Source organism: Lathyrus oleraceus, chromosome 2 (assembly GCF_024323335.1).
Source record: "Lathyrus oleraceus cultivar Zhongwan6 chromosome 2, CAAS_Psat_ZW6_1.0, whole genome shotgun sequence".
In the NCBI taxonomy this organism is placed as follows: domain Eukaryota; kingdom Viridiplantae; phylum Streptophyta; class Magnoliopsida; order Fabales; family Fabaceae; genus Lathyrus; species Lathyrus oleraceus.
In genome coordinates, this window is record NC_066580.1 from 309118079 (window position 1) to 309190167 (window position 72089).

Genomic DNA, 72089 nt, shown 5'->3' on the forward strand with positions numbered 1-72089 from the left:
ACAGCACTCCTGTCCCCCTCCTTCTTATGCTGACCATTACCAAAGGGTTTCTTCGATCCAGACGACGAAGCATTTACCTGTATCTTCCCCATTTTCAGCCAGCTTTCAATTCTCTCACTAGCCACTACAATGTCTGCAAAACCAGTGACGGGACAACCCACCATCCTCTCAGTGAAAGTCCCCTGAAGGGTACCCATGAACAGATCAGACATCTCCCGATCCACTAACGGTGGTTGAACTCTGTAAGCCAACTCCCTCCACCTTTGTGCATATTCTTTAAACCCTTCATTTGGCTTCTGAGACATACCCTGCAACTGGGTACGGCTAGGTGCCATGTCAGCATTGAATTGGTACTGTTTAAAGAAAGCATCTCCCAAATCCTGCCAGCTCTTGATATCTGATGATCTCAACTTGGTATACCACTCAAGAGACCCACCAGATAAGCTATCCTGGAAGAAGTACATTCATAGCTTCTGATCCATAGTGTAGGCAGATATCTTGCGAACAAAGGCCTGAAGATGAGTTTCCGGGCAAGAACTCCCATTATACTTTAAACTTTTGTGGGATCACAATCCCCTCAACTAGCCCCATATTTGTCATATTGATAGCCCCAGGAGAAGTATGGCTTTCCAGAGCCCTGATCTTCTCTGCTAGTACCTGAATTTCTTTGTTTGGCGGCGGAACACCATACTGACCAAATTGCTCGTTCAGCATAGAGAACTGATCTTCTTCTTTATCCTCCACGGCCCCAAAGAAGGGAGGAAACTGATTATCCTTCATAGGACCTGGCCCACCGCCCTCGGCGAAACCAAAACCACCACCATTGTTGAGGACTACACCAACAGTAGTTGCCTTCCTTCTGGGATCTCCACCATCCCTAGAACCACCAAGACCATTGTTGGAGGTACCCTCTTGATTATTACCACTATTGGCAGCCGAAGCCCGCTTAAGCTTCTCCACTTTATCGGCGAGTGCTTTCTGCCCCAAGGCGAACCCTTGCATGGCACTCATTAACTCTCCCATCTTCTCTTTCAGCTCGAGAATGTCAGCGTTGGATGAATCCATCAATTTGGGTTTGTTGCGTCTGGTAGGGTATCTGTGCGGACGAGCTACGTGCAAGGGAATAATTTTGCGTGCGCGAGCAATGATTCCTGAGTCAATCAAACACGTTAGAAACTGACACCTGTAAAACAAAAGACAGGTTATTATGACTCACGCATGAATGCAATATCTATCCGTATGAGGAACATTCTGTCCTTCGATCCTGGCTTCATCGAGACGGATAATAATTTGACAATAACATTCTGACATCAGGATGTCTCTCAACCAGAATCTCAATCGAGAATGTACCCTGAGTATGGATAAACATGGGTTAGATGCAGATGAATTCAAAATGGGAATGATGCAGATGCATGAATGCGATGCACAGTGCCATCCTCCAAGTCGTCTGAACACCAACTGTACTGAAGTTCGGGTCTCTGAACTGATCACAACCATCTGAGGGACTAGGTAACCATAAATCCAACTCGGGGTTCTGAAATAAACGAAACCGGAGGATATATCACCATCATCACAGGAAATCCATCGAACGGATAACAACAAGATCCTCTGAACAAGTACCCTCAAATCCAACCCGGGGATCCGAAGTAAACAGATTGCGCTGATAAATACCGCGGACAGAACTCCGGCATCTCAGAAATAAATCCATAAATCCAACTCATAAAATCACCATCACAGAATCACCAATTGAATTTGTATCTGTAAGAATCAAACCCTCCCCTCACAGGTGAATTCTAATAAGGTCATCCTAAGGCGGATAATGGTCTCGACCATCGGACAAGATACTCAACGGGTTTGCCCTTTCGGGTGTGCCGTTGTAGCTCTCATAAGATAATCTAAACCAAAGATCCGGGAAAGAATGGTCACCGAAGTCAACAACTCAAAAGAGGTAACCCAACCATAGTGGATACTCCGCAAGGAGGGGCTCTCTCAAAAGAACCTCGTTCGGTTGTGGTATGTCACGTTGCCAAAAACATGTTGACCTAACATGAGAGGCAACATGAGACCACGCTAATCCTAGGTGTATACTCGGGCCTGGGTTTTAGCCCCACTCAGAACACCCACCCAAAATCAAAAGAACCACACCTGTCCAGATTCCAACATAGTGATAATATGATGCATGCAAATATATACAATCACAGTATAATAATCACAAATGCAATAAATAAAGCAGTAAAGCAACCCAAACTACCCTAGAGAGCGCTAGGATTGACTCGCTTATGGAATATGGACCAGCAAGAGGTCAACTGTAATCCCCAAAAGAGTCGCGAGCTGTCTCAACGCGAAAAACAACCGGCGGAAAAAATACAGAGCCGCCACCGACGCTATTCATCTTATGACGGAAAGGGAGCGCGGGACTAACCTAAGAAAAGGAAAGAAACGGTCTTACGACCAGAGATTGCAAGGTACGGGAGTCGGTTACGCAAGGGGAAGGTATTAGCACCACTCACGTCCGCCGTACTCGACGGGATCCACGCTCAAAAGCATAGGAAAAGGTTGCTAATAGACTGCTCAAAGAAAATGCATAAACTGGAATGATAAACAGGTGAAAGAAGACGGAGGAAGTGGACTCGGCAGGATGTCGCATCCTGGGCCTACGTAGTTTGTCTGAAAAAAACATCAGAGTCAACGTAGTTCGGGGAAAGGAGGCATGCTCGCTAAGACATCGCGTCTTATGCCTACATATCTCATCTGGAATAAGAATCAGAGTTGTTGTAGTTCGGCTAACGCACGCTGAAACAAGACACCAAAAAGAGACGCTGAGACGTCAAAAGAAACACTCAAAGGAAACAGAATGCCAATACATGGACTTACATCCGACTCCAAACAACAAAGCAAACAAGGAAACAGAATTCCAATACATGGACTTACATCCGACTCCAAACCGACAACACAAACAAGGAAACAGAATGCTAATATATGGACTTACATCCGACTCCAAACAATAGCACACGCTAACCAGCGAATACCAAAGAAAAAGGTTATCAGATTGACAAACTAATAGGGAGTCTGGAACTCGAGCCTAATAGTTGTTACCCAAACACAAAGAGACGATGAGACGTCAAAAGAAACAAAAAGGTTGAACACACTCAAAAAAACAAAAGGGTGCCCGGAGAGATCTCGCTCGATCTCCTGCCTACGTATCTCATCTGGTATGAGAATCAGGGCGACGTAGTTCCCCTGAACAAGGGTACAACTGGCAAGAAAATGGCAAAATAAGAGGATCGAATTTCACCTACCTGAAATTGCAGTGATCCAAACTCGTGTCCTCAAGCTTCCAAAGTCTCCAGATCTTCTTCCTCAGCCTTACTTTGAAGCTCTATGAACGAATTAGCACTTGAAATCACTTGGATCTGGCTCAAAACCAAGTTTCCATTCCCATGTTCAAGCACTTGTTCTGCTCAAGATCTTGCTCAATTGCCACGAATAATGGATGAATCTTCCTCAGAATTCCACAAGGATCATGAATATGCAAAGAGATTCAAGGTTTGTGTGAAGAAAATTGAAAATCAAAGTGAGAGAAAAATGGAGGGAAAATGGAAAATTCTAGATCTGAAATTCTGTTATCCTCCCCAATTGTGATTAAGATTTGGCTTATATATGGCTTGGTAATGATGTTGTTAATCACAATTTGCAAAGGCTAAACATGATTAGGGAAATATGAGGTGTAATGCAAAATTTCCAAATACACCTAGCATGGCCAATATGCACGTGAACAGTGCCATGCTGAGGCACAAATTCACTTAAATCATCCCACAATCAACATTTGAATTGTATTTTGCTTGTGTGATCAACCAATTTCAAAAAGAGTGGACCAATTTGGAGTTTTGAAGCAAAAGTTATGCCATGTTGAACTTCCATGCATACTTTGTGATCATTTGGCCAAAACTTCTCAACCAATCATCAGATGATCATGATCTTGGACCTTTTGGAAAGGGGAGAGGAAGATCTTCAACTTTTTCATGTTCACCAAAAATCCATTTGAAGCTTCTTTGATGTTGGAAAGTCAAGTTGAATGTGGACTAAAAACTTGCCATTTTTGGAAACTTTTAATTACAGGTCACTTTCCATTTTTGGAAACTTTTGCCATGACTTCAAAATCTTCAAGATAAATGTTTAGAATGACAAATGGACTTTGTTTGAACATGATTGAGGTGTTTAAATTCACCTCCCCAACCTCAAAGTCCTCAGATCTTGCATAGTTGACTTTTTGGTCCTCAGATGACCTTGAAATGCCCTGATCAGCTTGAACCTCTACCACTTGAGGAATTTGCTCAAAAATGAAACCCTAGCTCATGTAATCTCCTCATAATAATCATGTGATCTTCATTCCAAGAAAATACCTCAGCTCCTTGAAAAACCCTAGCTGGAAGAATATCATTGATTAGGGTTGACCAGAGGTCAGAACCCTAATCCAAAGGAACTTGAAGATAAACTCTGCCACTCTTGATGATGATAGAACCATGATGATCGTGACATATCCTTGCAAACAAGATAATGCTCAAGACCTTTGAAGGATCAGGAAACCCTAATTGAAGTGCAAACCCTTAGATGGTTGATCATCAATTCATAAAGACCCTCAAGCTTGAATCATGTAACATCTCCATCTTTTGAAAAGACCTTGGAGGATGACCTTATTATTTTCATATGATATGCAACATGCAATGCCTAATGTCCTAAAACATGAAATGCAAAGACCCAAGCTAGTCCCAAGAAGAGGAGGGCAAATTTTGAGGTGTTACATTCCCCCTTACCTTAATTTATAAGAAATTCTCAAGCTCTAGCTATGGTAATATTCTTCCCCAAGCCATTGTTCTTCCTTTTTCTCACTTTTCTTCTTTCCTGTTTTTCTCAATGCAACTTCTACGTATCAATAAACTCTCTCAACCCTCACACTTTTATTTTTTAATGAAAATTTAATGTCCCTTATCTTTTGAAAACCTCTAATTTCCACCCAAATATCACTATTTATATTATTTTAATCATTACTATATTTTTCTACTCATTTTAAAATTAATTAATAATTCTAATTAATTTCTACCACTTTTCCTAACTTCCACCAACATACTCACTAATTCCACATTCCACATATATTCCCCAAATAATAATGAAAAGCATTATAAATAACTCTAATACTCAAATAAAATTCAGCTAAATTAAATTAAATAACTTAATTGAATTCGGGGTGTTACAACTATCCTCCACTTATAGATATTTTACCCTCGAAAATTACATGAAGGAAAAAGCTCTAGATAAAACTTTCTCATCCGACTCTCTAGCTCCCATGTCACACATCCACCAGCATGTCTTCCCTAAACCACTTTAACCAACATAATCCCCTTGTCTCTCGAGTGTTTCACTCCACGATCCTCAATCCACAAAGGTAAAGTATCAACAATCAAGTTCCCTATGACTTTCACATCATTCATTTGAATCACATGAGACGAATCTGGAACATACTTCCAAAGTTGAGACACATGAAACACAATGTGAAAATTTGAAAGAGATGATGGTAAAGAAACTCTGTAGGCCACCTCTCCTACTCTCTTCAAAATCAGATAAGGACCAATGAAATACGATGTAAGCTTCTTAGACTTTAATGCACGACCAACACCAGATACCAGAGTAACTCTAAAAAATACATGATATCCCTATTGGAAATCAAGTTCCTTCCTCCTCTTACCGTGATAACTCTTTTGTCGACTCTGCGAAGCTTTTATCTTCTCCTGAATCATCTTGATCTTCTCTGTAGTGTGTTAAACTATCTCTGGTCCAAGTACTGTACTTTCACATGAATTACACAAACACAAAGGCACCTTACACCTTCTACCGTACAAACCCTCATATGGTTCCATTAAAATACTGTAATGAAAATTGTTATTGTATGTAAACTCAATCAATAACAAATAGCTACCTCAATTACCTCTTTGTTCTAGAGCACAAGCTATTATCAAATATTCAAGGATTGAATAGTCCTCCCTGTCTGACCATTCGTCCGTGAATGATAATCAGAACTCAATCTCAACTTAGTTCCTAAAGCTTCCTGCAAACTCTACCTAAACCTTGATGTCAACCATAGATCTCTACCTGATATAATGCTCTTACCGATATAAACTTTTCTAGCTTTTGCAATGGGTAAGTGATCTTTAACAGGATGAAATGAGCCGATTTAGTCCATAGAAATATTGTCCCATTTCCACTCAGGAGCACTCAATGGTTGCATCAATCCCGATGGCATTTGATGCTCAATCTTATACTTCTGATAAGTCAAACAAGAATAAACATATTCAGCAACATCCTTCTTGACACACGACCATCAAAACATCTTCCTAAGGTCATAATACATTTTCATAGCACCAGGATAAATATTCAAACCACTTTTGTGACCTTCTTCAAGAATTTTCTTCTTAAGTTATGGAAAGTATGGTATACAGACTCTATATCTGAACCTCATAACACCATTCTCATCAATCCTAAAATCAACCTCTTTACCTCGATCGATCAGCATTAACCAGTGAATCATTTCTAAATCTAATTTTTCACCCACTCTAGTGTTGTCCAAAACACTTTTAGTAAACTGCAGCATACCGAACATAATACTCTGCAGTGTCATCTCGCATACCAACTAAGATCTCGGAACTGATCCATCAAGTCCATCTCTCTAACCATCAGTATCGACATATGGAAGGACTTTCTACACAAAGCATATGTCACCATATTAAATTTAGACGGATGGTAAGTCAACATGAAGTCGTAGTCTTTCAAGAACTCAAGCCACCTTTTCTGTCTCATTGTCACGCCTCAAAAAATATCTAAGCGCATCAAATGCTCGAAGATACAACAGAGTCACCACCAAACTTTATTTATTTAAAAAGTAAAGGGAAATATAAATAAAACCCAAGGGAAGAGAAATAGGTAAGGAAGTCGGTTATGCAAAGGGAAGATATTAGCACACCTCACATCCGTTATACTCAACGAGAACCGTTTCAATTGTTCTTTGCTTTAATGTGTTTTATATCTAAAGGTTAATTGCGAATGATAAAAGGGAAATTATAAGTTTATTAATTAGTGTGGAAACCAAGGATTCGAACACTCGTGCCTACGTATTCTCATAGCACAATGAGAAAATCAGTGTCCTGTAGTTCGTGTTTGAAAATACAGATGTGTTGGTTGATTTTAAGGAACACTTATTATCGTATCCTAGAAGTGTGTAGATGTTAGCTGATTTTGATGCAAGTTCAGATGCTCTAAGATTTTAGTCTGGCTTCTAAGGAACAAATTATAAGAGTTCATTTATGAAAAGAAATAAAACTATTTTGAAAAAGGTTTGTGCGATAAAAGAGAAAAAAAGGTTGCTTGAAGTGAAAAAAATAGAAAGTGCTTGAATTGTAAAAGAGTTGGGAAATGAGGAAAGTGTTGTTTGGATATTCTGAAAGTATTGTATGGGCCATGGTTATGTGTTGTTTAAATCCATATGGTATGTTTATCTTAACCAAAGTGTGTGTGGCATCGACCAATAAATGGTATGGCCAGTGAAGAATTATAGGATTTTTCTTAGATCCAAGGATTAAGACCTACAAAAAAGGGGGATTGCTAGAGCATGAAGCTCCATATGGAAGTGCATGAGGTTTTCTAGAGCATGAGGCTCCATAGGAAAATGCATGAGAGTTTCCAAAGCATAAGGCTCCACAGGAAAATGCATGAATGTTGCCAAAGAATAAAGCTCCAAAGGGAAAAATAAAATAAAAGGGGTTTGCCAAAACATGAGGCTCCACAGGGCAATGGATGAAGTTTGCTAGAGCATGAGGCTTCACAGGGAAATGCATGAGGTATTGGTTCAGAGATGGTGCTTGACCATGATGTGATTAACCAAATGAATGTATGGAATTCCAATGAAATCAGTGCTTGTTCCAAAGAGAGAGTGTATTGTTTATGAAGATTGTTGTAGTGTTGAGAGGTTGCCTATGGAGAAGGAGACTTGAAAGTTATTCGATTTGAATTTCACTAAATTCTATGAGTATAGGTGAATAATTTGAACAACTGAATCAGGTGCCCTATATCCAAAGATATTCAGAATGAGGATAGGAATACTCCCTCTCATCCATTCCCTACTACTTAAGGCTCGTAACGTGCAGTTCTCATCATAACTATCAAGTGTTGAAGATAAGTCTTTTTGTTGTACTTTAGTATCCAAAATCTTCATCCTTGAGGCCTTGCATGATGTCTTGAACTCTTGACTGTGAAGTGTTGTTTTTGGGGGAGAGGACTTGAAAAGTATTCGACTTGAATTACGCTGAAGTCTATGAGTAGAGGTGAATAATTTGAACAACTGGGTCAAGCGTCAAGTATCCAAAGATATTCAAAATGAGGATTGGAATACTCCCTCTCATTCCTTCTCTACTGCATAAGGCTCGTATCATGAAATTCTCATCATAATTGACAAGTGTTGAAGATAAGTCTTTTTGTTGTGCTTGAATGATGAAGTAGTGATCCAATCATGATGTCCTCTTGCCTTCAATGTCTTGAATGTGCAATTTTGATCTTAAATGGGGTCTAGTGCAGTGCAAAAGAAGGAACCTAATCCCATTAAGTGATCAATAGGATTTTGATCACTTGATTAGATAGGGAAATCAAACGTGTGTCAAAGGACTACTTGATCAAAGATAACTTTGATCAATCAGTCAATCAGGAAAAAGATCAGAGTATGAACCAAGCACATTGCTTTTATGAATTTAGAATCACAAAGAAGCCTAAGTGTTAAACACGCATATTATTTTACAACATCTAATTGAAATTTAAATCTAATGCTAATGATTAAATGGTAAAAACAAAAAAATCCTAAAAACCTATGAACTAAAATAATTTTTTCAAGGTATTTTCATGTCATAATAATGTGGAAAAAATAAGATTTAAATTATAATTAAAAGTATATTGACTAACAAGTATTAAAGGGATTAAAAATAAAAATGTATTAAATATAACAAAGCAATGAATATCAAAAATAAAGAAAGTAAAACAAAAGAGAGGCAGGGAGGTGCAAGTTGTGTAGAGGTGTGTGTATTGAAATTGGGGTGTAGACCCATATTTAGCAAAGCCCAAATGTTTTGGTTGAGTAGTTCAGATTAGGAGGGGGTATAAGATAGATGAATGGTGTATGTTCAGAAAATTGCTTGGGCCCAATATGGCCTCAGGCCCACGATCAAACCAATCCAAGGAGGGAGATTTGAGTGGAAGTTTTCAAATTAATCACGTTTAGGTCTCCTTCCCATTCTTCAATACATTGCCACTAGAATTGAAACTTCACCGCACCAGAAATCGCCTCCGGCGTCGGAGGAGGTCCAAACAACATTACTCATACACCATTCAAATTATCTTCCCTCCCTCTCTCACAATCTATAATCTGTTTCTCCTAATCCCCAACCTAAGTTTCGAACCAAATCAAAATGTCCATGAACCCTAAAAAATGAAAACCAAAATTAAATGCTCTTGAGAAGGAATCAAAGCCTACAATGTTAGGGCTTTGATTCCTCTAGCCTAATACTATATGACAATATTCAATTCAACATGAATTGTTGAAGGAATCAAAGAACTCACCTACGAGCCAGAGACTAGCCCCAGAGTTGTATGAGTTGATGAAGATGAGGCTGAAAACGAAGGAGTATCAAGAATGTCCAAGTAATCTTCACACTTTTGAACTCTTATTGCTCTAATTCTTCCCTCTTCTTCTTCTTCATCTTCTTCTACTCCTTATGTAGTCTATAGGTGTGGATGTTGTGGTGTTATTATTGTTTCTTGCGTGAGAGATGAAAAGGGATTTAGAGGATGCATTAGGAGTGGGAGAGAGATTGAGAAAATTTCCAGTGTGAGAAGTGATTATTTTTGTGATCTTTCAATGATTGGAAAGGGTGATGAATATATAGAGAATTAAAGGTGTATCTGAATCGGGAAATATGTCAGTTCTATTAGGGAGGTTATGGCATAGTTAATTTCAAGTTAGATTGAGATGAGATTTTGATAGAAATTTTAACTTTGTAAAAGTTCTATCAAGCTTCTGAATCAGCTAGTGAGGTTTTGTTAGTTGTAGCACGAATTTTGTGAAGTTAGTTGAACTGAATGTTGAATGGAGGATGTTAGTTAGAGTTGTTATTATGAATTTTGTATTTGAACTGCAGTTAGTGAATGAAACAGTTAGTGATTTATGTGTAAATTGTTAGTGCAAAATGGATGAAGTTATTTGAATTGTTAAACTTTTAATTAGTGAAAAGGTTAGGGTTAATTGATGTGTTAATTTGAACTGTTGCGATAGCATGATGGTATAGATTAGGATAAGCTAGCTAATGTTCAGTTGGTAGTCCAATTTGCAGTGTTGAAGTGAGGTGTTTGTGAGCCAACTAGCAGGGATGTCAAGATGAACTTGAGTTGAGTGGAGAATGGTGCAATTGAGTTGAGTTGCAACAAGTTGTTTATGGTTAGTTTTAATTGTTATAGGATTGTTATGGAATTTAGTGAACTTTTTAAAAAGCATTTTACTTGTTAGCATACTTTCTTGACAATTAAAACTTGGCATGTCGGTGAATTGGTTTTTGACAGTTAGTTTGGATGAATTTGAATGTTAGTTACACGGTTGATGTTAGTTAATTTGGATTTAGGAATTAATAGAAGTTAGTGAGATTAATGTTACCAGGTTGTTAGTTAGAGGTTTATGTTGGAATCCATTACATGTGATGATTGAATGTGTCTATGGATGAACTGATGCGTGTTTGAATGATATTGATTGATGTTTGGTGCAGGTTTGAAGTTTACATTGGTTAACTTGGACATGGCATATCGTGAGCTTGGTTGATGAACATGAAGCATGAGACTTGGTCATGAATACACAAGTCAAGAACACATGGAAGCTTTGAAAAACTTGGAGACTCATAAATGCAAAGTATTGGAAAAGTAGGCTTTAGGATTAGAAAGTTGACTTTGAGTAATTGTTTACCAAAGTCAACCCCTAGGTAAATATGTTTGTTTTGTATAAAATTTGGCTTTGCATTTCTCGTAGTGAAACTTGGAATGTTTGTAATAAGATTTTACCTTTAAATTGTGTGTATATGGTTTGATTCTTATGAAAGATGAATTTCCCTCCAAGATTTGAATTTGAAAAAATGAATATTTTAAATTTTACTTGAATGCTTGAATGAATCTGGACTTTGAATCTTGCAATTTGGACCATGGATCTTAATTCCTTGTCTTGAATCCATATTACACATAATGAAAAAATGTAATGACCAAGCCCATAAAAAAACTAAATCAATCAAATGAATCTCCCATGGTTGACCAATGTGATATTTGAAATCCCGGATTAAATCCAAAACAAAGATGCCACCCATATGATCCATAGATACAAAAGATCAAGGACTAGGGTTTCATGGTCTTGAAATCAAAAGAATTATCACCATTATTCAATATATCATGGTATTCCCTGGATTTGGATTTCAAGGAAACCTTAGCTGCTTGTTGATCATAAACATTAAAAGGCTTTGAATCCATGATGTTTAATGAAAATGGTAAAATGAATGTGTTATGATGCTAATGAATATGCATATGAAGCATGGACCTAAAGTCAGATGAAAGTGAAAAGGGGAGGGACAATTTTGGGGTATGACACTCATGTTCTACTCCTTTTGATCAACAACTAGTTGAAACTCTTATGATTGTTGAACACTTCAAATCTAAAGTGAAATAGATAATGTCTACAAAGTTTAAGCACAAACACCACAACTTCCAATTCTAAATCATAAGTAGGATAATTCCTCTGACAAATCTTTAGCTATCGTGAATCATATGCAACCACCTAAAGATTCTGCATAAGCACACCACCTAATCCCATCTTAGAATCATTACAATATACAACAAAGGATTCCTTCGCATATGGAAGAATTAAAGTTGGAGATGTCGTCAACCTCTTCTTTATCTCTTAGAAACTTTGTTGCCACAAAGCATCCCACACATAAGCTTTTCCTTTTCGAGTCAACTAAGTTAAAGGTTGAGCTAACCTTGAAAGGCCTTTCATAAACCTCCTGTAATAGCCAACCAAACTAAGAAAACTTCTGATCTCAATAACATAATTATGGGTCTCCCACTACATACAACACCACATCTACCTTAGACGGATCAACCATTATACCATAAATGGATATCATGTAACCAAGGAAGCTCACTTTGTGCAACCAAAACTCACACTTGGATTATGTGCATATAACTTCTTCTCTTACAAAGTCTGCAACGCAACTCTCAGGTGTCCTGCATGTTCTTCATCTGACTTCGAATACCCCAAAATGTCTTCGATGAATACCACCATAAACTGATCCAAATAGGGATGAAATATTATGTTCATGTACTCCATAAATACACCATGTGCATAAGACACTCTAAATGGCATCGCTGAGTATGCATAGTGACCATATCTGGTTTTAAAAGTAGTCTTCGGAATATCTTCAACATTCACTCAAATCTAATGATAACCTGGTCTCAGATAAATCTTGCTGAGAACACAAGCACCTACCGACTCATCCATAAGGTCATAAATTCTCGAAATATGATACTTGTTCTTGATCGTGACTTATTTAGTTATTGATAATCAACAGATAACCCCATGCTACGATATTTCTTCTTTACCAACAACATCGGTTCTCCCCATGGTGACACATTGGGTCTAACAAACTTCTTCTCAAGCAGATCTTCTAACTATTTCTTCAACTCGCCCAACTCTTATGTAAAAATTCTATATGGAGCCGTCGACACAAAACTAGTACCAAGTATTAAATCTATGACAAACTCAACTTCATGTTCCGGAGGAAAGTCACAAATACCTTCAGAAATAACATCATGAAATTTACACACCACAGGCATATCACTAGCCACAACATTGCTCTCTATTCTCAAAGAAGCAAACATCACGAGCACTTGATCATCCTCCCTCAAATATATCTCAACTTGACCAGCAAACATAAATATAGGATCCACACTCTCTTCAAGTTTAGGAAACAACACAGACTCAAAGAAAAACCCGCACTCTTGAAATAAACGCCACTCTGAACCAACACTCCACACCTGAAACATCTCAGAAAAGCAAAAGCTTCTCCCCCACTTGTTTCAATCTCGCTCCTGCTCGTAAGCTGTTAGCAAATAAAAATGATCATCGACCATTTTAACACAGATGTAGTATGCCAGGGAAATAAGCAAATTCACAAATCCTAGGCCAAATGGACTGAGCTGCTATAATACCACTATATAACACCTTGTTTCCTCGCCTCAATATCCAATAAATTATTTCAATATAACTCGAAAAATAAAGTGTGACGCATGCTTCACCATATTATAAAAGAACCACAATTAAAAATTTCATAAATAAGCAGCGGAAAAACCATAAAGTTTAAGATATAAATCTCAACAACAATAAATGAGAAAGTGGTTCAAAAATCCTTAAAATAAATAAGATATGCAAAAAAATAAAACATAGAACAACTCATTCTCTAATATTACATATCAGAGCAACTCCACTAAGACCTGAATAATAAATAACTAAAGAGGCACATCACCATCCTCTAGAATCAAGCATCTATTATTGTACTTGATAGTTTGTACCCCAAGGGAGTACATGTGCAACAACAAACATAAAGGGGTGAGAATAAATTCAAATGATTAATGGTGCGAAACATCATCAGAGTAGAAATCACACATCACTATAATTGATATAATCAGTTCACAACAGCACTACGTATCCATCAATCACCCATACATCATCAACAATAATAATCCAAAGATATCATTTATCACAATAATAATATCAACTTAATCACAATGTAGATATATATGCAATGCAACAACACCTCAACTCTATATGAAATACGGTGCCGACTCATTTGGACATCAGAGATTTCTTACTGATATTCAACCCGCTCCCAATTACAACACTAGACCATAGTACACTAAAATAGTTACCAATCATCACCATAGAAATAGTAACTCTTAACCAAATCCCCATTTACGGAATTCAGCTACTCGCTCCCGATTCCACCACTGAACCAAAGCACACAAAATTGTTACTGGTTACTCACCATTAAACCTGCAACGCTTCATATTTCCCATCATATGTGAATCAGCTACTCGGTCTCGATTCCACCATTGAACCAGATCACACCATCGAATTGAAGTTTTCGCATAAATTATGCATGACAAATGCAAAATTACACAAAATAAGGCCACCAACATGACACAAAATCTTCATGCCTACATTATGGCTCACCATTGCATAATCTACACAACAATAACAACAATACATATTCACATATCATAGTTATATTTAGGTACAAAAATAATTCAATAATCATAATTATGCAATTAGTTATAACACCTCACATAATTATACATTCCATTCTCAACAATCATTCATGCACCGTGAACCACATCAACATTAACATCAACATCACTCCTCATGAGGTATTAATCAATTCAATCGATCATAAAAATTAAAAGTTCTTTCATCATCTTTAACCGTCACATAATATTACTCCTTAAGGAAAACAATTTATTCACGCCCTTAAATACACATTAGTCTCTTAGGGTATCAACATGAGAATGTACTATGCTTTAGCTTTCCAACGCTTCAAACTACGCCTCAAATGGAGTCACGAAACTAGAGTTATGGTTAAAAAAAAGGTTAACCAATAGATCGTTAGTGGTGGACCAATCAATTGGTTTCTAGGAAACCAATAGATTTTTGTGGATGGACCAATAGATTGATCACGACTTGTTGTCTAATATTTTTTGCTTAGTTTGGTGAACCAATAGATTGTTCTAGGGAAACCAATCGACTGGTTCTTGGAATATTTCCAGAATCCCACTTTTAATTAATCTTTTTCATCCTGTCTCCATCCTAAACCTTCCCCAATCATGTTCCAACATGGATAAAAATTTTACATGATTAATTTATCATCAAAATAGAATTGCATGACAAAATTTACATGTCACCAATTTTCTCATCAATTCATTCATAAATGCAACAACATATTCATCATAGTAACATATTTTGAGATAGTTTTTTATATAAACCTTATCTAAAACACACAAACTCAACGATGGATAAAAAGAGAAAACCCTAGAGGAGAGTAAGGATCCCTCACTATCCTTCATGCATTTGAAACCCACTATTTGAGTAGTTTTCCCCCTAACCTAAATTTTCAACAATTGCTCAAGCTCAAGCTATGGTGATCTCCTTTTCCAAGCCATTGTTCTTCCATTTTCTCATTTTTCCTCTTGCCTTGTTTTCTAAATGCAACTTCTACTTATCAGTAAACTCTCTCAACACTCACCCTTTTCCTTTTAAATAAAAACCTAATTCCTTTATTTTGTTTATTCCACTTCTACCCTTCCCTTCTCTATTTTCTCTTATTTTTTAAAAAAACTCTAATTTACACCCAACCATCACTATTTATATTATTTATTTGTTATTTTATATTTCTTCTCACTTCAAAATTAATTAAAAATTCTATTTAATTTCTACCACTCATCCTAGATCCCACCAACATTACCACTATTACCACATACCACACATATTCACCAAATAAAAAATAAAAACCATATTAAATCACTTAAAAACAAAAATAAAATGTAGCTAAATTCAATTAAATAATTTAATTCAATTAAATAAAATGTACTCTCAAATTTACATCCCTTATATAACATCTCATGTGCATTTACTCCCATAATGTTTCACAAACTTATGGCATGGGGTTCATATATGAAGCCTCAAGACTCAATGATCATGTTGAGGTGTGCCCAAGCCACCTTGCCCCCAATATTCATCCTCAAGCAACCCAGAACCTTGGATGATCACTCAAGACATCTCACTTACTCTCTAAGCTCCTAATTGGATGGTGAGTCCCTATTTAAGAAATGTGAAGATTCATCTAGTCACCCCAAGGACTTCAACCTTAGTTCTTGACCCTTAGTGGCTTGTACAAGTCATGGTTCACCTTGAATATTGACCATGACATTGAAGTTCCCTAATATCCCAATACTGTTCATACCACAACCCTTTTGAAGCATCTCAATACATCCTTTTCACCTCAAAACACTAATTTGACTGGCCATGATTCTTGATGAAACTTATGGTCAAAGAAACCCAAGTTTGAGCATCCTTTGATTACATGCCTTGACTCATTTGATCATCCCCTCACACCATACTTCATTCACCTTCAATTCAAGTCAATTTCAACCAAAATTTACCAATCAAACGCCAATTGCATTCATGGTACAAGTCATTGGTTTGGTCATGATATTTGAACCTTCAATGAAATGTTTTCACCTGAAATTACCTCACAAAGCTCCAAGCTTCAGTTTGCATCGTGATGTGATCATATGAGCTTCAAATATCCATCATTGTACCTTAGAAATCATTAAATCACAAAGTGACATATCTAGGTCATGTTGGTTGGTAACATTTTGTGAAAAATGGCCTACCATTTAGTAACATTTCACCTTTCAAGATTTTAAAGATCTTTTTTGTGCTAAATGTTATAATTGAGTCCCTCTTCAACTTTGTTTCAAGGTTCAAGACCTAATTCATTGATAAAGGACCTCAATTTTTGCATTGACCAAGTTGGTCCAAAAGCCTAGCAAGACCTAGAGTCATGCCCAAGACCCCCACTTTACCACATTGTCATTTCCAAACCACAAATTCTTTTGACATGGTTCTTTTTGCATATGATCAAGGACATGGCAAATAATATTTGGCACAAGTTTCATGCAAAATGAACGAGCCAATTTCATTTGGCCCAAGTTCAAAGTTGGGATTTTATCATGATGCACCAAACCAGTCAGAATTTGCATTTTTGTGTACCAAGTCATTTAACCACATTGATTTGATTCCTTTTGACCCCTAACACATTGCTTAACATAGTGAGACGTGTTTAGAAGTCAACTTGTGTGAAAGAAGGTCACAAAATTAGGAACCCGAGCCATGTTCAAAATTCAGAAATTTCCCAAAATGGATAAAAATGACAAAGCCATAGCAGGTCAGATTAAAGCACTTTGTTGCAATTATTTGATGCTAAGGAGAAAAACCAAATGGTTGGGAGTGCAAACTATGTCAGAACATGCAAACTATTGTCCCACGAATCCCACTTTCAAGAATTCTTCGAGCCACATCCGAACTCTGATCAAATCCCTCTCATTCTCTCACCTAAACATCCCAACACTTTCCCTATAAATAGGGGAAGGTATTCCATTTAAGAACCAATATTCAAAAGCCAAAATCACCCTGCTTCAAAACTGAGTTTCCCCCATCAAAACAAAGTTCCTCTTTTCATGTTCTAAGTCATTTAAGGTCAAACCAAGCACCCATAGTCAATCCCTGAATATGATTGAAAATTTCTGAAACACTAACTCACCATGTATACACTTCCCCTAAGCTAACCATATCCATCGAAGTTCACTTCTAAAATCGATTTTGATCAGATAGCTTAACTCATCTCCTCCACTCAAACAAGTTACCTCTTTCTCGAAATCATTCACTGAAGCTTAACCCCATGATTTGAACCTCGATTATCCATCATCAACCATTTAATTTTTATTTTAGGTCAAACTATTTTCTGAACTTTTGAGAATGTCTCCACACTCAGAGCCAATCAATGGTTCATGAGTGTGGAGATGAGAATTATGAAGTATGAGGAGGATGATTCCATGTTTAAATCCCTATGAAAACACGAGTTTTGAAGTTTGATTTTGGATGGTTGAAGGCTGAAGACAATGTTATTCACACATTTTTGAATTCAAATGAATCTAGTGTCTGCTTCCCATTAGACCATTCACGCGCGTGATTTATTTTAGTATTAGGTTTAATATTTATTTTATTGAAGTGCTTCCTTGTCACCAAAGGGCGCTTGGCCGAGTGGATGAGGGTTGTCCCCATGACCCCAAGGTCAAGGGTTCAACGCCCAGCCCCCCCTCCTATTATTTTTATTTCTTTTTTTTTTGTTTCCAATTTTATTATTTTTTTAACCATTTATTCTCCATTTGATTTTATTTTTTCACCACCCATTTTAATTATGATTAAAATATTTTCAACACAAACCCTCATTATTTTTATCCCTTTTCTTTTATTACATCTTTGGTTTATTTATTTTGGGCATTTTTTGGTTGACTTTTCATGTCTTGAATCATAGTTGCTAATGAAATCTATTAGGTCACGACAATGGTTGATTAGGGTTGATGAAACCTTCTATGTTTCAAATCTATCAATGAATGATCAATGGATCATTGATGATACTTTGAGGCATTGATAGGTTTCTTTATATCAATCAAACTTGTGATACTAACTTCTTGTTTCATTATGTTTGTTTTGATTCCATTGTTTACTAACCTTTAACCATTATGCTTCTTTTTTTACCTTGTACATGACTTAACCATTGTTTAACTTGTACCTAACTTAACCAATACATAACCTAACCCTTAATTAACTTTTTAACTTATGATCAGTGAGTGATACAATCTTTTGTTTGTCAAACTATTGATAGATGGACTTGGGGTTGTATAACTTTCATTGTTACAATTCTATTGTTAGATGATCATTGATCATCTTCAATACTTTGCATTAGTGATAAGTTATCCCTTGATGCGCCATATTTTGAATCTTTTGACCTATGGATAGATAATCCTCAATTTTTTACCGTGTACATTTTTTACTAATCCCTAACTACACTTCACAAACTTTGATACTATTAACCTTTGTTATTGTGATTTTGTTATTATTACCTTGTGATTTACTTTTATGTCATTGCATTGTAATTTACATTCAAGAATTCATTATCATCATCATTGTATATACTCATCATGCATGTTTATTATTGTAATTTGCCTTATTATCATCATACAATTAAAAACAACAAAAACATGATAAAATGATAAGACCAAAAAAATGCATTCGACTTCTAATTAACCATTGTACTTAGAGGATCTCATTTAGAACCTTTTCTTGGAAGGACCTTTCCCTTATCTTGTGACACTTGGTTTCAACTTTGGATTTCATCTGTAACTTACATACCTGTTGCAAGAATGGCATCAGGGCATTACCCTAGGGAGACATGGTTGTAAGACCATTATCCTTTGTTAGCATAGGTCATTTTTGCACACACACCGCTTTCTCTTGGGATACCTTACAATGAGAGTCTTTACTTTCTTGCTTTGTTACTTTGTAATTACTTTATCCGTCACCAATTTTATAACCAAATCAACAAACCCTAGATCCAACATCAAGTGGCATTTTCATAATCAAATTCAAAATACAATAAAAATATGATTAAAATTGTGCTCCACGAGCCTTAAGTGGTGGAGAATGAGTAAGAATGGAGTTTTCATACTCTTACTCTAATTATTCTGGACACAAGACGATTGGCTTATTTTTCTAGAATTTTCACCTACGCCCATAGACTTTAGTGCAATTTAATTACAAACATCCTTTTCTCATAAACCCTTTCTCAAGGTAAAATCAACACAACCCATCAAACTCCATTTTTGTGCCTTTGGGCACCACTCCAAAAACCATTTTTCAAGGTAAAATCAACCAACACACAAACCTTTTCTACTCCAAACTACGAAGCTCTGATTCTTCATCTCCCAATGAATGATACGTATGCACAAGGGCCACAATCCTTGGCATGCGTAATAATAAAAACCCAAAATCCCATTCTTTCACACTTTCCATTGAAAATAATACAGAATAAGCAAATAAATACCCATATACATAGACAAATTAAATGGTTCCCATGGAGTACCATGGATGTGAGGGGTGTTGATACCTTCCCTTTGTGTAATCGATTTCCGAAACCAATCTCGGTTGGGAGACCAATTCTTTATCCGTGTTACACTTCCTGTGTGCACCTCTTTTCCCTAAGGGTTTGATCGACTATTTCCCCTTTCCTTCTTATAGGAATAAATAAAATTCGATGGAGACCATGTGTTTTCCCTCTCTTCATAGAGGAACACCTTTTCAAGTACCCAATTTCATTACCCCGGTTGTGACAACGCCCTGCAAAAAAGTGCGGGCAAAACGGGCATGCTGGACTGGTCGGGCCCGTTTTGTCTCCCCTAATAGACGTTGTTGCCTCATTGGTACATCTTAAACTTAAATAACACGACCTACAGGGAGAGCCAACTATAATTAATACTTAGCTAGAGGGAGAAAAAATAATATACCAAACTCTCTATAAAGATTAGGAAGTAGGCATAACCACGTAGCTCAATATCACTTCCCTCACCGGGAAACTCAATAGGATGGGAATCCATCCTTTAAAAGTGGCTAAATAAACCATAAGAATCTAATAAATAACTAGTGGCCAACCCACCTAGTTATGTTTCCTATTCTCCAGTCATATGAAATCTTATGCTTGAATCATTTAATGCCTTTCTACATATACTACTATCAATAGAAAAATAAAATGATGTTTTCTAAAACACTCTTTTTTCGTTATGATTATGTAGAGCGACGTGAAATCCAGGGTAAGACCAAAGATATTGATGTCAGACACATATAAAGTGAGAGGTATTGTCAAAGACGCTTTGTACGTCCGACTAAAGCAATAAATTATTCACAAAAAGGCAGGGGGTGCTACCGAAGATGCTTTTGACTTATGAATAAACCAATCAATTGGCCACATAAATTCAGAGGTGCTATCGGAGACGCTTTTCACGTGTGGTTAAAGAAATTAATTCCCCATATAAAGTCAAGGGTTTTATCATATACGCTTTGTATGTCAAGCTAAAGCATTCAATCCCCTACAAGTAATAATAGCCTTCCCTCGTTTAGCAGCTAGCCACTCCAGACGCCATGATAGGTTGGCCATACATCTACCTCTGACCGGGTTTCCATTTGGTAGGGGGAAGGAGAACTGACCTTTGGCAAGGAATGGCCCCAGTGACGCCCAATAAACACCGAGAGGAGACCTCATAAAGTTCGTAAACATTCAAAACTGTGAATTCAAGACCATGACAAATGCCTTAAAAGGGTAACATACAATTAATTTCGAGGGAAAACCTCATAAGTTTGCAAGGATCTAGAGACATGTACTTAGGATCATCAAAAAACACCTTATACATGTAATAAAGGCATCTCATTCAATAAGGAAGTATTTCTATTACAAGATACTACCAAATAAATACCATATAAAAAATGTTGGACAAGGACCCCAATTAACCTACTTCCTTTGAAAAACCATATTCTCATCTATGACAACTTAATACTGTCAGATTTAGCATGTGGAAAGTGCCAAAGGGTGGTGAAAATAATCTACTTAATGCAAATCATTTTCAAACGACTTCGGAACCGCCGCAAGGGTGAAACTCGTACATTCATCCAACTGTTGGGTTAGCAAAGCATTTTAAGAGTGCACGAGCTCTAATTCTTTGAGAGCACATCCCAAACATCTAGAAAAAATACACAAGCCTCGATCTTTTATCTCCACAATCCTCACCAATTGAGCCACCTAGTCGAAAAGAAAACCAACGAGCTTTAGGGGAAGTAAAGCATTCTTCACCCTAAGAAGTTGGAATTATTCTTCATTACCCATGCATTCTGCACAATAACGAGTAAAACATATACACTAAAGGTATGCAGATTAAAAATACTATAAAACTCAAAATATCCAAAGCTTACCAAAAATATTTGTTCTCTCATCTTGAGAGCAGACTTTTATCAACCAATATACGTGAATAACACGCTTTAAATGTTTCTTATCAACGTCCGTCACCGGGGTGACTCTCTCTATATATATCCCATATCGTTGATAAACCATACTAACCGACCTTTTTGATACTGAGCCTCTTCAAAGAGATCCTTTTTTCTATATATGAAAAAGTTATTCCCTAGAAGAAAGTAACCCCCAATCCAATAATTGGAGAACAATTCAGCACATCTACCTTCGAATTCATTACCAACAATGCAGATTGCAACATGAGCTTCAGAGTTGACTAGAGTTGTAAGAAAGAACTGATCTTCAAAGGGAAGGAGCTCCAAAACAGGTTTGAACCCATGAATAGTCGACTTGAGGCAAATGAGTATTTTGCCCCTAATCTAGGATGTCGAATCACAAAGACATTTGAAGAGGTGAAGGAAGAGGAACACACAGGGTCTCCCATTCACATATTTTCACCAGTACTTGTAGAATCTAATATATACCAAGAATGAAGGGTGAAGTTGCGAAAGAGCCATGGCCATCTATTTTATAACATCTACCTTAAAAGTAGTGAAATGGAGACGAAGGCCCTTCGTGGAAAAATCATATTTATAAAAGGGAGTGATGCAAGCTCCATACTTGAAACATATTATTTCATCCTCATAAGGACTCACAGTTACCCAATTAGAAGATCAACCAACTTCTATAAAAACACGTTCAATACCACCTAGTTTGACAAAAATAGAAGTAGTGGAAGAATAAAGATGATCCATCCAAGTAGATGGAATATCCTTTCGAGACATGCGAATACTTTTGAAACGTGTTATGGAATTCAGAAGAGAGAAATAGTTAAAATATTAAATTGGAGAAAAGAAGACAAAACCAAAGGAAGATGATATTTACTCCTTTAATAGAAAATTACATTATGGAAGGCAAAATGACTTCACCAAACACGATTAATCACTCACACACAACACTTAAAGAGTCTCAATTTTTAAGATTATAATGATTATAACTATGAAAAGAGGTTTGAATTATCATGCATTAAATGCATAATTTTTTAAAGAAATGAAACGATTCTCATTCATATGGCTCAAAAATAATTAGGGGGTGGTCGATATCCAGGGTTGTAATGTCAAACCCCCGCCTACCTACACCAGAGTGGGGGTTTTGGGCAACTGTTATGGGCCAACCAGATCGACCCCAGATGGATTTAAGCCGACCATACCAATCTCATCCAACAGTCAGATAAAAGTCCACTCCTACTGTAGCACCTCAAATTTGCACCCCCCCATTTGTACATTCATTTCATTTTTAGGACATTAACATTGCATTGTCAGTGCATAGTACATTGCATTTCATCAGTCAAGACTGGTATCAGGAGAGTCAACTGTGCAAGAGACCAAGCATTTCCATGAGACAAAGGCCATATGGTTGTTCTAGAGAGCTTACATGACTCAAGGTTCATTTTGATGCAATTTGGCCAAGTGTTGAAGGTTCAAAGTCATCAGTACATGTCCAAGTCATCTAGGGCCCATAAAAGTCAACTGCAAGTCAACTGAGGGCTAGGAGATGGAGAAAGGGTTTGAGACACTTCATTCATGTCCCAAAGAGGTTTATTCAACATGTCAAACATCTACCTTGAAGATTTTGAAGCCAGATCAAAAGTTTCCAAAAATGGAAAATGACCTGTAATTTGAAAGTTTCCAAAAACGGCAAGTTTTTGGACCAACTTCAACTCAACTTTCCAACATCAAAGAAGCTTCAAATGGAATTTTCTCCAACATAAAAGTTGAAGATCTCTCTCTCCCATTTCCAAAAAGTCCAAGATCATGAATTTGTGATGAATGGTTAAGGCGTTATGATCAAATCATTGCAAAGTGTGCTTGAAACTTCAAATGGCCATATCTTTTGAACCAAGACTCCAAATTTGGTGGTTCTTGCTGCAAAATGTTTCTCATGACATGAATTTTCCAAATACCTCATCACATTGCATGAAATTGGAATATATGATCACTTGCTTATTCATGAAGTTTTTGAAGGAAATTTGCCAAAATCAAAATTGGTTGATCACATGCATGTAATTCCAATTCCAATGTGTGCATGGAGTAATTTTGAGTGGATTTGGGCCAGCTTGGTGTACTGTTCACGTGTGCATCTCATGCATGAGGTGAAAATGCAAATTTGTGCATGCACCTTATATCCTCTAATTTCATTTAGCTTTGGCCTAATCATGATTTCAGGTTGATTAAGAGGACATATATAAGGTTAATCATAACTGTATTAATCATAACTCACATTTTCAGATCTAGATTTCGAATTTTGATCAAAATTTTCTCTCACAAAGAACTTCAAAATTCCTCACACAAACACTCATTTCCTTGCATAATTCTTGATCCTGGTGAAGTTTAGAGTGTGATTCAACGTGCATTTTGAAGAATTCGTGCCTGATTCAATCATGCTTGAAGCTTGAAGGTGTCAATGGAGTTTTGAAATTAAGCTGGATTCACACGTGTTGGAGCTTCAATTTCTTCATCAATCATCTCCACAAGCATCCTGGAATTGATCTGGATCATTTGGAGCCTTGGATCGTGCAAAACCACAACCTGCTCTTCAAGAGGTAGGATTTTTGACCTTCACAATTCTCCAATTCATGTGTATATTCTTGTAGATCTCTCTTCACTGATGATTCTGAGCAAAAAATCAATTGAAATGATGTAGTATTGAGTGAGTTATGTGTGATTGAAGTGTTCATGTAAAAAATGTTTGTGATCGATTTGCACGATATAGGATGTTTTCACATGATTTGACCATGGATTATTGGTGTACATTGCGTGAGGTTTCGTTTGGTATGTTCATTTCATGTTTCTGGGCATTTCTGGAAAAATCTAGAAATTGGTGATGAACATTCATCATCTTCATCATGAAGAAGATGAAGATTCATGATTAGCGATGGATCCTGGAGATTAGCGACGGATCCTGGAGATTAGCGACGGACATGGATTTGTGTATGCGTGGCTTAGGCTTTGATTGTAATTGGTCCATGCGTGCGTCCAGTAGGCAGATTCATTGGCTCACAATCGTTTGACCGCGCCAAGTAGGCGCTGACCATGCCAACGCATTAATGAAACGCAGCGTTTCATATATGTTGGCGCGCCACATTTGAATGTATGCACGGATCGATTCTGGCTTGAGGCAAAATATTCAAATTGTTCAGCATTTTCATGTTTTCCCTCCACTTGCCATGCCATGTTCATCTTTCATTTTCATTTGCTTATGTTAACTTAGAAAATTCATAACAAATTGAAAAATGCATCAAATCATTCCCAATTTTTTGCTACTTGCTCCTTGGTTTGTCTAGTTTTTTATGATGATGATTTCAAAAATTGTGCATGGCTGGAATTTTATTTGTTCTAGGTTGATTGGACATAGGTGCTTATGTGACCTTGCCTTGCGTTTTCTATCATGAAATGCTTGATTTTAATCCAATGGACATGCAATTTTACATGGTGATTCTAGACACATTGATGGACCTTTGAGGCTTGATTTGGTATTTTTCTCATGTACCAAATCTGTTTTATGCTTGTGTTTGCATGCTGTGATAATTTGTGTCACACATTTGGTTGTTATACTTGTGCAATTTGATTTCCATGCCAAATGACCTCTAATGCTTCTGATTTTTTGTATGATGGATTTTTTGGATGTGTTGGATGCTCATGATTTTTTCCAGAATTATTTGAATCATTTCTGTTTTGATTGGGAATTTTCATTCTTAATGTTCAAATGTGTGCCTTGAATTGGTCATTGACTTCTCCTGCCTATTACATGAACTTGCATGATGATTTTGGTTTGGTTCTTTTTAGGAATTGCTCTTGATTGATTAAATATGATCCATGTTGAATATCAAGTTCTATTTTGGCTCTTTGATTCCCTTTTGGCCCTAGGCTTTGACCTAGTGGTTTGTTACTTACATTTAAGTTGTGAATTTCAGGTTCAAGTATGCATCTCCATGATTGATGTTGCTCCTTCATTTGAGCTTGATCATTTGTTGTTGTTGGCTAACATTTGCTTGTTTCGTAGGCTTTAAGGACATATCACTTGTGTTTATGGCTTATATGTTGCATAATGGGTTATCTGTTTGATATTGACTGTTGACTGTTTGTCTGAGTTTTGTACTGATTGGTTTAGCTGTTTCCACAGGTACTTAAGTTGATTTAAGTTCATTTGAACTTTGCTTTGCTTGCTTGTGGTTGGCATACCAATGAGGTATAATTCCTTGATCTTCATGTAGTCTGGAAGACCTGCCATGTTACTTTGGCAGGCACCTGTCTGAAGCCCTCCTTAAGAGGCAATGTTTGTGGTTGTTTAATTTTGTGCCAAGCAGGTTAAGTCCTCTTAAGAGGCAATTGGCAGATAAAAGGGATGTGCAATCCATCCCATGCTATTCAGTTGTGTCATTCACTTTGCTCACACCATGTGTTGATGCATTGTGAATAAGAACCCAAGGTCTTGTTGTGTCAGTCATCTGTGGAGAAGAGTTCCTTCATTCTGAACTCCCACACTTTCTATTTGATTCAAGCTCTCCCAGGCCAGGGATAAAAGCTGTGAGGCATAACCGTCATCTCCATTTCATCTGCTTCACCCTAACTCTCAATGTTAGGGTTAAGAGCTAACAACACCCTTTTCCAGTTGGTTTGTTTGTCGAGGTTGACATGACCCCTTGACTAAAGCCCAACCTTGTGTGAACCAATTGTTTGCATATAGTGTGTGCTACTTGTGCTGGTGTTTGCTTTTGTGCTGTTTAGGATAGAGACCTCAACATAGGGATCGTATGCATGACAACTTCTAGGCTCGAGTCGTAGTCTCCCTAGTAGCTTGTTATCTCCCTTATCTCTAGTTAGGTTAGAAGATCTTTCCCTGTTAAGGGGAACTACGTCGCCCTGATCCTCATACCAGATGAGGTACGTAGGCAGGAGATGAGCATATCTCTCCGGGCACCCTTTTCTTTTGCAACCCTTTGTGTGTGTTTGGAGTCTGACGTAAGCCCAGCGATTGGCAGTCGGTTTCCTGTCTATGTCTCTTTGTTTGGAGTCTGACGTAAGTCCAGCGGTTGGCAGTTGGTTTCCTGTGCGTGTGTGTTGGTTCAGAGTCTGATGTAAGTCCAACGATTGGCATTCGGTTTCCAGGTTTGCCTGTTTGTATGGAGTCTGATGTAAGTCCAACGATTGGCAGTCAGTTTCCTGTTTGTGTTTTGTTTGGCGTGCATTAGCCGAGCTACGAGTGCTCTGATTCTTCTCTGGTTAGAGAAGATACGTATGCATAGGATGCGACATCCTAGCGAGCCCATTTCCCCTGTCCCCGAACTACGTCGACTCTGATGTCTGTGTCTGACAGACTACGTAGGCCCAGGATGCGATATCTTGCCGAGTCCCGCTTCCTCCGTCTTTTCTGTGTTTGATCCCAGTGTGCGTGCAGTGTTTGAGCAGTATCTTTAGCAACCTTTCTTCTATTCTTTCCAAGAGTGGATCCCGTCGAGTACGACGGATGCGTAGGGGTGCTAATACCTTCCCTTTGCATAACCGACTCTCGATCCTATCAATCTCTGGTCACGAGACCATTCCTTTCCAGGTTTACTTCGAGCGTTTCCTTTCCCGCCTTTGGGATAAATAACGCACGGTGGCGGCTCTGTGTTTCTTTTTCCCGCCGGTTTTTCGCGTAATGCGACACCTACCAGAAACTTTCTAATATGAGAAGATTATCATTCTAGTGATCATCAAAGATCTCATATGTAAAGCATCCAACAAATCTCCGCAATTCACTCATAACTAATAGAAAGTGAGTTATTCCTTCTTTACTATATATAGTTAAGATGCCAAAATCCGACAACAAATTTCAAATACAATTTCATTTCACTCTTTTTCCTCAAAATCAAGTAACAAGTTGACAAATGAAGTATTCATGTTTGATAGGATATCCACTACTTTAGCCTAAGTGCTTTTGGTAGTTATAAAAGTGGAAAGCAACCTAATATATTTCAGTTAAGTCAAGGCCTATTGAAACAATATATTGTTATGCAAAAACCATATCATTTTAGCGTCCATGCCTATTTGAGGTATAAGTAAAGTAGTAGTTCGAGAGAGAAAGCATATTCCCTTACGTAAGACTGGTGAAGAGCATATGTACAAAGGTAATAGGAGTATAACCAAGATTAATATGGAGGACACTATAGCTTATTTAATGATCATTGTTAAAAATAATAGGGAATTGTAACACCCCAAAATTTGCCCTCCTCATTCATGCATTCATTTAGCATTTCATATTGCATTTCATCATGTCAATCAGAATTAGATCCGAAAAAAAAAAAACGAAATAAATAAATAAATAAATAAAAATAATAATAAAAAAATAAATAAAATATAATAAACAATTTTGGACTTGGGTCTCTCTCATTTGAGCCCACAAAACCATGAAATTCAGTCTATAAATACCAAGGCTTCACTTGAGAAAAAGGAAGAGAAGCAAAATACTCTGAGGTTTCCTTGGAATAAAACCCTGGACAAAACCTGAAGAGAAACCTGACAGAGAACTCTGAAAAAACCGGGAGAAAAGCTCGACAATTGGTCGTCTGAAAAAACCGTCCGGGTTACTCTGCTGAAAGAGTCATTTTTATTGTTTTCCTTTATTACATGCATAATAAAGTCTTACACTTTTCCCAAGGTGTAACGGCTCATTTGTAGGGCCATCCATTTAGTTACATTTCGCAATTATTTTTATCATCAATAAAGGACGGTTTTTGCAAACAATTTTGTGTTCTCTTTCTTTCAGTTTTTTTTACTTTTTACAAAAAAAATGGCAATGTTTCTTTTTTCGTTTTTCCTTTCTTTCAAAAAAAATCTCTCTCATTCTAAGGTAAAGCATGATCCTCCATCATGCAGATCCGACCACTCGGATCTCACTGCTAACGACACTGCTATGGCCAAGTATGACTTCGACAATCCTATCTATTAAGCCGAAGAAGGGGTTGAGGAAGATTGTGAATTGCCTGAAGGGTTAGCCAGATTGTTGAAACAGGAGGACCGAGCTATTACACCTTATCAGGAGGTGGTTGAGACCATCAACGTTGGTACCGAAGACGACAAGAAAGAGATCAAGATCGGGGCCAGTCTACAGGCCGAGAGGAAAGACCGTTGATCATGTACTTGACTGTGTTAGAAAGGTCAATGGGTTGTGTGCTTGGTCAGCATGACGAGTCAGGTCGAAAAGAGCATGCAATATACTACCTTAGCAAAGATACTCATTGCTCGAGAAAAATTGCCGCGCTTTGGCATGGGCTGCTCGCCGACTAAGACAGTATATGTTGACTCACACGACTCTATTGATATCAAAAATGGATCCAGTCAAGTATATTTTTGAAAAGCCATCACTTACCGGAAAGGTTACTAGGTGACAAATGATACTGACAGAGTATGACATCCAATACACTTCACAAAAAGCCATCAAGCGAAGTGTCTTGTCAGACTATCTTGCAGAGAAACCGATTGATGATTACCAACCTATGAGGTTTGACTTTCCTGATGAGGACATCATGTTTCTCAAATCGAAAGATTTAGAGGAACCACTCCCGGAGGAGGGGCCTGACCCTGAATCCAAATGGGTTATGATGTTTGATGGGGCGGTCCACGTCAATGGTCGCGGAGTTGGTATAGTGTTGATCACACCGGAAGGGGGTTCATATGCCATTTGGTGCCAGAATAACTTTTCCCTGCACCAACAATGAAGTCGAATACGAAGCTTGTATCCTAAGACTTGAGGAAGCCGTCAATATACAGATTAAAACCCTGGATGTATACGGGGATTCAGCTTTGGTCATCAATCAAACCAACGGGAAATGGTATACACCTCAACCTCATCTGGTTCTTTACAGAGACTACACGAGAAGATTGTTAATTTTCTTTTGAAGAAAACCAATTTGCTGATGCTTTGTTTACCTTGTCTTCGATGATTAAGGTGCTATGCTGGAACTACGTACCCAGAATTGACGTATCTCGGTCAGAGACGAATGAAGAAAGCATTTGGTTAGAAAGTGCGCCCTCGGGGGTATCAAGTCGGTGAATTGGTACTCAAAATATTTCTTCCTCCCAACACAGATCACAGGGGCAAATGGACACCGAACTATGAGGGTCCGTACGTGGTTAAAAGGATTTTCTATGGCGTAGTTTTGATGCTAACAACCATGGATGGCGAAGGATTCCCGTCCCCTATTAACTCAGACGCAGTTAAAAAAAAAATACTTCGCATAAAATAGACCCGCTGGACAATAAAAAGAATAGTCCAGGCAAAAAAAGGGCATCCCGACGAACAAAAAAAAAAGAGAATAAAGAGGTTCGGGCAAAAATTAGGGATATAAAAAAAGAGTACACCTGGTGAGTCGAAAACCCAAAAGGGCGGCTCAGGCAAAAATGGGTATCCCGATGGATTGAAAACCCGAAAAAGGGGGCGATCCAGGCAAAAGTTAGGGAATAAGCGAATGACTGCAACCTGAGTTCACCTGTGTTATATCACCGTTTCATTCAATCCGGCAATCATCGAAGGTTAAAGATCGACTAATCATCCACTTCGGAAAGAAAGATGCGCAGAGCGTCTTGAGGACATACGAGCCATAGCAGAGTCGAAACTCAGTGGGACCCCGTATCCCCGTTGTCATTAGGATAGTTCTCTTTTTATAGCGATCACCTCTTTTCAGAGATCAGCTTCCTGATACCCTCGCCTATTCCTGGCACAAATTTTCTCCCCATTAAGAGTCGAATAATTCAGTTAAAGAGCCTCTTTATTTTTCATTTATCAGTTTGTTTGCAAAAATGTCCGAATTTTTGATAAAACATATTGCATATGAACATAATGGTGGCTTTTGCAGATGATTTGCACAGGAAAACATTTAAAATTGCTTTGAATGTGCTTAATCCCGAACGGTGAATTCAAACCGAGTAATTCCCCCGAGGCATACGTGTATTTTTGGTTGCAGGTCACAGGAACCGGATGCCAAGTCATGAATCCTCATCCCCATGCGGTTGACAAAGTCTCTCCTCAGCAAAGCATGTTCCCCAACAGAGTTGACAGTATCCAGACTGTCTATCCCCAGTAGAGTTGATAGTATCCAGACTATATATCCCCAGTGGAGTTGACAGTGTCAGACTGTATCTTCCTAGCAACAGCGGAGTGGGTGCATAACCAACAGATGAGAGGGTGGCGTTCCCAGTGTTCATCTCATTCCCCAGCAGATTATTTCTAACAGTTTTGTTAAACCCCAGCTTGAGGGCGATTAGCAAGTTCATATCCCCAGCAAAGGCCGTTTCCTACGACATTTCCCCAAGAAGTGTTTTCCCCACAGACTCTCCTCACAGAGCCTCGCCGAACAAAGTTTCCATAGTTGATACTCCCCCCGCAAGGTCAACTTTTCAAGCAGCCAATTTATTTTTGGTGGCTCATTGGTCCCGACAGACGGATCATTCCCCACAGAGCATTCAAGGATTGATACAGTGATCTGTTCCCTACCGGAGTTTGCTTCCCCAAGCAGATTTCTTTTTACACCATGCATAACATTTGCATTTGCATGCATATCATATCAAGCATACACATAAGCTGATAAACATGTTCTTCCAAGCAGACTGAGGAATTACTTTACAACCAAGGTCATGAGATCCAACCTGAGGATCAAGCGTGAGTGATCCAGCCTGAGGGTCGTTTTGAAGATTCAGCCTGAGAATCGTTTTCCAGTGATCCAGCCCGAGGGTCATTTTGAAGATTCATCCTGAGAATCGTGTTCCAGTGATCCGGCCTGAGGTTCATTTTGAAGATTCAGCCTGAGAATCGTGTTCCAGTGATCCAGCCTGAGGGTCCATTTCGAAGATTCAGCCTGAGAATCGTGTTCCAGTGATCCAGCCTGAGGGTCATTTCAAAGATTCAGCCTGAGAATCGTGTTCTAGTGATCCAGCCTGAGGGTCATTTCGAAGATTCATCCTGAGAATCGTGTTCCAGTAAGCCAGCCTAAGGCTCAATTTGAAGATTCCCCAGTGAAGTCGCCTACAAGTTTTATTTCCCCAGCAAGCCCAAGTCTAATTGAGGAGTCGTTACAACATGTTCTAGCCCGAAGAATATGTACGAAGCCCAAAAGTGGAATATTCTCGAAGCTGCATATCTAATATGAAGGTTGGGTGTAGATTTCAAAAGAGGGTCAACCAGCGCATGCCTCGGATGCGGGATCCTAATGACGGGAATTTATCATCAAAATAATCCAGATCTAGCCAGAAGATCGAAGTAGATTCAGCCAGAGAATCGAAACAAAGAAGATCTAGCCAGAAGATCGAAAATCGCAACAATTCAGATCTAGCCAGAAGATCGAAGTAGATTCAGCCAGAGAATCAAAGGAAATAGATTCAGCCAGAGAATCGAAACGGAGGAGATCTAGCCAGAAGATCAAAATCGTATCCAGCCCGAGGATCAAAATTAATATCCAACCAGAGGACTAAATTGAGTATAGGTTCAGCCAGAGGATCGAAACTCCAGATTAAGCTAGAGGATCGGAAGAAAAATAAACAGCACGGTGTATTTCCGCGTTTTTGTGGTGTTCTCGGAGCGTAAATTTTCGGTCTATCTTTGGTATTCAATCACAGCTCACCCCGTTTGTCTGATAAGCTGTTCGCTTTCATCCTACTCGGTTTAGCTGATGATTGAATAGGGGCAGCTGTAACACCCCAAAATTTGCCCTCCTCATTCATGCATTCATTTAGCATTTCATATTGCATTTCATCATGTCAATCAGAATTAGATCCGAAAAAAAAAACGAAAAAAAAAAAAACGAAAAAAAATGAAAAAAAAAAGAAAAAAAAAATAATAATAATAATTTTTTACAAAAAAAATAAATAAATAAAAATAATAATAAAAAAATAAATATAATATAATAAAAAAATTTTGGACTTGGGTCTCTCTCATTTGAGCCCACAAAACCATGAAATTCAGTCTATAAATACCAAGGCTTCACTTGAGAAAAAGGAAGAGAAGCAAAATACTCTGAGGTTTCCTTGGAACAAAACCTTGGACAAAACCTGAAGAGAAACCTGACAGAGAACTCAGAGCAGCCTCCAAACCCTGAAGGGCCTCACGGGTGCAACTCAATTTCAATCAAGCTCTCCAATCAGGTTTGCCCTATTCCCATTATTTTACGCCTTCAATTTGAATGTTCTAAATGTGTGATGAATTATGAATGGGTGAAACCTATGCCTTGAATGTTTAATCACATGATTTCTGAAGTGTATGCCACAGGATTTGAGGTTTCTGAAACCATACTGTTATCCATGAAAAAAATGCTTATGGTGTTTCACTAACCCTTTTGTTGAGTTTTTGTGAGGGCTCACATGACTTTTGCAGGGATAACTTGCGTGGTTTCCCACTTTATTTGTGGGATAACCCCTGGAGGTTCATTCCGATTACCTGTACTGACCCACTTTCTTTGATGATGTTAGCTTGGAAGGATCTCAGGGTTTCCCATTCCTCTAATTGCTGTTACTTCGGATCTTTATCCGCGTGGTACTTTTACATATTTCCCGCATTTTACTGCTTTCCTAGCTGGAAGACCTCGATAGGAGGCAATGTTTTTGTGTTTACTTTATGCAGGTTCCTTTGTCCAGGGTTAAGAGTTATGAGGTCTTATCCTCATTACCCTTTTGCATGCGCGTTCCTACAATGCAAACAAACCCTTCATTGATTTTTCTTCTCCATAACACACGTTTACTCCTTCTACTACAGGCGAGTAAGTCTCCAAAGGTCGAGCATCTGGTAGATTGCGTAGTGACGTCGTTCGTCTAAAACCCAATCCACAACCCCGTAGTTAGCCGAACTACGGCTTGCTCTGATTCTCATTCCAGATGAGATACGTAGGCATAAGACGCGATGTCTTAGCGAGCACACATCCCCCAACCCATAGGTCAGCCGAGCTACGAAGACTCTGATTCTCATATTCAGATGAGATACGTATGTAGTGGATGCGACATCCGCGTGAGTCATTTTCATTTAACCCTTTTTTTTTTTGGGAAACAGCACAAGATAAACTCACACCCTTTAGAAGAAAACTACACAAGTGGATCCCGTAGAGTACTACGGATGCGTAGGGGTGCTAATACCTTCCCTTCGCATAACCGACTCCCGAACCCAAGATTTGGTTGCGAGACCCCGTCTTGTCCTTTCCTTTTTCAGGTTTACTTCGAGCGTTTCCTTTCCCTCCTTTGGGATGAATAACGCACGGTGGCGACGCTTCTGTCTTTTTCTTTCGCCGGTTGTTTTTTTTGTGCACTGTATTTTTCAGGTTGCGACAGGAATTGGCTACTCAAAGGATGATAAAACCCCGACCAACGTACCTTATAAACATTGGGTCATGAATTAAAATGTGAGGCTTGAGGTACCTTGTATGGTCACTTTAACAAGAACATAAAAGAGTAGGGAGTAAAGGAGTCGGTTTATGAATGAGATTGAGAATGTGATTTCTTAAGTTTTGGATCTGCTTTTTAGGCTGAGCTTTGTGCTCCCATGATAGCTTTGGAGCTGGCAAGTATAGAAACAGAATCCTAGTTTGATCTTTTGGAAGATTAATATTAGATGGCTAAATTGTACTCCCTCCGTTTTTTATTATAAGTCGTTTTTTATTTTTCACACGTATTAAGAAATGTAATAATTATGGTATGAAAAAGACAAATTATGAACGATTTTACAAAATTATCCTTTATTAATGGTATTGGAAAGACAAATTGACATAATTGAAATGAGAGAAAATAATAAATATTTAAGAGTGTAATAGGAAAAATAACATTTATGATTTATTGGTATTATAAAACGACTTATATTGTGATACAAAATATTTTTCTAAAGTGACATATAGTAAAAAAAATTGAGTTAGTATTTGTTTTCTCAATCTATTGATTTTATGGTCGCTCACATTTATAGAGAATGTAACATTTGTGCAGATTTTCTTGCCAACATTGGTCTCAAGTACAATACTTTCACTTGATTTAGTTTTATTCATAATTATATTGTAATTGATTACTTGTTAGATATGATTCATACCTTTATGCTAAGACTTTTCTCTTGAAGGGGTTTTAGTTTGGCACCCTTGTGTTCTTGTTATGATATATTGTTCTATTAAGGATTATAGGAATACATAGATATGTTTAATGAGAAAGTTTTTCAGGTAGTGACAACGGTAATCTTGAAATATAAAAAATATAGAGGTGAGTTACTTACACTTGTTGGCTTATTGATCTTTATCAATCAGTACACTTAATGCCTTGAATATTTTTTAAATAGGGAGAAAAGATAATATATTTGTTGTACAGTATATTGGGGGTCATAGACTATTTATAAGGTGATGACAATTAGGGTTCCCATTATTCTAAAATGGGTCATATTGACATGCACTAATATTTGAACTCATATCTAATTAATTACTAAATAAAAATCTAATTAACATTTTTAATTTATTTGTTTACCTAATCAATTAATCTCTTAATTTGATAAATAACTAATATAATTAATATAAATATATAAGTCCACATAATAATTATTGAAATATAATAATAAAATAATATTTATTAATAAAATATTATAATAATTTCTCATTTGAGAAATATATTTTAATAATTATATCAGAGTTCTTTAGGAGTCTATTCGAATGATATTAATCTTTAGATTTTAACTTTACAAACTGCTACACTTCAAACATTAATAATGAGACTACCTTGATTGTCGTCACTATCGTATAACGTGATGGAACTCCGACGAACACCACTTTAATGTACATGATAACATATATTTATATGGATGAGTGACATGAAAATTTCTTGTAATGTGACATTTGAATCATGCATATTTTAAACTGGTCCAAATAAAGTTTTTAAACTGAAGTTTGCAAATTTAAGATTTGGACAACGATACATAAATGATTTTAACAATAATGATCTCGTAAACTTTATTTCTATAGATAATATTCATATAAAATCTGTATAGATATCAAAAAACAGTATTATAAAACATAAATAATGAGTGATTCCCACTAATTTAAGACATCCTTATTGACAACAACCACATGAGAGACCTTAGATGTTAAGGCTTTGATTAGTTAGTCTTTTAGTATAAACTACATATATATATATATTCTAGTTTCAACAATTTTTTTTTAATTCATTGGATTGTTTAAAATTTATGGTTGAAACACTATATAATTGTGGCTTAGCGCAACGAAGGTTATTACTTACCATTTTTGCTTGCTACCTTTGTATGTTGTATTTAGTGTTTGTTGTAGTAGTATGTCGATTTGTGTGTTGTATTGGGCATGTTATTTAAGTTTCCCCGATGGAGCTTATGATATGCGAGAACTATGAGATGCATTTTTTTCTTTGTATTACGCTCTGCATCACAGGTGACCATTCCCTAGCTAAGGGGTGGATCTACCTCCCTACCTGCGAGGCTTGGCTCGGATCGAGGTACATCTCTAAGCTCCACCACCTACGCCCTTAGAGTGGCTAGATTCGAAAGGGATGTGCCAGGTATGCAGGAATGTGTTTAAGTCATATCGGATATGCATTAATATGTGTAGTCTGTATCAGGTATGCAGTCATATGAGAAATGAATTTAAGTTATATGAGATACCCATAAATATGTTTAATGAAGGTGTGAAAAACACAAGAAATATGGGGGTTGAATTGGGTTTTACAAAATCAAAAACTTTTTACCAACTCAAGAACACCACTAATAAGTTAGTGAAAAAGAGATAAAAAACACAAGTATTTTTATCCTGGTTCGCTTGAAACTCAAAGCTACTCCAGTCCACCCGCCAAGGTGATTTTGCCTTATACAGAAGGACTTCATCCACTATAAACAACATATTATAATAATCACAAAGAATAACCTTGTTTGTCTTCTCAAGGATCCTACTATACCATAGTCTCTTGAAGGACTCACAAAGAATAATCTTCTTTGTCTTCTCAAGGATAGCCTCCTTAAGGAATCAAACAAACAGTTTAAAAAATATTTTGTGTGTTACAAGTTGCTTCTATACCAGCATGTTTTACACAAATGATAAAAAAATTCTTAAATAAAAAATGTGTACAAAAGAATGAAAGTTTTTCACAAAGAAACAGACATGTCAAAAATGTTGTATCACCGAGCACTTTTCTTCAATTCTCCAAGTCTCACTTATATAGCATAAGAAGAAGACCGTTGAAGGGTAAAATGGGGAAAGCTCAGAGTGGTTGTCCACTATTGGATGGTGAAAGGAGTGATATTTCATATTGTCATTCGCCCATAAAATTAGTGACATGTGTAATGTATAGTATTGTCCTCGCCCACGGAATCAGGTAGTGGAAAGGATATTCAATTTGTATTATGTACTATTTGATCATGTTCTCATTTGATCTTATCTTCAAGTTCATTGGCTTCTGATGAAACTTGATGAACCATGAAATGAAGAAAGATAAAGCTGGATTCAGAAACTTTAGAATCTTTGGTCAGAACCTTGACATCGTCAGTAGACTTATTTGAGATCTTCAGAATTTACACTCAGAACCTTGATAACCTCAATCATCTGGCTTAAGTTCTTCAAAATCTTAAGCTACATATCACAACTTCAGAAGTTTTCCATTTTTCAGAAGCTTGGTGATCAGAATTACGAATTGAGAGAACGTTGCTGCAGCAACATATCGCTTCCTTAGAAGCTTCTTAGGAGTGAATCAACACAAAAACAATTTCAGCAACAACATTGAACATCTTTTAGAGCTTCTAGTAACTAGGGCAGAAGCGGATTTAGAACTCATTATTCATAAACTGATAACATTGCACATCATATACTCAGAATCAGAACTGACTGCTAAAGCTACACAATAACAAACAATTAGGGTACCAAAATTATTCTCACACAAATACAACATTGTTATCATCAAAAGTCAAGGTATAGATGCATAACCAAATCTTGTTCTAACAATATCCCCCTTTCTGATGATGACAAAACATGTATTTTAATGAACAATTTTGTACTGGGTAATCACAGAAGAATACGTCTTACAGAAGCACAAAGTTCCCTCTGAGATGTATAATCCTAAAAAAGATAAAATCAGGATGAAAGAACACTTTCCTAATTAACCTTTTTGAAGTACTAGAGTAATTTTCAATCAAAACCTAGTTTATCTTCTGAATTTGATTGATGTTGTCCATAGCACTAGTTTGTTAACATCAACATTTAGATTAGCTTCACTTCAGAAGCTTTATTAAGTTCTTTTGAAGACTCTTTAGAGCTGATTGTCTTCAATCAAAACTTGAAATTTGGTTCTCTTTGAAATTCTGTTTCAGAAGAAGATTGCCTTTGTGTAAGACCCCAATTTTGACCCTAAGATCTCTCATGTAATTTCATCATAAGCATTAGCATTGGGATCATACCTTGGCATCCTCCTTACCCCTCTTTCATTGGGTTTGTTCTGGGAGAGGTCACCAAGCACTTAGTGATTGTATAATACTTGTATTTTATCATTTAACTAACCAAAATATCAAAAATATGTCTTTGCATTTGCCTAACTCTTTTGTAGGAAGGGCATGATCTCCATTGATCTATCAAGTTCACATCTAGGGTTTGAGACCCTCATGAACAAAGAGCACAACCAAGAATTGATCCAAGAATGGTTATGAGAATCATACACGAGTTCCAATGTTCTCTACATGTTATATTGATCAATTTTTCTTCAAGAGTTTAAGGGTGATTTGCCTTGGAAACCCTAGTTTGACTGGGTATCTTGACTAACTTCTCCAACAAGCTATCTCACCAATTGATCAAATTTCTCAAGGGACACTTCAAAATTCATCATCTTATGTATATATGATCTACCACGAGCCAAGAAAGTCAAGAGAATTGGAAGTTAGCAAGTTGGTTGATGGTGGTTGGCTAGATGAATTCATCTGATCAAAACTGGGTCTCCCTAGACCCTATCTCCTACAATTGTCACCATATGAAAATGATTCCAAGATAACACTTAATCTAAATAACATTACAAACAACTTTCATGTTGATACCTAGAGCTAGTTTTGCTTGTAAAATCATTTTTTATGTTGAAACATTATAGGTCATTTTGTCTAAACCCTAATTTAAAAGTCAACTTCCCAAGGCCATAACTTGCTCAATTTTTATGATATGAAATATTTCCAAGTTGCACAATCAAATTCAATGTGTATAATTCAACTTTGATGTATGGAGTGGGATCTAATTCAACTTTTTTGAGCATGTGATATGAGGTTACGTTATAGGTCACTTTTGACCTATAGCATTGATCAAGTGATTTTTCCAAACTTCAAAAATGCATAACTCTATCATTTCAAATCCAAATTAAATTAAATTGGTGACCATTTTTAAGGTATTCGAGAGAGCTACAACTTTTATGAATACACTTTTCTCATTTAAAGTTCATATAAAAAGTTAAGCAAGGTGGAACATTGAGACATATGACTTGACACTTAGAAAAATTTTGATATGTCAAAAATTTCCAAACTTCCACCTCAAATTTCTTCAAGTTACAAACTCGAAATGGAAAAGTGTTGAACATGAAAGTTATTCCTCTTGATCTCACCTTTCCAAAGAGCTCAAGTTCATTCATTTTGGACAAGGAATGCATAGGCTGCGCATGGGATGAACATGGTATCATCACTTGGCAAGGATCAAACTTCAAATCAAAATGTACACTTACCTTGCAATCCAAGCTGAATTTAGATTATCTCACACTCATTTGTGGACTTACGGAAATGATTTTATGGGCCTATGCGCGCCCATGCACCCATGCATCACCAATGACCAAATTTGGAAAGTGAATTCAAGTGTGCAAAAAACAATGGATTCAGCTATAAATAGAGCCTCATATGCTTAGCAATTCACAAACATTGGCACCAGCTTTGATCCCCTAACTCTAACCCTCACATTGCAAAGGATAAACCTGAGAAATTCACTTGAATTTGAGTTTGAATTTCCACTATTTGAAAATTCAAATCTCCAGAAATCCATAGCCTTTTGAGCATTCAATCCTTCTTCTACAAGCATTTGGAGTGAGATCAAGCACGAGCAAGAGCAAGATCAGTTGAATCCAGACCTCCATTGAAGGTATTTTCCAGAAATTTTGATCTCTTTGATTCTCTCTAATTTTGTTCAATTCTATTGATTCTTTGGTTGTCTGAAGTCCTACCAATGTAGGCAAGAAGATTGAGTTGCTTTGAGGCCAAATCGAAGCGACTTAGTTCATGTACCTCAAATTTCAACTCTATGTATCTCTCAATATACTTGGAGTTAGAGTGAATTGAGGCCAGATTCGAACTCAGTGTCATTTTTACTTTGAAATCATGTCCTTGTTTTTAATTTTAGTGATGGTTGAAGGTGGACCACTCCGGTGAGGTCCACCGAAGAAGAAGACCGAAGCTAAAGCTCCGGCCATGCACTGACATGTCTCACAGCCACATGATCTTGTTATTTTGTTATAATCTCACGCGTCCATTGAGATTACCAAATGCATAGCGTGTTGACTAGAGTCCATCGTGGATAGTGCGTTTCTGGCCGCTTGATATGTCACCTCAATTAATGAGGGAGATCAAGTGGTCCACGTTTTTTCTGATATTTTAATTTTCATTTTTATTGCATTATTTTCAATAATTCATATTAAATTCAATATTGATCCAAAAAATATGGGACTTTCACCAAACAATTTCAAATATTTTTCTATTTCATATTTTGAATTAAAATTATTTTTTGGATCATTATTAATATTTTTCATGAATTAATTGATTTTGCATTTGTTTTTAATTGTTTAAAAATATTTTTAAATGTCCAAAAATTATGAAATTTTTTCTTCAAGGTCCTTTGACCTTGTTTGACCTATGATAAATCTCATGGCCATTTCTTTGGTGTTTTGATGAGATTTTAGGAATTGGACAAATCATATTTAATTTAAATGCACTATTTTAGTATTTTAATTTGAATAAATGCCAAATAAATTTGTTGACCATTTGTGATGACTTGTTTATGTTTAACTCTTGTTGTTAGGCCTTGGTCAAGGTTGACTTGACTTTATCAAATTAATATCATTGGATTTATGGGATTGATGGAATGTACATTCCATCTCCCAAAATGAATGGATGATATTAATTTGGTAAAAGTCCTCTTTTGACCAATTTGTGTTTTGATCCATTCCCCTCCCACTTCATCTTATTCCCTTTCTTCATTCATTCATTCCATTTTGCCTATGATATCTCATAATCCTAAGGCTAGTTGATTGAAAAATTGACATGAGTATGGATGAGATTAGGCCACACCTTTTTGCATATTCTTTTTGTGTGTGGTATCTTTCATGAGCATAGTCCATTATAGTGTCTCTAACATGTATTAACACCAAAATTTTATTGTCCGGCCTCAAATAGTTGTGACTTCTACATAAATCCAATTACGATTGCTTAACATAGCGCTAAATTTGTGACATAAAAGGCATAAGCATTCTAGTTAGTGAGATTGTAAGTCTTCCCTCTTTTATGGTATTGTGTGGAACCTTGGCCTTCTTTCCTTCCTTTGGAAGATATTTTGGCTCAAGGGTTCATGCTTGTGATAAGTGGGTTGAGTGTTCTCCAAAGAATATCTTAAAATGAAAATCAAAAGCAAAACAATACTAACTTCTAACCTATTAAATACTAACTTTTAATTTCAAGCCCTTTAGTTTAATGCCATTTAATTTTTGTTTCTATTCATTTGCCATTGTTCATATCATTCTAATTGTTTATGTTAATGCAATTTTCACTTTGTCCATTTGGACCATATTGTGTGATATATTTTCTTTGTGTATACTTTGCTTGTTTGTGTGGTCTTTTACCATTAATGTACATAATAATAACAAAAACCCTAAAAGACTTTTGTGTGGATTGTTGGCTTTATATTGGAAAAATGGACTTATAATCTAGGCAACCTTCCTATGCTAAAGGACTTGGCAAATGCCAACTTGTTGAAGAACCAAGTGCTTGCAATTTGAAACTTCATCTGATACATCATTCAAGATCCTTTTGAGTTCATCTGGAACATGATCATTGTGAAGCTATTATTTTGAACGTGTGACTTGTGGAATTCATCTGTTGCATGGTCCATTTTGGAGAAAATCAAGGAATGGATAAGCTTGGATATGGATATCTTTATTTGATGCCTTGATCTTCAAGATAATATAATTGTGCATTTTTGTGTTGCTTGATTCTAAATGTCCAAGGGAATTCTGGGTTTCTATTGACATTCTTGTCTATTGGATTACTACCCATTTGGTCAGATCTTTTCAACTCTAAACTTTTAATTTTGTACATAGGATAGTCTCTTCATCTTCTCCCCATTTCTTTAATTTCAAAATCTCTCCCTCCATTTTTTAAAATCTTCTTTGTGTGAACTACTTTTGTTTTAAACTTTAACCATTGTGCAAAAAAGATAGAAACTTTGGCCTTATGCCATTGCATTTTCAAACTTCTTTTCCTAAATCAAGCTTGTAAATAAATATAATTATACTTGACCTAAACTTTCAAAAAACCAAAAAGAACTAACTCATTCAAACCATTTTTAGGCCTTTGTGCCTTTCAAACTTAATTTCTGTTAAAAACAATGCATCCACTTTGAAATTTGTATTACGAACTACGAGGTTTTGATCCCTCATTTTTATGTTGGTACGTAGGCACAAGTCCGAAGGTCTTGTCAAACACAAAAATATAATTAATGAATTCTTTTCTCATCCCCCCATTCTATTTGTTTGTAAAGATCACTTTGAACCAAATACATATGCACACAAAAAGGGCTCCCTAGGAGTACCTAGGACACTTTGGAAGCTAACACCTTCCCTCTGTGTAACCAACCCCCTTACCTGTAATCTCTGACATTTTATTAGTTTTGATTTGAAAACTTCTTACTTTTTTGGGTTTTGTTCGTACTTTTTCCCTTTTCCTTTGGAAACAATAAAAGGTGGTGGCGACTCTTGTTATTTGATCTTATCCATAGGTTGATGATCATGAATTTCCCGCAACAGAAATTAAGTGGCGACTCTACTAGGGAGTAGTCTCCAGTGGGTTTAGCCTACTTTTTGTGTGTATATATTTGTATATATGTGATGTTTGTATATATGTATGTGTGATATAATCTGCTTGTTGTGCTTGGTGATATCTGAGTGATGAGATAAGTTCTAACCTGAACTTGAGTTCAATTAAGATAGGAGGATGGTATATTCATGTTCGACTTGTGTGGAGTAGTCATTAACAAGTTGGCTTAAGATCCGTCTGCTCAGTGGAGACTCCTTTGGATTTGGAAATGTCACATAAGTATTTATGGTTAGGCATTACTATTTCTAATTGGGTTTGAGAAGCTGAGGACCTTATAACATTTAACCCCTCTTGGCCTATTTAGGACGTAGTGCGGAAACTGTTCAAGTGTAGACTTGATAACAGTTGTTACGCGATACTACACTCAGACGAGTTTCTCTTGAGAATATTATGGGTCGATGAGTCAGTCATCTTAACATGTAATATCTGATAGATGGAATTAAGACTCCGAGAACATTTTAGAACATGATCTACAGGTTTTTATCCTTAGTTCACTCCTTTGGGATGGTTCTTACCCAGACTCCAAACCCTTGATTCTTGGTTGATCCAATCAAGTTTTGTCAATATCAATGGAACTTGGGTGTTGATAAGGTGAAAACCATAATCCACCAAAATGGATGATTGATCTTGACAAATACTTTATTCATCCCTTGACCTTTGTTTAATTGCCTTGTGTGTGATCCCTTATTTGTGATTGTTGCATTCATACATTCATGTGCATCATAACATTCATCACACGAAAATTTCGAGGAACTAAGGTATCATTTGCAAATATTTTCAGACCATGGATTATGGACGAAGGAACACTAAGAAGTACAGTTTCATATGTCCCGACTTGAAAGAGTTAAGTAAGCTAGCATCTTTTATATTAGATCCCTTGGACTTCAAACAACGTCATGGGAAGCTTCTGTCCATCTTGTCTGCTGATGTGGTTAAAGGACTCTTGAGTGTGCTAGTGCAGTTATATGATCCTCTTTACCATTGTTTCACATTCCCAGATTTTTAGCTTGTGCCTACCTTAGAGGAGTATGTTGGTGTAAGCCCTAGAGGCCAATACTTTTGGTACTTATATTGAATTATTTATTAATAATAAAAGGATTTTTCTTTATTATGTTTGTCTAATAAAGTCCCTAGAATAGATATTCCGTTTAATGTATCAAGTGTGACTTAATCATGAGATCACATTAAACATAAGGACATTATTCTTAAAGTATCCATAGTCGAGCTTTATTGTAAAGTGGGATAACATTAAAGCATTAAGAATATTATGTATATAGATTGATGATCACATCTCATGGATCATGGATAAGGAGTTATCAAGTCTTAAACATAGGTATGAATCTTAAGAGTAATATTTATACTGGATTGACCCGCTATGAGAATACTATATAGAATGTTAGGCAAAGTGTCATAAGTTATTCTCATGGTGATAATGGTGTATACCACCCTTCGACCTGAAACCACTATGGACCCTAGATATAGAGTCGAGTGCCTTATTGCAGATCAAATATTGTCCGTAACTGGATGACCATAAAGACAGTTGATGGGTACTCCACGAAGCATGCTGAGGGACATGAGTGACCTAGATGGAATTTTCCCATCCTGCGTAACAGGATAAATGTCTATGGGCCCAATATAGAACTGGACAAGGATGACACGGTCTATGCCTTTGTTCAATATAAACATAAGGGCAAAAGGGTAATTGTACACATAAGTATTATCACAAAAGGATTTGTTATATCACATAACATTTTCGTGTCTTGTGTAGCAGTGATGTGTTGCTAGATACCACTCACTGTTTAGTATGTTAAATACGTGATTTAATATAATTGCCAATGTCGCGAAAACCTACAGGGTCACACACAAAAGGACGAATTGATGAGAGATAGAAAAACTAAGGAATACCGTAATGTACGGTGCATTTAAGTGAATTGTAGAACATCATAAGGTACGGTATACTTAAGTAGAATATGAAATATGGTAAGGTACCACACGCTTAAGTGATTTTGGCATATTATAAGATATGAGCCACATACACTTGAGTGGGCTTTTTAGCTTGCAGCCCACACAAGTGGTTTTATAAATAGAACCCTTATGTAGAAGCATTTGAGTAGTTGCAATTTCATTTGTCTCTCTCTCTCTCTCTCTCTCTCTCACTCACTCAAAGCCTTCATTCGTAGCAACTAGCACTGAGATTGAAGGAATCCGTTCGTGTGGATTGAGTAGAGGCGTTGTCATCGTTCAACGTTCGTGATCGCTCCGTAGATCTGCATCAAAGGTTACAATCGCCACAAGAGGTGACGATTCTATCACTGATCATGCTCATTCGTAAGGATCACTAAAGGAGAAATTTTAAATTCTGCTGCGTTTTGGATTGCTCTTCTTCTTCAGTGGTATCAGAGCCACTGACGAAACCATGCATCTGATAGCTGTTTATTTTTTGTATTTTCTGTATTTTGGATGATTGATGTTGACTATGCTTCAGAATCAGACATTAGTATGGTGAAGCAGCGATACATCGATCCTCCATAGGTTATGCAATTGAGATCGATCAAGTTATATATACGATATAAGTAATCCTAATGCAAAATATGGTATATATGATATACTGTTTCTGTTTCGTTCATTCAAACACTTAATGGTTATTTTCCTTTGAGCGATCAATGGTCGTTTGCTTCTTGATCCGACATTAGTATGGTGAAGCAATGACATGTTGATCAATCATACTGAATCAACAATCGAGGTGTGTTTGACGGTCTGAAATTGGTGCATTAGGGTTAATGACGGCACAAGGGTTATGTTGTCAAAGAGTTATGCGATTAGGGTTGTGACTGCGCAAGAGTTGTTCGAAAAACGACGTCGATTTCAAATGAATTGTTCATTAAAAATTCCCGCAAGGGGCCGCTTCCCCCTTGACCCCCGTCCGCTGATCAGTCAGCCGAACCACCGTCCGCTGATCGGGCAGCGGAATCCCCGTCCTGCTGACCGGGCAGCGGACCCCTAGCTAACTCTGCGTAGTGTGATCGGTCACGGAAATTTAATTTGGTTTTAATTAATTAAAATAATTAAAATTAATAATAATAATAATGTGTTTATTATTATTGTCTTGTGGTGATCGGTTATGGCCTTAGTTTTCCTTTATTTTGTTTTGGGTTTTTAAAATACGACCTGCGTGTCAGGCCTCTCTTTTAATCTCTTAATGTAACTTCTTTTCTCATCTCACTCCCTCGTATGTAAAAAGAGTTTCTTTTATGTAATGTAATGTTATTAAGAAAGAGAAGAATTCAATATCGAAGGAGGAAAACCTTGAAGATCTTGCTTGGAGAAGCTTAGATCGGTATTATGTTAGCTTAGGTTCTCTCATTGGCTTGGGAGAACAATTACGCTAGGGGCCATAACTGTTTCATTATGCATGTTGATACATGTGAGAGACGATTTATAAGATAAATAATCCGGTGAGATCAGAATAATTGCAAATTCCCTTAAATTAAATATTAAGTTTATGCTTTCCAAGTTTTAGCACTCATCAAGACTAGTATCGGATAATGTAGGTTTCGCCTACGCGAGGTGCATGTTCTATATTAGTAAGGTGCGATGGGATAATTGTAATATCCAATTGCTAAAACAATGGGTCAAACTTAACTAAACAAATTATAATAAGATTATATATGTTTAGAAGCAAGAGTTGGAAATGATCCATGTGATGAATTCAAATAAGGAGTTATCAATCCAACTAAAATATTCGAGAGTTGTATTAGATACAATTGGAAGGAGTTCCTACCTAAATAACCTAGTTTTGTGTATTCCGCCTACGCGGACTTAAAAAAAAGTGAAATATGGATCTCGGCCCACTAGAAAATCTTCCAACGGGATTTTCCGAATCAAATGGTGAGGGTCATTTGTTTTGAGTAAAATAGTGGGAGCATATTTAATTAAAGGCCTAATTAAATATGTTATTGATACTTATATTTTGCGACCAATCCTCTAACAAACACCTCTTACAACATTTTGTGATCAATCCTTGACAAGGAAAAATTGTCTGGGACAAATTTTTTGGATTGGCACCGAAATTTGAGGATTGTCCTCAAACATTATAGGAAGTTGTATGTCTTGGAGAAACCTGGTCCTGAAGAGGAACCTCCTAGTTCTGCATCTAAGGCAGAAAGAGATGCTTATAAGAAGCATGTCGATGATGCCAATGAAAATGCTTGTCTCATGCTAGCTACCATGAACTCAAAGTTGCAAAACCAACATGAGAACATGGCAGCGTTCGATATGATCGAACACCTGAAGATGCTCTATCAAGAGCAAGCAAGGCATGAAAGGTTTGAAGTTTCAAAAGCCCTTTTTCAAGGAAAGTTATCCGAGGGAGCCCCTGTAGGTCCGCATGTGCTCAAGATGATTGGGTATGTGGAAAACCTTGAGAGGTTGAGTTTTCCCCTCGGAAAGGAACTTGCGACTGATTTGATCTCGCAATCGTTGCCAGATAGAAAGAGACAGAACAAAAGATCCACCAAGTAGGGTGATAAAGGGAAAGGAAAGGAAGTTGCCAAACCCAAACCCACTGTTGCTTCTTTGAAGCCTAGTGGAGGCATAGCAAAGGAAAGCACCTACTTCCATTGCGGTAAGACCGGACACTAGAAGAGAAACTGCCCAAAGTACCTGGAAGATAAGAATAATGGAGTAGAGACTTCAACTTCAGGTATTTTTATTATTGAAATTAATTTATCTACTTCTGCATCATGGGTATTAGATACTGGATGCGGTTCTCACATTTGTACCAATGTGCAGGGGTTAAAAAGGAGTAGAGATTTGGCAAAAGGTGAAGTTGACCTACGAGTTGGCAATGGAGCAAAGGTTGCTGCTTTAGCCGTAGGAACTTATGTATTGACTTTACCTAGCGGTTTAATAATTCAGTTAGACAACTGTTATTATGTACCTGCAATTAGCAGGAATATTATTTTCGTTTCTTGTTTGGACAAGTTTGGTTTTTCATTTATAATAAAGAACAATTGTTGCTCAATTTATTTGAATGATATATTCTATGCTACTGCACAAATGAACAATGGACTATATGTCCTTGACCTTGAAATGCCTATCTATAACATTAATACTAAAAGGATGAAACCTAATGAGTTAAATCCAACTTACCTTTGGCATTGTCGACTAGGCCACATAATTGAGAAACACATTTCCAAACTCCATAAAGATGGACTCTTGGACTCTTTTGATTATGAATCATATGAGACATGCAGATATTGTTTAATTGGAAAGATAATAAAGTGTCCATTCACAGGAAAAGGTGAAAGAGCTAATGATCTTTTGGCCCCTATACATACTGATGTATGTGGACCACTAAGCATACCAGCCAGAGGAGGTTTTCAGTAATTCATCAGATTTACTGATGATTTCAGTAGATATGGTTATGTGTATTTAATGAATCACAAATCAGAGTCCTTTAAAAAGTTCAAGGAATTCAAGAATGAAGTACAAAACCAACTAGGTAAGAATATTAAAACTCTTCGATCAGATCGAGGTGGTGAGTATTTAAGCCTAGAGTTTGATGACCATCTGAAAGAGTGTGGGATCCTATCCCAACTTACTCCTCCTGGAACTCCCCAATGGAATGGTGTATCTGAGAGAAGAAATCGAACCCTATTAGACATGGTCCGATCCATGATGAGTCACGCCGATCTTCCAAACTCCTTTTGGGGACATGAATTACTGACAACAACTTACACACTTAACCGTGTTCCATCCAAAAAGGTTGAGAAGACACCATATGAGATATGGAGTGGTAAGAAACCACATATGTCTTACATGAATATTTGGGGTTGCGAAGTTTATGTGAAACGAAAAATTTCAACTAAGCTTAAGCCCAAATCTGACAAATGCTTATTTGTGGGGTATCCTAAAGAAACAAGAGGGTATTACTTCTACAATCCTTCTGAGGGCATAGTGTTTGTCGCTCGTACTGGAGTTTTCCTAGAAAAGGATTTTATTTCCAAAGGAATCAGTGGGAGGAAAGTAGACCTTGAAGAAATTCAAGAATCACAAAGCATTGATACACCTATGGAGGAATTAGAGCAAGAAACACAAGTAGTTATGGAAGAGCAACCTGCTCAAGTAGAACAAGACCAGCGTATGTCAAGCAGGATACGTCACCTACCTGAGAGATATGAATATCTCATAACTGATCAAGGTGAATTATTAATTATGGATCAAGATGAGAATGTGACCTACCAAGAGGCCATAACTGGTCCCGAGTTTGAGAAGTGCTTAGAAGCCATGAAATCTGAAATGGATTCCATGTACACAAACCAAGTTTGGACCTTGGTAGAGCCTCCTGTAGGAGTTAACCCAATAGGATGCAAGTGGGTCTTCAAAAAGAAGACTGACACGGATGGTAAGGTACATACCTATAAGGCAAGACTGGTTGCAAAAGGATATAAACAAATTCATGGGGTTGACTATGATGAAACCTTTTCACCAGTTGCAATGCTTAAATATGTTCGGTTTTTACTTGCTATCGCTGCATATCATGATTATGAAATATGGCAGATGGATGTCAAAACTTCTTTCCTTAATGGGAATCTTCTTGAGGATGTGTACATGACACAACCTGAAGGATTTGACATCCCAGAAGAAGGCCAAAAGATATGTAAGTTACAAAGATCAACCTATGGATTGAAGCAAGCTTCCAGAAGCTGGAATCTTCATTTTGATGAAACAGTAAAACAATATGGATTCATCAAGTACGAAGATGATACTTGTGTCTACAAGAAGGTTAGTGGGAGCATGATCGTTTTCCTAGTATTATATGTAGATGACATATTACTCATTGGAAACGATGTCCCTACCTTGCAACAAGTAAAGTCTTGGTTGGGGAAATGCTTTTCTATGAAGGACCTAGGTGAAGTAGCCGATATATTGGGAATCCGAATCTGTAGAGATAGATCACAAAAACAGCTTGGCCAAAGTCAGAGTACGTACATAGACAAAGTGCTGAGACGCTTTAATATGCATGATTCCAAGAAAGGATTCATACCTATGCAACATGGCATGTATCTATCAAAAACACAATCCCCTTCAACTAAGGAAGAAAGGGATCGTATGAATATGATTCCATATGCATCTGCAATAGGATCTATCATGTATGCCATGTTATGTACTCGACCAGATGTCTCGTATTCTTTAAGTGCAACGAGTAGGTACCAATCTGATCCTGGTGATGCTCATTGGGTAGCTGTCAAGAATATCCTTAAGTATTTGAGAAGGACTAAGGACTCATTCTTGATATGTGGAGGTCAAGAAGAGCTGGTTGTAATTGGATACACTGATGCTAGCTTCCAGACAGATAAGGATGACTTTATATCACAATCTGGTTATGTGTTTTGCTTAAACGGTGGCGATGTGAGTTGGAAATGTTCAAAGCAAGACACAATTGCTGATTCTACAACCGAGATCGAGTATATTGTTGCCTCAAGTGCAGCAAAGGAAGTTGTTTCGATCAAAAAGTTCATTAGTGAACTTGGCATAGTTCCTAGCACTGTGGATCCCATTGGTCTCTATTGTGATAACAATGGTGCTATCGCACAAGCTAAGGAACCTAGATCTTACCAACGATCCAAACACATACTTAGGCGTTATCACCTCATTCGAGAGATAATATATAGAGGAGTTATGAAAATATGCAGAGTACCTACACTTGACAATATTGTTGACCCACTGACAAAGCCTCTTGCACAGCAGAAGCATGATGGCCATACTAGATCTATGGGAATTAGGGGTATGCCTGATTAGCTCTAGTGCTAGTAGAAGATTGTTGGTGTAAGCCCTAGAGGCCAATATTTTTGGTACTTGTATCGAATTATTTATTAATAATAAAATGCCTTTTCTTTATAATATTTGCCTAATAAAGTCCCTATAATAGATAGTCCGTTTAATGTATCAAGTGTGACTTAATCATGAGATCACATTAATCATAAGGACACTATTCTTAAAGTATCCATAGTCGAGCTTTATTGTGAAGTGGGATAACATTAAAGCATTAAGACTATTATGTATATAGACTGATGATCAGATCTCATGGATCATGGATAAGGAGTTATCAAGTCTTAAACATATGTAGGAATATTAAGAGTAATATTTATACTGGATTGACCCGCTAATTGAATACTATATAGAATGTTATGCAAAGTGTCATAAGTTATTCTCATAGTGATAATGGTGTATACAACCCTTCGACATGAAACCACTATGTACCCTAGATGTAGCGTCGAGTGCCTTATTGCTGAACAAACATTGTCCGTAACTGGATGACCATAAAGACAGTTGATGGGTACTCCACGAAGCATGCTAAGGGACATGAGTGACCTAGATGGAATTTTCCCATCCTGCGTAACAGGATAAATGTCTGTGGGCCCAATATTGAACTAGATAAGGATGACACGGTCTATGCCTTGTGTTCAATATAGACATAAGGGAAAAAGGGTAATTGTACACATAAGTATTATCACAAAAGGATTTGTCAGATCACATGACATTTTCGTGTCTTGGGTAGTAGTGATCTGTTGCTAGATACCACTCACTGTTTATTATGTAAATTACGTTATTTAATATAATTTCCAATGCCGCGAAAACCTACAGGGTCACACACAAAGGGACGAATTGATGAGAGATAGAATAACTAAGGAATATCGTAATGTACGGTGCACTTAAGTGAATTGTAGAAAATCGTAAGGTACGGTATACTTAAGTAGAATATGAAATATGGTAAGGTACCACGCGCTTAAGGGATTTTGGCATATTATAAGATATGGGCCCCATACACTTGAGTGGGCTTTTTAGCTTGCAGCCCATACAAGTGGTTCTATAAATAGAACCCTTTTGTAGAAGCATTTGAGCAGTTGCAATTTCATTTTTCTCTCTCTCTCTCTCTCTCTAACTAACTCAAAGCCTTCATTCTTAGTAGATAGCACTGAGATTGAAGGAATCCGTTCGTGTGGACTGAGTATAGGCGTTGTCATTGTCAACGTTCGTGATTGCTCCGTAGATCTGCATCAAAGGTTACAATCGCCACAAGAGGTAACGATTCTATCACTGATCATGCTCTTTCCTAAGGATCACTAAAGGAGAAATTTTAAATTCCATTGCATTTTGGATCGCTCTTCTTCTTTAGAGTATTCTCATCTTTTGGGGATACCTATTTCTAGTAGAGTGCCTTTTAGTGGATTGGAGGAGATTCCCCGATCTAGTATTATTGTTGAAGCTCTTCACTTGAAGAAGTCTGAGATAGAGGCTCATTGGGTGAAGAAAGGAGGATTATTTGGGTTGCCATCTGTTTTCCTCATCAAGGAAGCTACTACTTTTGCTCAAGCTGGTAGTATGGACGCTTTTGAAGGAATCTCTGTGTTGCTCATTTATGGATTAACTTTGTTCCCTAACATTGACGGTTTTGTTGATGTTAACGCCATTAGACTTTTCTAGATTGGGAATCTTGTGCCTACTTTGTTGGGTGATATGTATTTCTCTTTGCATCTAAGGAATTCTAAGGGTGGTGGAACGATTGTCTGTTGCATTCCTCTTTTGTACAAGTGGTTTATTTCGCACTTGCCTCAAACACCTGCTTTTGTGGAGAACAAACAATGTCTAAGGTGGTCTCAGAGACTTACGTCTCTCACTAATGATGATATAGTTTTGTGTGATCCATCTTTAAGTAGTTTGGAGATTATTGATAGTTGTGGTGAATTCTCTAATATGCCTCTCATTGGTACACAAGGAGGAATTAACTAAAATCCTGCTTTGGCTCGTCGTCAACTTGGGTTCCCCTTAAGAGACAACCCTAATAACATGTTGTTAGAAGGTCTTTTCTATCAAGAGGGTAAAGATTCCCAACATTTGAAGCAGAAGATTGTGCATGCTTGGCATAATGTTCATATGAAAGGAAGATCCGAGCTTGGTCTGCGCAATTGTGTAGCTTTGGAAGCTTACACTCTTTGGGTGAAGAAGAGAGCTATGGAGTTGAAGATTCCTTATCCTTGCGAAAGACCTATGTCTATTGTTGTGTTTGATCCATTAACTATCCCTAACCAAGATGTATAGGAGTTTGAAGACGCGCTCGCCAAGATGAAGCAATAGAAGGACACGTGGGAAGAGTGTTTTCGTGCTTTGAGAAAGAAGCATGAAGACTTGCAGTTGGAGTCTAAGGACAAAGATGCACTTATTGAGCTACTTGAAGACTGAGTGACGAAGAGACAGAGAGAGCCAGAGGTTTCATCTTCTAGCATGCCTCAGCATTCCCTTGCTTGGACGAAAATTGTTGATCAGCTTGTCCTCGAAAAGACTCAGATGAAGGCTTCTTTTGAGACCGAGATCCGTCGCATTCGAAGGAAGTACGCGCCTTCAGCCAGATATTCTGACATTGTTGTTAGGGATCCTTAGGATGAGTAGTCTCCTTTTCTCTTGTATCTTTTTATTTTGGTTTCTGAAATTATACTCAGTGTAATCCTTCCAATTTATATAAATAAAAAGAGATTTTTGGTCATATAAAATTATTGCAATTTTCCATTTAAATATTATATATTTGAAAATGATATAATAAGTTCCTTGAAAACTAAAAATAATCAAGCATTGCATTTCATGAATCATTTGCATAAGCAGGTTTTCGCCAGATGTCTGATTGGTGCTTCTTCTGTGCTTTAGCCAAGCTGACTCACCGGTACAATACCCGAGCCAATCATGTGAAAATCATGGAACATTTAGAGCAAGAGAACAAAGAGCTGAAGGACGAGATTTCCCGCCTGACTGCCATGATGGAATTAGTTCTTGCTGCTCAGAACCAAGCTTCTCCAACACCTGCAACTCCTCCCGCGAGGACTGTTACTTCAGAGGTGACTACCTCTACCATGCCCGCTACTACCGCCCATTTCGTGCCGAATATATCTGTCGGATTCCCGTGGGGAATGCCGCCCAACTTTGTTCCCGAAGGCTTTGTGCCTACATTTGCTTCCATGCCAGCATCTAGCCCGGTCATGTCCGTGCCACCTCCCGTTGTACACACATTGCCTCGCGTAGAGGATACCATCTATCATTCTGAGCCGTCTGAGGGTCCGGATGTGTTTGAGAAGATGGATGAGATGAAAGATCATTTTCTTGAGTTGCGCAAGGAATTGAAGACGCTGAGAGGTAAATATTTGTTTGGAAAGAGTGCTGCTGAGTTGTGCTTAGTGTCCAACGTCAAGATCCCAGTGAAGTTCAAGGTGCCTGAATTTGAAAAGTATAAGGGGAACTCTTGTATGCTCAGTCATCTTGTGATGAATGCCCGCAAGATGTCTACTCAGACCGACAATGATCAATTGCTTATTCACTACTTCTAAGATAGTATGACTGGTGTTGCACTCCGTTGGTACATGGGGTTGGATAGTGCAAGCATTCGCACTTTCAACGACTTGGGAGAGGCTTTTGTGAAGAAATACAAGTATAATATGGACATGGCGCCAGATAGAGACCAGTTGAGGTCTATGTCTCAGAAGGACAAAGAGAGGTTTAAAGAGTACGTGCAAAGATGGAGGGAGTTGGCTATCCAGATCACTCCTCCTTTGGAGGATAAAGAAATGACGAAGATCTTCTTGAAAACTCTGAGTTCATTTTATTATGAACGCATGATCGCTAGTGCCCCCAATGACTTTATCGAAATGGTAAACATGGGGGATGCGACTTGAGGAAGGAGTCCGTGAGGGACGGATGTCAATAGATGAGGCGTCAACAAGCAAGAGATATGGTAGCAAATTTGGTAAGAAGAAGGATAGTGAAACCAACGCAGTAATCCGTGGGAGGAAGAGGAGGCCTCAGATCAGAAGGAATCCACCATCCCGTCAACATCATCATCATCAAGTGTCATCAGTAATTCCGGTATTTTCTAATTAACAAACAACACCAATTCAACAACAACAACAACAACATCAACGTCAACAACAACAACTGCATTAAAGAACGAACACCTACAACAACAACAATACCAACAACAATCATCATCAGCAGAAGTTTGAGAGGAAGAAGGTCTCTTTTAACTCGATTCCTATGTCGTATGCATAGTTGTATCCGTCGTTAGTTCTCAAGAACTTAATTCAACCGAGGAACCCACCGTAGATCTAGAACCACTTCCCTGGTGGTATAAACCTGAGCTCTATTGTGCTTTTCATTCAGGAGCACCCGTACACGATATTGAAAACTGATATCCATTGAAGTATGAGGTTCAAAAGCTTATGAAGAGTGGTATGGTGTCCTTTGAGGACCGCAGGCCAAATGTGAAAGCGAACCCTTTTCCCGCTCATGGGAACTCTTCAGTGAATATGGTGGACGGTTTTCCTGGAGAATTCAAGGTTTATGACATCCGGTTAATTCGAAGATCCTTGGTGCAAATGCACAAGGATATTTGTTTGGTGAGTGACTGTGAACATGACCATGATGGTTGTGTTGTTTGTAGTGTGAACCCAAGAGGGTGTGATGTAGTGAAAAGGGACATCCAACGTCTGATGGATGAAGGCATGATTCAAATTGTTCAATCCCGTCATGTAGATGACGACGTCAATGTCATAGTGCCCGTTTTCAAACAATAAGAGCGGTTGGTAATTCAATATGACAGCAGCAACAATTATAATGTCAGTCAAAGATCAGTATCGCCGTTGGTAATACGGTTAGTGGGCTCAGACCTATATTCATCTGATAAGGTTGTACCATACCAGTACAATGCTACAATGATAAAGAATGGGTAGGAGGTCCCATTACCTACGACTAGTTCAGTAGTGAGCATTGCTGATGTAACGAAGGTGACCTGCAGTGGTTGAGTGTTTGGGCTGGTGTTCCCAGAAAATAAAGAAGAAATGATTGTTGGTAAGAAGATGGAGGTGCCTAATGTAGATCCGATTGGTTGTTCAAAAGATAAGTCTGGTGAATCCATCAAATTAAACGCCAATGATGATAATGAGGTACTCCGATTGATAAAGAGGAGCGAGTTTAATGTTGTTGAGCAACTGGTCCAAACCCCCTCAAAAATCTCAGTGTTGTCTCTGCTGATGAATTCCGAAGCTCACAGAGAAGCACTACAAAGAGTTTTTGAGCAAGCATACGTAGAGCATGATGTTACTGTGGATCAGTTTGATCACATCGTGGCTAACATCACTTCATGTAATAATCTGAGCTTCTGCGACGAAGAACTCCCTGAGGAGTTGAAAAAATCATAACATGGCTTTGCATATTTAAATGAACTGTAAGGAAGACGCTTTGTCAAGCGTGCTTGTTGACACCGGGTCGTCATTGAATATGCTTCCGAAGTCAACTTTGTCAAATCTATCTTACCAAGGAGCGCCTATGAGGTATAGCGGTGTAATTGTCAAAGCCTTTGATGGTTCCCGCAAGACAGTAATTTGTGAAGTGGACCTTCCAGTCAAGATAGGTCCGAGTGATTTTCATATTACTTTTCAAGTAATGGATATCCACCTGGCCTATAGCTTTTTATTGGGAAGGCCATGGGTTCATGAGGCAGGGGCTGTTACCTCCACTCTGCAATAGAAATTGAAATTTGTCAAGAATGGCAAGCTTGTGATTGTTGGAGGAGAGAAGGCGATGTTGGTTAGCCACCTGTCATCTTTCTCTTATGTTGAAGCTGAGGATGAGGTTAGAAATCCGTTCCAAGCCTTGTCTGTTGCTGCTGAAAAGAGAGTTGGGGCACCTATGTCCTTGTTGAAAGATGCTCAGAAGATTGTTGAAGAAGGTACTATTGATCAGTGGGGGCACATGGTAGAGATCTCCGACAACAAGGGTAGAACTGGTTTGGGGTTCCAGAAAGGCTCATCAATTGCAAGATCTGAAGATATGCAACCCAGCTTCCGTAGCAGAGGGTTCATTCATGGCAATGAACAAGACTTAGCTGTTGTGCTAGAGGATAGCGAAGAGGAAGATTGCACCAACTTTGTAACGCATGGAAAGACATGCAACAATTGGACTGCTGTTGATATTCCTGTTATTTTGTATTGATCTAAGTAATTGCTTTTATATTTTAAAATCCTTCTCCTATGCCTAAGGGAAAAGTGAACATTGTTTGGGCATTTTAAATTGATCATTAATAAAATTAATTCTATTCATCCACATCTTTGATGTTTGCTTTACTTTTTTCTTTATTCTGAAAATGGTAATCACAAAAAATATAAATAAATAATATAATTGTCCATATGTATAATATTTGGTCACAAATTCACTTCTCTAAAATCAAAATATCAAATCATTATGCAGGTTGGTTCCTAACCCCATTGAATACAATGATCCTTCTCCTTCTCCAAATTTTGAATTCCCTGTGTTCGAGGCCAAAGAGGAAAGTGATATAGAAGTGAGTGATGAATTGACTCGTCTTCTTGAGCAAGATGAAAATATTATTCAGCTGTTTGAAGAGCAGATTGAGTTAGTCAACTTGGGTTCCAAAGATGATGTGAAGGAAGTCAAGATTGGATCTCGACTGTGTCCAGATGTTAAGAAGGGGTTGATTGATCTTCTTCGAGAGTATTCATATGTGTTTGCTTGGTCCTATCAAGACATGCCTATTTTGGATTATGAGATTGTGGAGCATAGATTGCCGTTGAAGCAAGAATGCCTGTAAGTCAAGCAGAAGTTGAGAAGAACGCATCCTGATATGGCTGTGAAGATCAAAGAGGAAGTGCAGAAGCAGATTAATATCAGTTTCCTTGTGACTGCTGAGTATCCGCAATGGGTGGCCCATATTGTATCTGTGCCGAAGAAAGATGGAAAAGTCCGCATGTGTGTCAACTATTGAGATTTGAATAAAGCCAGTCCGAAAGATAATTTCCCTCTGCCACACATTGATATATTAGTAGACAATAATGCTAAATTCAAAGTCTTTTCGTTTATGGATGGATTTTCTGGATATAATCAGATAAAGATGGCACCCGAAGATATGGAGAAGACCACATTCATTACACCCTGGGGAACATTTTGTTATAGAGTGATGCCTTTCGGTCTAAAGAATGCTGGTGCGACTTACCAGAGAGAAATGACTACTATTTTTCATGATATGATGCATAAAGAGATTGAAGTATATGTCGATGACATGATTGCTAAATCAATTGATGGAGAGGAACATGTTAAGCATTTGTTGAAGCTATTCAAGCGTTTGCCTAAGTATAAACTCCACTTGAATCCCAATAAGTGTAATTTTGGTGTTCGTTTTGGTAAGTTGTTGGGCTTTATTGTCAGCGAGAAGGGTATTGAAGTTAATCCTGCCAAGGTCAAAGCAATACAAGAGATGCATGCGCCCAAAACTGAGAAGCAAGTCAGAGGCTTTCTCGGCCGCTTGAATTATATTTCCAGATTCATTTCCCACATGACTGCCACATGTGCACCTATATTCAAGCTTCTTCAGAAAGATCAGTTTTGTGATTGGACCGAAGATTGCCAGAAAGCTTTTGACAGTACCAAAGAATATTTGCTTGAACCTCTGATTTTGTCTCCCCCTGTTGAAGGAAGACCATTGATCATGTATTTGACTATGCTCGCAGATAGTATGGGTTGTGTTCTTGGTTAGCAAGATGAGACTGGAAAGAAAGAATTTGCAATTTATTGCCTCAGTAAGAAGTTCACCGACTGTGAGTCTCGGTATTCAATGCTTGAGAAAACTTGTTGCGCATTGTCTTGGGCTGCTAAGCGTCTGCGTCAGTATATGTTAAATCATACCACTTGCTTGATATCCAAAATGGATCCAATCATGTACATATTTGAGAAGCCTGCTTTAACTGGGAGGATTTCCCGTTGGCAGATGTTGTTGTCAGAGTAAGATAATAAATACCGATCTCAGAAAGCGATCAAAGGTAGTATCTTGGCTGACCATTTGGCTCACCAACTAATTTAAGATTATCAGTCAGTGCAGTATGATTTTCCTGATGAAGAGATTTTGTACTTGAAAATGAAAGATTGTGATGAACCATTGCTTGAAGAAGGGCCAGAACCTAGTTCCCGTTGGGGCATGGTATTTGATGGAGCTATTAATCAATATGGAAATGGCATTGGGGCAGTGATTATTATTCCTCAAGGCACACATCTACCATTTACAGCTAGATTGACCTTCAAGTGTACAAACAATATGGCAAAATATGAAGCTTGCATTATGGGGCTTGAAGAGGCCATGAATCTCAGAATCAAGTATTTAGATGTCTTTGAAGATTCCTCTTTGATTGTGAATCAAATAAAAGGTGAATGGGAGACAAATCAACTCGGTTTGATACCATATAGAGATTATGCGAGGAGGATTTCAACTTTCTTTACAAAGGTTGAGTTCCATCATTTCCCTCGAGATGAAAATCGGATGGCAGATGCTCTTGCAACGTTGGCGTCAATGATTGTAGTAAAGTATTGGAATTAAGTTCCCAATTTATATGTGATGTGTCTTGATAGGCCAACTCATGTGTTTGTTGTTGAAGAGATTAATGACGAGAAGCCGTGGTATTACGATATCAAATGTTTCCTCCAAAGTCATATTTACCCACCTAGGGCATCTTTGAAAGATAAGAAGACTTTGAGAAGATTAGCCGACAATTTCTACTTGAATGGTGATATATTGTTCAAGAGAAACTTCGACATGGTTTTGCTCAGATGCATGGATAGACGCAGAGGAGACTTGTTGATGACTGAGGTGCATGAAGGTTCCTTTGGTACTCATTCCAATGGACATGCAATGGCAAAGAAGATATGCGAGCAGGTTACTATTGGCTAACAATAGAATCTGACTGTTACAAATATGTGTAGAAATGCCACAAGTGTCAAATTTATGCCGATAAGATTCATGTTCCTCCGACACTATTGAATGTTATCTCTTCCCCATGGCCCTTCTCCATGTGGGGAATTGATATGATTGGGATGATTGAGCCCAAAGCTTCGAATGAATATCGTTTCATTTTAGTGGCAATTGACTACTTCACGAAATAGGTTAAAGCGGCATCGTATGCAAATGTGACTAAGCAAGTTGTTGTAAGGTTTATCAAGAATCGAATCATATGTCGTTATGGTGTTCCAAGTAAGATCATTACTGATAATGGATCGAACTTGAATAACAATATGGTGGAAGCTCTTTGTAAAGACTTCAAGATTGCACATCATAATTCTTCTCCCTACATACCCAAGATGAATGGGGTTGTTGAAGTTGAGAATAAGAATATTAAGAAGATTATCCAGAAGATGGTTGTCACGTATAAGGATTGGCATGAGATGCTCCCTTTTGCTTTGCATGGGTATCGTACATCCATCCGCACTTCAACAGGGGCAACCCCAATTTCTCTTGTCTATGGTATGGAAGCAGTACTCCCCGTAGAGGTTGAGATTCCTTCATTGCGTGTGCTCATGGAAGCCAAGTTGACTGAAGCTGAATGGTGTCAGACCAGGTTTGATCAGCTGAATTTGATTGAAAAGAAGAGGTTAATTGCCATGTGTCATGGTCAATTATATCAGTAGAGAATGAAGAAAGATTTTGATAAGAAGGTCAGACCTCGAGTGTTCAGAGAAGGTGACCTTGTGCTCAAAAAGATTTTGACGTTTAAGCCAGATTCTATAGGAAAATGGACTCCTAATTATGAAGGCCCATATGTTGTTAAGAGAGCCTTTTTAGGCAGCGCATTGATTCTTACAACAATGGATGGTGAAGAATTCACTCGTCCTGTAAACGCGGATGCAATCAAGAAATACTTCGCCTAAAAAATAAAAGAACAACTCGCTAAGTTGAAAACCCGAAAGGGCGGCTTAGGCAAAAATGAGCGTCACGGTGGATTGAAAACCCGAAAGGGCGATCCAGGCAAAAATTAGAGACATAAAACAAAAAGAATTTCCCGATAAGTTGAGCACACCACCTTGGGGCAACTTATGCAAAAATTAGGGATGATGGCAAGTAACTGCATTCTGCTGATCTTCAGATTTTGAAGACTTGTTTAAGCATAAGGGTTGACATCAGCTCATCCCCTGCATTGGTCAAGAGCACAATGGGTATCAAGAGTTGGTAGAAGGATTAAGGATCCTTTGTATTCAATGTAACCCTTTTCCACGTAAATTACCATTTTCAACTTTGTAAAAATCTATGGTGTCTTTTCATTTACAGACTACCATTCCTTCAAATAAAGTTGAGCTTTTATCCAATTATTTCTACTTTTATTTACTTCAGCCAATAGTTTTAAATTTTATTATGATAATTTTGAAATTAAAATTTTTTATTAAAAAAAATCAAGTTTTTTAAATATATAAAGCAAGAATTTTCAAAGCAATTAAAATGAATATCAACAACATTTCGATGGATAACAAGTCCTTAAGTGTGAAACATCAGAGGTTCCCCAAGTAGTTAACCCTTTGGGTATCCCTATACATTTGTGTTGATTCAGTTCCTCAGCGGAGTGTTTGATCCTCAGTGGAATTCCTTTCCTCATCCCCAGCTGATTTGGTTGATTCAGATACCCTGCGTTGTTTTCCCCGACAGAGTTTCTGCCTTCCCCAGCGAAGTTCTTATTTAATCAGCAGGGTTGATCTTCATAGATGGTTGATCTTCCCTAGTGGATCGCTTTGGTTTCCCCACCAATCTCCATTCAACTTGCTCCTAGTCGGAGTTTCCTCCTGATTTCTGAGCAAATTTTTTGAGATTGTTCCTTGTGGGGTTGTCTCCCATTTTTATGGTGTTGGCCTAAAAATCCCCACAGATTGGATGTTATGTCCACAGCAGATCTCCTCCTTCCCTAGTTAGGTTTGAACCTTTGGGATATCGATCTCGCTGTTCTCCAGCAGTTGTCTCCATATTTTGTGGATTGACCGAGGATTGTACCGGTGGTTCAAATTCTTTGAGACACCTTTGTATCCTTTGTGATCATTTTGTCAGCATAATCATCATATATACATATACATATACATTCATATAATTTCATAATTTGCATATCCTGCATCCTCATATTTAATTTGTTTGAGATTCTTATTCTCTGTTATGGCGGTAGTTTATCCCCATACCAAATCTGGTGTTTGTCCTCCTTCGATTATAGAGTGTCATCCCCTTAAGCAGAAAGACTTTAACCTTTCTCCGTTTCCCCACTAAGTTTGTTTCCTCATGGATGGTTGTTATTTCAGTTTCCTCTCCAGTGGATTTTCTGGATGGAATTACTCCCCTTGAGTTATTTCCTCATTGGGTTGAGTTTTGATTGACTGTTTTCTTTCTAGATCTTACCTAGATAGATACTTTGGTCCCATAAGAGTCTATTACCTAGTAACCGGTAATATTCTTCTTAGTTTGTAGTTTGTTACTTCTTGCCCAGTACCCGGCAAAAGTACCCTTATTTTTCTCCTTAGTAGAGTCCCCAGTGGATTTATTCCCCAGGAAGTGTATCCTTGATATGTTCATCTTAACCGATGACAGATATCTTTCTTTCCCGTGCCTGAGTCTATCCTGGATATGTTCACTCTAAAAAGTGACGGATATTCTCATTTTTGGTATTCTACCCAGTAAAAAGGTAGTTGTAATCCCTATTTTGTTCCTCAAAGAGTTAATCCTTGATATGTTCATCTTAACCGATTACGGGTTTTGTTCTCCTTGTGGTTTTCTACCCAGTAATCGGTAGTTGTAAATCCTACTTTGTCCCCTCGTAGAGTTTATCCTTGATATGCTCATCCTAACCGGTGACGGATTTTCTCTCCGACGGTTTTCTGTCCAGCTTTCGATAGATCTAATTCCTACCCTTTTTGTTCAGTTGGTATATCCTTGATATGTTCATCCTAACCGATGACGGGTATCCTCCCTGGCATTTCCAGGCAAGTCTATCCTTGATATGTTCATCTTAACCGGTGACAGATTTTCTTCCCTGTTGAGTTTATCCTTGATATGTTCATCATAACCGATGATGGATACTCTCGCCCTTGGTCTTCTGCCTAGTAACTGGTAGTTGTAAATCCTATGTTTTCTACATTTTTCCCAGCAAGGCTATTCTTACCCATTAACCGGTAATGAATTTCCTCTCCTGGAATCCTCAGCGAGTCATCCTTGATATGTTTATCCTAACCGATGACGAATGTTCTCTCTGTTATAACTTTATTATCTCCTTACCCAGTAACAGGTAGTAGATAATAGATTTTTGCTCCTCTTGTTCTGAAGTTTATTTCTTCCACAGTCGAGTTGAGTGCGCATTTCTTTAGTGAAATCGCTTTTCCATCATGAGTCGAGTATTTCAGTTTCATCCTGACTTACTCGTATCCCATGCAGATGTTGTTATTTCCCCGGCTGAGTCCTTTCCATGTTTGAATGGAATTCATCGAGTCCCTCAGTAGTTTTAAGTCATATCCTAGCCTACGTATAACTCCTTTTTACACCCCCAGAGTCTTTGTCTCCCTAGTGAGTCTTCCTTATGGAATGTGTTATACTCCTATAGACTTTCAGTCTCTCTGATTTTTTTTTCTTTTGTGGCAATATTTCCCCACACAAAAAATTTACTTTTGCATTCGTGTCATATGCATCATAAGGTATCTTAGGGACAAAAATTTGTTTCTCTTTGCTGTTATTTAAGCCTATTCTACTGAGTCAAGCCGAAGATTTTAACCTTCACCTCCTCAGTTACAATGTCCTTAAATAGGGGCAGTTGTAAGACCCCAATTTTGACCCTAAGATCCCTCATGTAATTTTATCATAAGCATTAGCATTGGGATCATACCTTGGGATCCTCCTTACCCCTATTTCATTGGGTTTGTTCTAGGAGAGGTCACCAAGCACTTTGTGATTGTATCATACTTGTATTTTATCATTTCACTAACCAAAATATCAAAAATATGTCTTTGCATTTGCCTAACTCTTTTGTAGGAAGGGCATGATCTCCATTGATCTATCAAGTTCACATATATGGTTTGAGACCCTCATGAACAAAGAGAACAACCAAGAATTGTTTCAAGAATGGTTATGAGCATCATATATGAGTCCCAATGTTCTCTACATGTTATATTGATCAATTTTTCTTCAAGTGTTTGAAGGTGATTTGCCTTGGAAACCCTAGTTTGACTAGGTATCTTGAGTAACTTCTCCAACAAGCTATCTCACCAATTGATCAAATTTCTCAAGGGACACTTTAAACTTCATCATATTATGCATATATGATCTACCATGAGCCTATAAAGTCAAGAGAATTGGAAGTTAGCAAGTTGGTTAATGGTGGTTGGCCAGATGAATTCATCTCATCAAAATTGGGCCTCCCTAGACCCTATCTCCTACAATTTTCACCATATGAAAATGATTCCAAGAGAAAACTTACTCTACATAACATTCCAAACAACTTTCATGTTGATACCTAGAGCTAGTGTTTCTTGGAAAATCATTTTCTATGTTGAAACATTATAGGACATTTTGTCTAAACCCTAATTTGAAAGTCAACTTCCTAAGGCCATAACTTGCTCAATTTTTATGATATGAAAGATTTCCAAGTTGCACAATCATATTCAATGTGTCTACTTAAACTTTGATGTTGTTAGTGGGATCTAATTAAACTTTTTTGAGCATGTGATATGAGGTTACATTATATGTCACTTTTGACTTATACCATTGATCAAGTGATTTTTCCAAACTTCAAAAATGCATAACTCTATCATATAAAATCCAAAAGACATGAGATTGGAAACCATTTAGAAGGTATTTGAGAGAGCTACAACTTTTATGAAGACACTTATATCATTTAAAGTTCATATAAACTCCAAATTGGCTTGACACTTAGAAAAATTTTGATATGTCAAAAATTTCCAAACTTACACCTCAAATTTATTCAATTTACAAACTCCAAATGGAAAAGTGTTGAACATGAAAGTTATTCCTCTTGATCTCACCTTTCTAAAGAGCTCAAATTCATTCATTTTGGAGAAGGAATGCATAGGCAAGGATCAAACTTCAAATCAAAATGTACACTTGCCTTGCAATCCAAGCTGAATTCAGATCATCACACACTCATTTATGGACTTATGGAAATGATTTTATGGGCCTATGCGCGCCCATACACCCATGAATCATCAATGACCAAATTTGCAAAGTGAATTCAAGTTTGCAAAAAGCAATGGATTCAGCTATAAATAGAGCCTCATATGCTCAACAATTCACACACATTGGCTCCAGCTTTGATCCCCTAACTCGAACCCTCACATTGAAAAGCATAAACCTGAGAAATTCACTTAAATTTGAGTTTGAATTTCCACTGTTTAGAAATTCAAATCTCCAGGAATCCATAGCCTTTTGAGCATTCAATCCTTCTTCTACAAGCATTTGGAGTGAGATCAAGCACGAGTAAGAGCAAGTTCATTTGAATTCAAACCTCCATTGAAGGTATTTTCCAGAAATTTTGATCTCTTAGATTCTCTCTAATTTATGCTCAATTCTATTGATTCTTTGGTTGTCTGAAGTCCTACCAATGTAGGCAAGAAGATTGAGTTGCTTTGAGGCTAAATCGAAGCAACTCAGTTCATGTACCTCAAATTTCGACTCCATGTATCTCTCAATATACTTGGAGCTAGAGTGAATTGAGGCCAAATTCGAACTCAGTGCCATTTTTACTTTCACATCTTTCTAATAAAATTTGACAAAATTAAAATGACCACCTGGAAAATTTAATTTAATATTCATGAATATTTTGTCAAAAGAACAAAAATAAAATGACTAATTATGAATACAAGTCGGGCGAAAATTTGCTCGAAAAATTAAATCAGATGCACTAAAATGATCAGCATGAAATAAATTTTGAACGGTTAAACAGGCGTAAGCTGATTAAAACACGACTGAAAAAGTAGTCGAAAAATATTACAAGAACACCAGGTTAAACTACGTGAACCGTGGAGTAATGATACTGACGTCTGCAAGCTTGAGGAATGATTTAACCAATTTGTTTGTATATTCGAGAATTTATTTCGAATGATATTTTAGATATTATTCATGATAAAATGCATGTTATGCTATACAGATGATACAAACTGAAAAATAAAATCGAATTTATGAAATTTTAAAATGGCTCGGACAAAATTGGGGTATGACAGTTGGCCCTATTTAATTATCGTGAACTAGAAGGTATGAATGACAATAGTCTTCATACATTCATGGTGGAAGATAATTAAATATGAAAAGACCCGAATTTTGTCCTTTGAAATGCAAGGAAGAAACATAGAAAGAAATGCAGTGAGAAATACGGTAAGAAAAGTTATTAGAAGATAAATGAAACAATCAAGACTCTTTGGGGATCATCAAAACAGTATCTTGGATGCCACAATCGAGATATTCCAACAATGGAACGATACCTCAACTGTACCTAAGATTTTCTGAGCATTAGCAGAGGAGTGTCTTGAGCTGAACACACAAAATTCTATGAGGATCAATGAAGCAGTATCTTACATGATATAATCAAGATATTCCATCAAGGGAATGATACATCGGTCGTATATAAGATTCTTCGAGGATACTAGAGCAGTATCTCAAACAAATAAATGAGATTCTTCAGATAAATAAAGCATTATCTCAAACAGATAAATGAGATTCTTCAGATAAATGAAGCAGTACCTCAAACAAATAAATGAGATTCTTCAGATAAATGAAGTAGTATCTCAAACAGATAAATGAGATTCTTCAAATAAATGAAGCAGTATCTCAAACAAATAAATGAGATTCTTTAGATAAATGAAGCAGTATCTCAAACTAATAAATGAGATTCTTTAGATAAATGAAGCAGTATCTCAAACAAATAAATGAGATTCTTTAGATAAATGAAGTAGTATCTCAAACAGATAAATGAGATTTTTTAGATAAATGAAGTTGTATCTCAAATGTTCATCTGTTGGGGGGAATGGTTCGGAAAAATACTCCATTTGGAAGGAATTTACTGGCAAAGCTCTACGTGGGAAAAGCTCATAAAAGACTTTTTAGGGTAACCTCTGCTTGGGGAGCAATTATGAAAATGCTGGGGAATATTATTAACAACCTTAAATTTGAAGAATAACTTGTTAGGAAATAATTCCACGAGCACATGCAGAGAAATAATTCCATTAAACTAAATGAGAAAAGTTCGGGATACATACGAGTGACCATGGATCCTGAGTTATGTTATGTTTTTTTGTATGATGTTCCACTTTGGATGGAAGTATCATGCATGGAATGATGCATGCGGTATATGCAAGTATATAATTGTTAGGGATATTTAGGATGTGCATGTAGGAATGCGAGTGATTTTTTTTAATCTTGTATAAGGCTATGCATAAGAATGTTGATGATTGATATGACTATGTTTTTGAATTTTCCTGTTTGGTAGGTAAACCATTTATGAATGATTCATGTGATGCATGTGGGAATGCAACTAGGTACTTGGATTTTTTGCAGGGCTTTATTTTTGATTGCCAAAGAGTTTGGACTTTGAAGGGGAACTTCCAGATGAGAATTGGTGAAAAGGATTGAATTGCCAGATGAGAACAGAATTTGAGGGATATGTTACCAGACGAGAACTCGTGAAAATAATTGAAATGTTCGACGAGACTCACTTTGTTTTTGTTTGTCAGACGGGAACTGACTTTTAAAGTAGGCTATCAGATGAGAACTAGTTACGAAAAATGGACTACCAAACGGGAACTGGTATAAAAATAGGTAACTACCAAATGAGAACTGGTTACGGAAAAATAGACTACCAGATGGGAACTGGTATAAAAATAGGTGACTACTAGACGGGAACTGGTTTAAGAGATAATCTACCAGACAAGAACTGGTATTTGTTAAATGATTTGCCATATTGATTTTTTGAAATAGTTTTCCAGATGGAAACTGGACTTTGAAATAAGTTGTCAAACGAGAACTGGACTTTGAAATAAATTGCCAGACGAGTACTGGACTTTGGAATAAATTGTCAGGCAGGAACTAGGCTTTGAAATAAATTTCCAGATGAGAAATGGACTTTGATTTACCAAGCGATATTGGACTTTGGTGTCAGATTTTGTGTTACAAGGCTTTTTGATGCCAGGTTCAATGTTATGGGGTTATACCCGATGAACGTTATGATATGCATGGCTTTATGTTAGAGCAAAGCGACAGGATTAATGCATGAGGATGATTTATGCAATGATTTGTAGGTTTTCCAAAATGCCCATGCATGGGTATTGGAAGAGAAGGTTCTTTGCAGAAAGGCTTTTTCCTTCCAAATGGTTGTTTTATGGGGTGGTAGCATGATTCTCTGATACTCATCTTAAACTCTTCAGTTGATAACATACGGCAAAGCTTTTGCATGAACAACTTGAAAACATGGAGAATACTTGCTTCTATGTGGCTCATCTTGCCCCAGTGTGATGGGTCTATGTAAAATGTTTACCTCGAAAGGATTTTGAAAGAAATTGTACCATAATTTGGAGATGGCTTGCCCTAGAATTTTATGTCATGAAAGGATTTATCCTTGGTTAACCGGCTCTTGGAGTTGTTGACTTTTCTGTGCTCTTGAGGTAGCTTGCCCCGATATGAGCGTTGAAGCGATTTAAATCACACTGACTGAACATTGAAGGGGTTTGCCCCTTACCAACCGAGCCTCTAGGTGATCTGCCCTTGGTTGATAAAGTCTTGAGATGCTCTGCTTTGGATCGACTGATTCTTTAAATAATTTTCCCCTGATTAACAGATGTTTAAAGACTGTTTCAGAATGACTAATTCCTGTGGTAATCTTCCTCTGATCAACTTGATACTTGGGAGGCATGCGCCTGGTTCATGGGTTATGAGATAATCTTGATTCTGGTAAATGATCAAGTTTCTCTGGTTTCTCTTTGTTGAAACTTCCTTGATGTCAAGTATTGAATTGCAATTAAAATTGTTCACTTATAAATGGTAATTTTAATGCGATATTCATGCCAGTTTTGAAAAGAATCATTTATTGGAAGGATGTGATAGTGTGTGACGAGTGGACCATGAGTCCAAATGTCATGTTGATTTATCAATTTAATGTGTGAAAGACACAGTGAGAATAATGACTTCGATGTTGAAGATTAGAAAATCTTTAGGAGTCAGTTTACGCAACCTTGTTGTAGTATGCTTTCAGAAATAACCATGCTTCAATTAGGTCTTTTAAGGGTTGTAACGTGGCCTGGTTCACGGTTTTTGAAACAAAGGATATAAGGCTCAAAGTTTTATTTTAACCCACCCCTTCTTCGTGATGAACTTCAGTCCTAGGCTCAGTTAATTCAACATACACATTCAGCTTTTAAGAGAGTTTTGAAGGTGTAAGGATAAAGATGATGGTTCAAGGTATCTTGAAATGACAGTCACCTTATTTTATTTTATGGATGTTGGTAACCCTTTGATTTTGGTACAGTGGCCACTAAATCATGTTTTGTTTTTTTGCTGAGGATTTTCATGACCTCTTTTGTTTTTAATTTTATTGATCCCTAACTTTTTCCTGGACCGCTTTTTGAAGCTTTAGTCGATCGGGATTGCCTCAGTTTTTTTTGCCTTAGTCGCCTTATCGGATGTTCGAATTAGTGGGCTCTCTTCTTTTTTTCGAAAAATTGTGACTGCCAAGTCATTGGTCATTGAAGAACAACTGACATAAGATTTTATTTTACATGGTTCTTTTGACAGTTCAGGATATGTACGAAGAATGGCATATGGTTGATCCTTAGATGGGATGTTTCATCTTGTAATTTTGAATGCGTAGTGAAGTTAACTGAACACTACCCTGCCCCAGGTTAAACATAAGTTGTATATATCTAAAAGGAACACATACTTCTTGGCTCGAAGTGGTTAACTAGGGATTAACTCCTTATCTCTCTAGTGTTTGGGGATTTGAAACAATGCATGTACATCATCAACATGATTTTATCCAAAAACATACAGTTAACCATTAAGGGTATTTTGTTTTCTTCATCCTCCCTCCAATATTGCTAAAACAACAATTTGATAGAGAAAAGTGGATGGGAGAAACACAAATGTATTTTGTTTTTGATATAAGAAAAGAAAAATGAGCGAATGCGAGATAATTGATTCAAAACATACATGATTGCTTCATTAATATTACCATTAAAAACAACAAAGTTTAAACACAAACAGCTTTTCATAACAAAGAAACTACAAATGCAAAATGAAGGCAAATCAGTCCAATGATTACCAGTGTTGAGGATGTCTTCCTGTTAGAACTACTGGCATTAGGAGACGTTCCATTAAAGTCTTCGAACTTATTCAGACGAGAGGTTGACGTGCACCAACGGGTTTCCTTCTAGAAAGGATATGTACTTTTTGTCAATCAACTGTTGAACCTTGGCATTAAAAGCGTTGCAGTCTTCGGCTGAGTTCCCTATTGATGCATCATGATATCCACATTGCACATCGGGATCATACCCAGGTGGGTATGGTTCCGACAGTGGCCTGAGAGACTTGGGCTCCACCAGCGAGCTTTGAATCAGATATGGCAGAAGTTGACTGTATGACATAGGAATTGGATTGAGAGGAGTATTCCTTCTTTCCAGCTTATTTCGAGGCCTGGATTGGTTCAAAGGCTGATTTTGATATCCTCGACCACAAGATCGTTGATTTGCATAAGAAGCAGTCCATGGTTTCTTGAATGGTGCTCTAGGCGTTATTGATTGCCCATAAGGATATTGTCTTGTTGGAACTGGTGACCGCTGAAGAGATAAGGGATCATAAGGTCTTGCTGGCGCACCTTGCGAATACCCAACAGTTGTTTTGACTGCATTGGTTTCTTCTTCTTCTTCCTTTTGGGAATTGCTGAGGGATTTTGTCTCGCTAGCTTGGCTGCTGGAGGTGCCTTGGATTCTTTCTCTTTTTAGGGAGCCCTCGATGCATTCTCCAATTGTCACTAAGTGAGCGAAGTCTGATAACGTATTCCCTACCATGCTTTCAAAGTAAGGACTCTCCAAAGTATCCATAAACAAGTCAACCAACTCCTTATCCAAGAATGATGGTTGCACTTGGGCTTCCAATTCTCTCCTTCACTGTGTATATCCTTTGAAAGATTCATTGCTCTTTTGGGATAAGCTTTTCAACTGCCTTCGGTCTTGAGCCATGTCCAAGTTGTAGTTATACTGCTTCAAGAAGACATTGGCTAAATCCTCCCATTGCTGAATATGGCTTCTTTTTAATTTCATATACCTGCTCAACGATGCTCCAATCAAACTTTCCTAAAAACAGTGAATCATCAGCTTGTCATCGTGAGTATGTGATGCCATTTTTCGGAAGAACATCACCAAATGGTTCCTTGGACAACTATCCCCTATGTACTTCTCAAAGTGGGGTACTTTGAATTTCAAAGGGATCACTAAACCTGGTACTAAGCACATATCGAGCCTAAAATTGTCATTCACATCCATTGCTCGGACTCTCTACTCAAGGGCATGTAGCCTTTCATCATCAGGATTTGTCAATGGCATTAACTTGGGTTGAGTAGCAATGTTCACTTGTGGAGGACCATAGTCAAGCAGAGGATCATACATTGGATTGGTAATTACGGTAAAGCCTGATGAAGAACCAATATTCTCTGTGACACCATGTTGAAAATTGTTCTTTGACTGGGCTAGCCTAGCTTCCAACATCTGGTCTATCTTGCCTTCAATGTTATTCATATCCATTTTCAGCTCAACTTGATTATGTTCCCAGTGCTCCCTTGTCTTTTAGCAGCTCTCAAGGGTTCAGTACGAGTGTCGAGAAATCAACCTACTGGAAATTGGCAAAAGAAAGGGATGAGTTTTTTGTATTGGAAAATGATATGCATGCATGTGATGCAATGTTCAGGATCACAGGAATAAGTAAGTTTGTAGGTTAATTAACAGAACAATGGGTAAAAAGTCGGTATCTCTGATTAATGGAACCCCATGGGTAGACTCTAAAGTTTGTAGGTCCCTAGAGTCATAGATGCTTCTTGAGAACGTCACTACCATGACGAAGGCTCGTCGGACAGTAATAACCTCAGATGATCTCGTCTAGGTGAGGTCTTCGTATTGTCCCAACAAGGAAGACTCCTTGGGGATTCTACTACATAACTCTCGAGTCCAAGGTTCTAACAAGGTTCTCAGAGACATAGATCGAGGTTGGAAATATTACTATAAGAGAGTAATACGTCC